Below are 69,316 nucleotides of genomic sequence, written 5' to 3'. Positions count from 1 at the left end.
TGTGCTCAATCAATAAAGTTAGAAAAGACTCTTAAGATGCTGACTTTTGTTGAATGTGATGAAGGGGATCCAGAGATGATCACTTTGATTGGTGACTTCCTTGAAGATTTTTTCAAACTCGTCAAAGACAAGCTGTTATTCCCATTGTATATTGGAAAATGCAAAGTTACTAGTTTACTTCCCCTTCGTGTTTGACAAAGCTACCACATTATCTGCAAGAACAAATATTCGATTTACTAAACCTGTTAGAAATATTTTAAGATTAAAATAAATAAGGAGTTGGCTTATAAGTGTAAAAACACTGTCTTTAAGGTGTTTATTTGTCTCATATAGAGACAACACCTCCATGATACAACTAAGTCCTCTAAACCTCTTAAAAAATGAGAAGATAAGATAAAGAAAAGAAAATACATTTATTATTGTCTATTTGTTTTCTATGTAGCAACAAATTTTAATAGACTTGAAATATCAAAATGAAACATTGTGTCTTTTAATATTATGACTGTTGATATGACTGCTAATGAAATAGTTATACTTTAAATTAAACTGAATAGTTGATATTCAATGATGAATTAATCTCATTGACATATTAAGTTCCAAGTGCCCAAGTGTCAAGTGTCATTTTTTGATATTATAAATATCTATATAATAGCATCAGGAAGCCCACTAGGAGAGTCATTTCACCATGACTTAATTTACTAGATAATATAAACCCACACTTATAAACATTAGGAGATAGTGTTTCTTTCCAATGTGGGATATAAATCTTTTATTTTTTAATCATTTACAAACTACACTAACAATCCCCCACTAGTTTGTAATAAATGTCTTTTCATTTGATAGAATTATGCTTATAGGAAGGTATTTTGCAATTTAAACCTTCAATTAGTGTAAGAACTTAAATCTTACTAAAGTTATTGGTGTCCACAGATTAAACCAAGACTTTTGTTGTAGAATAAAAATATTACATATATAATACTATCTAAACTCTTAAAAAGGTTTACAACTGTTTAGCATTATTATGGCCATGTGCTAAAATCTTATTTTTCATGAATATTTACAAGAGAAAACCCTAACTCTTGTAAAAAGCGGCACCACTTTTATATTTATATAGGTGGAATTATACATGTCTCTATTATATTAAACACGAACTTTAAATGCTATTAAAAGCCTACGCTCATCCTCCTTTACGTAATAGAACATACTAAATACTATTAGAATAGGGTCTCAAATTAATTATCAGTGTCCAACAGATACTAAACAGTAACTTATTATTACCCATTAAATTTAGAGATAAACTTTTTACTGATCTGAAGTTGGGTTCCTATTACCGGTATCTTTAATAACAGGTTTCAACCCCATTCTATTAGTTGTTTTCCGTACCATGTTTATAGATAACCCTTTTGTGAGTGGATCCGCTAAATTATTTACAGACTTCACATAGACAATAGTGATTACCCCATTTGTAATCAACTCTTGAATATATCCTTGTCAAATGCTTATGTGTCTTGACTTACCATTGTAAATGTTACTATAAGCTCGAGACATAGTTGCTTCAGTATCGTAGTATAAAGAAATAATTGATATAGGTTGTGGCTACAACTTAATATCAAATGACATATTTCTTAGCCATTTTGCTTCTTCACCTACAATAGCCATATCAATAAATTTTGATTCCATGGTAGAATGAGAGCTGCACGTTTGTTTTTTAAATGCCCAAGATATTGCACATCCTTCAAGTGAGAAAATCTATCCTGATATAAACTGATTATCATTTGAACTAGTCATCCAACTTGCATCACTATATCCTTCTATCATAGCTGGAAAAACAAAATAAAACAAGCCCAAATTGATTGTTTCTTTTAGGTAATCAAAGACTCTTGCAATAGCCTTCCAATGATCTATATTCGGCTTGCTTGTATATCTAGATAACTTACATATAACAAAAGCTATATTTGGTCTTGTACAATACATAACATACATAATACTTCCAATGACACTATCATATTTTAGTTGTGCTACTGCTTTATCACAATAATCATTTAACTTCATGCTAGAGTCAAATGAGGTGTTAACCTTCTTTATATTGAGATGCTTAAATTTATCAAGCATTTTCTCAATATAATATGACTGATTAAATGCATAGCCACTACTATGTTTCTTAACTTTGATACCTAAAATTATATCTACTTCACAAAGATCTTTTATTTTAAAGATAGAAGTGAGATACCTTTTGGTTTCAACTATTCTAATCATATTGGTGCTAAATATTAACAAGTCATCTATGTAGAGACAAATAATCACACCAATTTTTTTTATAAATTTGGAATACATACACTTATCAACACCATTGTGATGAAAACCATTCAACAAAATTGCTTTGTCAAAATTTTCATGCCATTATTTCGGAGATTGTTTTAATCCATATCTAGACTTTATCAATTTACAGACTTTTGTTTTTCAATTTTAGGAAGTATAAAACCTTCAGGTTGCTCCATATACCTTTCCTCTAAATCTCCTTTTAGGAAAGTCGTCTTTACATTCATTTGATGAACATACAATTTATAAACTGATGTTAATGCAAATAAAACTCTAATTGATGTAATTCTTGCCATCGAAAAATAAGAGTTAAAATAATCAACACCCTGCTTTTGAGTAAAACCCTTAGCAACTAATCTTGCCTTGAAGGGTTGTATAGAACAATCACATTAGTTTTTAAATCCAAAACCCTATAAGCTTTTGAAATACTATTTGAATTTATAATTTTTCTTGGTGGTAGACAAAAGAGTTAAGAATGCCCATACCTTTTCGATAATAAATTGAGATATATTTTTAAGTATTGTTTTAGATAAAATAAAAGAACTTTGTTCTAACACAAACAATTTTGCCTATGATATTATATCAAAAAACCTTTTTTCATAAAAAAGCTCCAAAATCCCTACAATACAATTCCTTGAAATCGAGCATTCTCTCGAATTCAAGATTAGAACCATTAAGGCCATGGGTTGCTACCCACTAAAGGTCAACTTTCCAAGCCTCATAACATTCCAAGAAATGAATAATGTAGTTCACCAATAACTAAATACCTTGCAGAACTTGGGAATCCCAGTAACCATACAAGAAGTTATTATGTGTTTCAATGGTGATTAAAAGAAGATAGACTTCAATATATCCAGCGAAGTTAAAGCCACTATAGAAGAACTTCGTTAAATTTACTAAATAGATATTAGATTTACTAAACCTGTTAGAAATATTTATTGGATAAATACATTGAGATATATTTTTAAGTATTTTTTTTAAATAAAATAAAAGTACTTCGTTCTAACACAAACAATTTTATCTTTGATGTTATATCAGAAACCTTCCTCTTTTTTCACAAATGAATCCTCCAAAATCCCCATAATGCAATTCCTTGAAAAGGAGCATCCTCTCAAATTCAAGCCTCAAGGCCATTGGTTGCTACCCACTGAAGGACAACCTTCCAAGCCTCGTAACATTCCAAGAAATGAATAATGTAGTTCACCAAGAACTAATACCTTGTAGAACTTGGGAATCTCAATGACCATATTAGATGTTATTTCGTGTTTCAATGGTGATCACAATAAGATAGACTTCAATATATGCAGCGAAGTTAAAGCAAATATGGAAGAACTTGAAGTGCCAACTAACAAAAACTTTAAAGAAACTTTGGGTTTCTTGAAAACTATACTAGCCAGGTATCATCATGACATGAAACATATAGGTTGTCTTGACTATTTTTATCGCGGCTCTAGATTATGGTTTTAAGTAGGAGCTAAACTTTCAGTTGTTTACTTTGGATAACAAATTGAATCTTTAGCTCATCTTGAAATTCAAACAAGAAAAAGGCTAATTTGTTGTGACTGGATATGTGCTCAATCACCCAGTTATATTTTACAAGATAGTCCTCAATACGAATGAATCAATAAAGTTAGAAAGGACTCTTCAGAAGCTGGCTTTTATTGAATGTGGTGAAGGGGATCCAGAGATGACAACTGTGGTCGGTAACTACCTTGAATATTTTTTCAAACTCGTCAGAGACAAGTTTTTATTCCAATTGCATATTAGAATATGCAAAGTTACTGGATTACTTACCCTTTCGTGTTTGACAAAGCTATCAGATTATCTGCAAGAACAGATATTCGATTTATTGAACCTGTTAGAAATATTTTTGGATAAATAAATTGAGATATATTTTTAAGTACTTTTTTAAATAATAAAATAAATGCACTTCGATCTAACAGAAACAATTTTACCTCTGATATTATATCAAGAAACCTCCCTCTTTTTTTCAGAAATAAAACCTCTAAAATCCATACAATGCAATTCTTTGAAAGAAAGCATCTTTTCAAATTCAAGATCAGAGCCCTCAAGGCCATGGGTTGCTACCTACTAAAGGTCTACCTTCAAAGCATCATAACATTTCAAGAAATGAATAATGTAGTTCACCAAGAACTAAATACTTTGCAGAACTTGGGAATCCTAATGACCATACAAGAAGTTATTCCGTGTTTCAATGGTGATCACAAAAAGATAGACTTCAATATATCTAGCGGAGTTAAAGCCAATATGGAAGAACTTGAAGCGCCCCTTAACAAAAACTTTAAAGAAACCTTGGGTTTCTTGAAAACTATACTAGCCAGGTATCATCATGACATGAAGCATATGAGATGTCTTGACTATTTTTATCGCCGCTCTAAATTATGGTTTTAAGCAAGAGTTAAATTTTCAGTTGTTTACATTGGATAACAAATTGAATCTTTGACTCGTCTTGAAATTCAAACAAGAAGAAGGCCAATTTGTTGTGGCTGGATATGTGCTCAATCACCTAGTTATATTTTACAAGATAGTCCTCAATACGAATGAATCAATAAAGTTAGAAAGGACTCTTAAGATGCTAGCTTTTGTTAAATGTGGTGAACGGGATCCAGAGAGGGCCATTGTGGTCGGTGACTACCTAGAAGATTTTTTCAAACTCGTGAGAGACAAATTGTTATTCCCATTGGAATATACAAAGTTGGTGGTTTACTTTCCCTTGATGTTTGATAGAGCTACCACATGAATTGTTAGAATATATATTTGATTTACTAAACATAGATGGAATTGACTCAATAAGCTAGGCGGATCCTAAATTATCGATATTGGTTCAGGAAACTAGATTGTATAAGAAGAAGGCTTGATGAGTTTTATGCGGCATGGAATGAAGAATGGAATTGGGATACATGAGGTATTGGGATGAGGACAGCTCGCCATGTATCATTTGAGTAAGCTTTTCTTTTCATGGCATGCTTAGGTTATTCATTTTTTCATGTTTCAATTCTAGATATTGAATTAATGAAATGATATATGGTTGTCATTGGCTATTTTCATGGTCCTCCTGTATTACGGTTTTAAGGAGGGGGAGTTATATTTTCAGTTGTTACATTGGCTGACAAGTTGTATCTTGGGCTCGTCTTGAAATTCAAAGAAGGAACCTTCTCAGTAGTTGTTTCACTGCTACAGGGTTCTGCTACACCCTCAAACCCAGCAGATACAGAAGACTCGTGGCAGCTTGTTGTTTGTTGATTTGGGAAGTTGAGGGGTAACTCCTGACGAGAAGTTTCAGATTCTTCTCGACCAATCACCTGTTCTTGGAGGGACAAAACTTGAGCTAGGGTTCCTTGTTCTTTAGGCATGTCTTTGAAATTTAGGATAAGACTTTCCGTGGGTTTTGGCAGACAAATTAATCTAGAGAACAACGAAAAAAAACGAAGAAAAGAACTCCAAAATCTGCAGGAAGCTTGAAGTTCTTATGGTGATATATAGAGATAACAGAAGGTGCATATATATATATATATATATATAGAGTCCTAATCAATGCTGAGTAGTGATAGTGATATAGAGAAGGGGCATATATATATATATATATATATATATATATATATATATATATATATATAGTCCTAATCAAGTGCTGAGTGGTGATTGTGAGGGGCACATACAATCCTAATCAACTGCTGACTTTGCCAACTCAGCACATATTTTACTGTAGAAATATAGAGAGAGTTTGACATGTTAAGCAACATTCTTTGAGTTGATGCTTGCGTATAGGTCGAACTAGATAGGTTGCGTGTAATTCGCCGCAAAGATAGATTGAATAAAAAGCACTCATTTTCGTTTTCAAATGTTAGGATAATGATCCGGATTAAAGCGATTCACCCATCAAATAAACACTCTAGATCAAGAAACCAGCTTGGTTAAATTACTTTCTTATTTTGAAATAATTTTTTATTTGATTATACGATAATAAAAATAAATATAAACAACAAAATCACCAAATATGAGCAATTCTTATTTGATAGAAACGGTGGCAGCTACTTGGTAACTATTTCGTAGTAATGTTTCTCCGTATATATGATATGATATTTACATAAAAAATGTATTGGTTTAAAGTGCCGAGGGCACAACATCTGCAGATGATGGTTCTAAAAAGAAGAGAGCATGGACCTGTATTATTTTAACTTGTCCAAGCTTACTCTTGACAGTGAGAGAGCAAAGATCTTTCTTGTTTCATTTCTTTGGGCAAAGTACTTTGGTTCTGGATAAATTTTATTTTCAAGAAGATACAAACTAGCACCAGAGGAACTTTTTTTCATTCAAAGTAAAATCGGTACTAGAAACGAAGATAAAGGTAAACAGTGTGCACATTAATCAGGCAGTTACCTCTGGGAAATTGTGATTCTCAACTTCATTAGCTCCAATAGAGGTGTAAAAGGCACGGCTTCTCTCATCTTTATTTTCAAAGGTTACTTCACTTGGTTGCAGACGAACCATGTACCAGAACAGGATCTCCTGCATAAGTAACCACACTTCCTGGGTGCCAGACTTTGCTTAGTTTATGGCTCTTGGATTCACAATTTCTGACAACATCCTCTCTGATCATTGTACTCTTGTTTGACTTGGTTCTCTGTTCTTCCTCCTGGTGACTGGTTCTCTTTTCAACAACACTCCATTACTGACATTCACAGTAGAAGCCCCCTCTAGCTGATGTCATTTGCTATAATAGCTACAGGCTTCTATTTCACAGAAGAAATGTTTCCAGCAACTATTGGATTCTCTCAAGTCACTGGCGATGGTTTCTTTTCTGGGTTAGAGCTCACATTCATAGTAACTTCGTTGCTCATATCGAAAACCAATTCTTCCTTTTAATGAGTCAATTTCTCAGTAACAGTCAACATTTCTAGGTTGACAGTGGGTCCTTCCTATTAATTAGTTGATAGTTCATCCTTTATTACCTTCTGCAATGCAGCATCTTCCTAAACTTCGATTGTTTTTTCAGTTTCCCAAGTTTGGAGAATTTGACCAGCACCTGGTTGCCAGAGAATTTTCCCGCCAACACATTTTAGTATGAACTTGAACTGTAAGGATTCCAAAGCAGGGACAAGTCCACAAACAGCAGCAAACCATTCTAAAGAAGCAAAATGCAAGTACAAATGTTCAGAAAGCCACACCTCGCAATTCATGACCACCATCGATCGTCACCGATGATCCCCCATTTCATTTCTCCTCTCCATCCCCTGTTAGGTTTGACAGGGTTCCTCTGTTAAAACTGAACTGAGTTATTAAAGGTTTAGTAGAGACAAAGTATGATTGCACTGGTAAACTCAAAAGTAATTCTCATTAGACTTGGACTACAACTGTGACTATTTAAATAGCCTTATATACAACATAAAATAAGATAACAACCCACGATTATGCAGGTACTAGAAGAATCGTGGTAAATGACTAGATCACAAACAGAAAAAAAACAACAACAACTTGTCTCTATAGAAGGGTTATTACTATTAGCACATCCAGGAATACTTGACAACCTCAACATCCTCCCTTCCCTTTAACTAGAATACCATTGATATTCAATTTATTCCACGTTATTCGCAAACACCCATTAAATCTCGTAGCTTGAGAAATACTTCAAGCTTCAACGACTTTGTCGTGATGTTTGCAATATGCTCTTGAGTAGAGCAATGCAGCAGCTCTACTAGTCCCTCTTTAACGAGATCTCGAAGAAAATAAAATTTTATATGTACGTGCTTGCTACGACCATGTATTTCTGGATTCTTTGAAAGTTTAATGGTTAAGACATTATCACAATAAATCACTCTCAGACCAGTTTGTCTCAAATTTAAACTTTTTAAAATTCTTCTTAACCATATCACTTGACATGCACTTGAAGCTGCAGAAATAAACTCTGTTTTAGTAGTGGAAAAAGTAACCACTGGTTGCTTTTTCGTGGACCATGAAACTACTCCTGAATTCATCATAAAGCCATAACCTGAGGTACGTTTTCTATCATCTTGATCACCAACATAGTCACTATTTGTGTAGCCAATAAGTTCCTCATATTTTCCTTTCTTGTAGAATACCCCGAAATCAACAATACCTTTCATGTACCTTAAAATTCTTTTAACTGCCAATAAATGAGACTCGGTAGGATGAAAAAAAAACATAAAAAATATAACACCGAAGAAGAAAACTCAAGTCAACTTGGGGTAACTTGAAAAACCAACAACCCGTGATATAGAATCGAGATAAAAAAAATATTAAAAGAATGACTTAGTAAAAAATACCAAAGCTAAAAAAAAGGGTAAAAAAGCCAACCTGAGATAACTTTACCAACCTGCTTTCAAAATAACAAAACAAAAAGAAAAGTGAAAAAAATGACAAATTCAAGTGCCAATAATTTATTACAAAATGATGAAATTGAAAAAGGAAATGGAGAAAAAAAATCTAAGTCAACTCGAGTCAACTTGACTAACCCGCCACCCGCGACATGAGATCAGGATAAAGAAAAATATAATTCCAAAAGAAGGATCTAACTAAAAATGCCCAAGCTAAATAAAAAAATAATATTGTGAATGAAAATGTAAGCTGACTCGAGTTAGCTTGACTAATCCATTCTCAAAATAACAAAGCAGAAAGAGAAGCTAAAAAATGATAAAGCTCAATGAAAAATAATTTTATACAAAATGATGAGATTTTTTAAAAAAATAAAGTCATAAAAAAATCAAGGAAAAAAACCGAGTCAACCCAAGTTAACTCGACTAACCCATCACTCACTACATGAGATGAGGATAAAAAACAGACTTCCAAAGGAAGAACCGAACAAAGAAAAACCAAAGTTAAAAAAATTATTGAGTAAGAAAATGCAAGTTAACCCGGGTTAACTTGATTAATATGCACCTGGGATAACCCAAAAGAAAGAAAAGTGAAAAAAACACAAAGCTTAAGGGTCAATAATTTAATGCCAAAGTATGAAATGAAAGAAAAATAAATTTCATAAAAAAATGAGAAAAAAAAAATCTAAGGCAATCATGGTTAACTTGACTAATTTATTACCTGGGATATGTGACCATGATAACTCAACAAAAAAAGATGCAACAAACAAAGAAGCCAAGAGCTTAGTAACCAAATGGTAAATGATGAATTGTTTTTTAAAAATCAAATTTTAATAAAAGACTGTTATGTTGGAAGGCAACCACAAAAAAAATAACAACTTAAATTATTCCAACGTAAAACAATTTAAAACTCAAACAATGTACAACAAATATGATATAGAAAAATAAAAGAAGACAATTAGGGGCTAAATTGTAAAACAAGAAAAACTAAGAAACGGGTAAAAAAAATAATAATTGAAAGAATGAGGATGAAAACTGAAAAGAAAACCAAATGAAATTAAATGTTAAAGGATAAGACTGAAAAAAAAAAGATAAATCAAGAAAAGAAAAAGAATATAGTAATTAAAAGAACGATGACCAAAAATAAATTAAAAAATAAATGTAATAAAACGAAAAGGATGAAATTACAAGGAAACACTAATAAAAAAAACTATAAAGCAAAAAAATAGAGCAATTAAAAGTAGAGGGACCAAACTAGATAATTAAATCAAATTGAATAAAATACCCAAGGATAAAAATTGAAACAAATCCAAACTTAAAAAGGGTTCAAAAGCTAAATAAACAGTAATTAAAAGGAGAATCAAAATCGATAAGATTATAAACCAGAGGATACAATTTTTTTTTGAAAATCTAAGAGCGATTTTCTAGGGAATGAGAGAGAAAAGAGAAAATAAAGAAAAAACTTTCACCATAGCTCAACCGAATATCTTCCTATGAGCACGCACCACACTAACAAAAAGAGGATGACGCGCCACTCCTGATGCCACAATGAAAGTAAGATTTTTGTTATTGTATGGGCTATCACGTGCCACTTGACTGGCGTGGAGGAGGCATCATGAGCCTAAAATTACTAATACATGCCTATCGAAGTCCAGGAATAACAAAAAAATAAATCTAAAAAGGCCAAAATACCCTTGCAAATTAGCCTTTGATTTTTTTTTAATTTCAAAGGTAATTCTACCATTTAACTACTTTAATAAAAAGAAAAGATGAATAAGTCCTCCATGCATGTATATTTTTTTACCCTCCCAATGGTATAATCGTTCTTTTACTATTCTTTTTTATATAAAATGACAGAAAAGCCCCTCATTTAAAGATTGTTTTTTTTTTCCTCTAAGGGCAAAATAGTATTTATATTGTAGCAAAAAGAAGTGCACGTACCATTTTGCCCCTAATCAAATATGCAATGTCAAATGTATTTCATGGAAAAGACATCTATATCCTCAATTACATGTTTAATCAGTTTTTTTGGTAAAGGCAAAAAAACTTTTACACTGCTCCAATTCAAAGTAATTTATGTCTTGGTGTACAGTAAAAGACTAATAGCTAATGCCTTTTAATTTTATTTTATTTGTAATTGGAAAGCACCACTTACAAAAAAAACCTAAAAAAGCACTCCTTTAAACCCCTTAGCCACACAACAGACCAAGGCTAAAATTATCACTTCATTATGACAATCAATAATAAAATTACCTAAAATACCCTCCCCAAACCCCTTAGCCATCAAACAACAAACTTAAGGCTAAAATAGTTACTTCACTATAATGATCCACACCAAAAACATTCTTAAGCTCCGTTTGGGGTTGACGTTGAACCAATTTTTCATCAAATCTTATTTTTTTTTTACCTTAAATTAATTTTTTATAATTTAAAATCATTTTGATATATAAATGTCATAAATAGATTTTTTTAAAAAAAGTATTTTAATATGTTTCCATACAAAAATTATTTTAAAAAACAATTTCTATCATACTACTAAACATGCCTTTAGTCCACAATACACTAAGCACTTTTAGTTTTTCTTTTTTAATCTACAATGCAATATTAAAAAAATTAATAAATGAATATATAAAAAAAAGGTTAGGAATTTTGTCATGAGAGATAACCAACACAACTAACCCAAAACAACTAAAAAAATCCCAGGTGCATTAAAAAAACAAATCCCTTCAAGAAGTTCATTTACACTAAAGCTAAAACTATTCAATGTAATAATATAATGTTAAAATTGCTCTTAGATCATTAAATCTTTAAACTAGGTATTGAAGATGATTTTTTTACTATGACATGATTGTCTTTTACAAATTATAAAGGTTTAGAGTTGTAATTTTATTTTTATTCCATGATAAAATTACTAATTTGACCCTGTAATAAAAATTATAATGCCTATCACTTAGGGGCATTTTTGTCTTTTTAATTTTTTCATAATAGTTAAATTACTTTTATTCCTTTAAAAATAAAATAAATATAACTCTCTCACAAAGAGCTTTTTTTTTTTACATTGGTTTTATCACTAATTTGAAGGTTGCTAAGGGGAATTATTATAATTGATCATATATTAAATATTATTAAAAAAAACATGCTATTTTTTTTTTGCTTTGGCAAGCTTTTTTTATTGATATTTTTTCATGATCTTATCCTTTAAAATTAAATTAGTTGTTAATTAAGCTTTTTGATTGAACCTAGATCCAAAATTTCACTAGTTACGAGTTTTAGAGATTAAACCAGGTTTAAGAAGTTTCATCCAAGTTTGCTTGATATTTTTTTCTGTTATTTTTTATGGTTTGTCTTTTGTAAGGTTAGTCCCGGATTCATTACCAGAATCACTGGTTTCAAAAGTTAACACAGGTTAACTTTTGTTTTATTTGTCTTTTTTTTAAAATTGGTTTATTTTAATTTTATCCATTAACTTTTTTTTTCTTGTTTTTTTATGAGTTTATCTCAATTTTCTATTTATGATCGTGGAGTTTTCGAGTTCTCTTAGTTTAACAAGGTTTTTTTATTGTTGTTTTTAAATTTATTTGTTTTATAATTTCATCCTTTAATATTGGGTTATTTGACAATCTAGATGGACTTGGGTATAGTTATTGTTGTTGTATTTTTTTATATATTATATAAATTACCAATTGAATCTTTAAAAATTAAAGTGAGTAATTTTTAAAGTTGAACTGAGTTTTGGTTGGGATAGAGAAAATATAAATACACTCGCCATGTCAGCAGGTTTGCTTCAAGACTATGTTCACTCTGTATACTTTTCTGTGCCCTTTTTGAGTATTGGCTGGGAAGTTGATTTAAATTGACAATATATAGCATATTAAATCTTTGCTAATCACTAAGCAATCATGAATTCAATTTAATTTTGTTTGATTATTTACACTTTTCGGCTTGCTGGGAAATCAACTGATGATATTTTTAGTTTTTAGAATATCCTATCATCAAATGAGGTCGATTGATTGATTAAGTGATGGTAATATTTGGTACTTTCTCAAGGGACAATATTGTTATTTGCTTCTCTTGCTGGTTTGTTAATTGGTGAGAGCATCACTCATTGGTCATTAATTAATCAGGCAGTCACAATAATAATAATAATAATTATTATTATTATTATTATTATTATTATTATTATGAGATTATGTATAAACGTCTATAAAAAAAAATTGTCTCCAAGGGGTATAGGTGTGGCTTGATGGCAAAGGGTTTAAAATTTATACAGCAGGTCTCGAGTTCGATTTAGGACGTGTACCTCTTGTAAAAGCCTGAGATAGTTGGGGTTTTACTTACTTACCTGGGTTCACAAAGTACGCTTCCAAAAATGTCCCCAAAGGGTGTAGCGTGATGGCAAAGGGCTTGAGATCTGCATAACAAATCTTGAGTTCGAGTAAGGGGGTGTGCACCTCTTGTAAAAGTCTGGGACAACGAGAGTTTTATTTACTCACCTAGATCCATAAAAATACGCTTTCCGGGGGTGGGGTTTTTTCGAATAAAAAAAATTACTAGAAATTAAATTATTTTTAGTGTTTTTGGATTGTTTTAATATACTACTGATAAAATTAATTTTAAAAAAATAAAAAATATTAATTTATATATTTTTAAACAAAAAAAACAATCACTATCACATTCATAAATAATATCACCAAAAGTTAATTAGGATAGTAGGTGAGAAGTGCAGGAGGTGTTTAGTGCAGTCCTAATTTGCATGCTTGCTTCCACTGGAAAAAACAAAAATATTTTAGATTCTTTCTGGTTCCTTTCGAGTCCAAGGGAAAATCAAAAAGGATTTTGTCCTGGGTCTGAAGGCACCTAATAACCACTATGTGACACTCACAGTGCATGAACATGCAATATTTCTTAATATGATCAAAACAATAATAATAATAATAAAAAACATGAAAAAAATTAAGACAAAAAAAAAATAAGAATAAGATTTCCGAGTCTCTTTACTTCCTTTCGAATTTAAATATTAATTATGATCATTTATTTGCACGTTAAATTTAATTATTAATTATATATTTGTTAACGCGGGACGGCTTAACAAACACACACTAAACACTCTAAGGGGAAAAAATTCTATGGTGTCCGACAGCAGCAAAAGAATAGAGTTGGAGAACACAGCACAATATTGTTCTATTTTTCTTGTTCCATGGATATGTTTGACGTCGCCTTCTTCTCCATGCTCCTCACTTTTATTATTCTCATGAACAGCTGAATTATGGCTATCGAGTCTTCGTATTTTTCTGGTGGTGGCATCATATCCTGCTGGAATCTCTGCCAAATTAAACGAGTGGCCCTGGACAAAAACCGCAGCTCCGAGCAAACACATTCCATTCGCCCAACATCTACGAGGGAAAGCAACCCCATAATCTTTAACTTCAACTCTCTTGGGAGGCGGTCGAAGCATGGTGGAAGAGCCATACCGGTCTTCTCACAAAGATCTATTAACAGTGGCAAAGCTAGTCCATCCTTCAGAACTTTCTCTAGCTGTCGAACTTCATTCTTATCATTGTCATTCATCAAAGAGTTCCTTTCACAATTTGCTCGCAACAAATTTATAGTCCGACGTCCAAACCCCTTTCCATTCAAACACACCCTATGTATATCCGAGCCACCCTTTGTCAAAGATCCACATACATTGACGATATCTTCTGAACACTGTACCTTCACATAAATCGATTCAGCAACGACGTTTTCAGGAAGCAAGAGCCCTGGAAGAGTATACCACATCGTGAATGCGTTTGAAGGCAAGTCTGTTGGAGGAGGAAACTGATCAACTTTCATCCCAGATTTCAAATCGAACCCAATAAAACCAAATTCCAATAAGATGGCATGAGTAGCAATAGCCACATTATGATTACAGAAACTACAGTCCTCATCCTTCTCGGTAGTTGTTTCACTGCTACAGGGTTCTGCTACACCCTCGAACCCAGCAGATACAGAAGACTCGTGGCGGCTTGTCGTTTGTTGATTTGGGAAGTTGAGGGGTAACTCCTGATGAGAAGTCTCGGATTCTTCTCGACCAATCACCTGTTCTTGGACGGACAAAACTTGAGTTAGGGTTCCTTGTTCTTTAGGCATCTCTTTGAAATTCAGGATAAGACTTTCCGTGGGTTTTGGCAGACAAATTAATCTAGAGAACAACGAAAAAAAACGAAGAAAGGAACTCCAAAATCTGCAGGAAGCTTGAAGTTCTTATGGTGATATATAATCCTAATCAATGCGGAGTAGTGATAGTGACATAGAGAAGGGGCACTAGAATCCTAATCAACTGCTGAATTTGCCAACTCAGCACGGTAGCGTATCCAGAAGAATTTACCGAAGAAATAGAGAATTTGACTGGCAACTTCCCATGCCAGTCCACTCAAGTATCTAATTAATTATCAGCTGATGATTATTAATTGCTTAGTCCCATATTAATTGATATATTTTTTTATGATTTTAATTTATGTATTTTATAAAAAAAACTAAAGTAGAATTAATATATAGTGTCATTTATTCTCTCTATTATTTTTAAAATCTATTGAAAATAAAATTGAACTATATAAACATAGTTAAAAATAAAAGTGAGATAATATTTTTAAAACAGATATTTTAATTAATTTTTATTTTATTTTAAGAAATTTATACAAGCACAGCGAAACTGGGGGAGTATATCATGGATGTACACTTCCAAAGCAATAGCCCACAGTTTAGAACAATGAGGGTAGTTTAGTAAAATGAGGGCGCTCGCACGCTAATTTTTTCACCAATTTCTCCAGTAAACGACAAGAAACACCGACTACATAGTTTCCCCGCTCGCCAATTCATGAAAAAAAAATATCATCACCACGCCACCTGTCCACCCAGCAAGCTTTAAAAAATTTCCACTGCCAACCAGATCTTCCTATTTGCACCCAGAAAAAAATCTTCCCTAATCCAGAAACTTTTCGATAATGATCCCATCCACCTCCAAGAAACGGCAACGCGTGCCATACAACCGCCATTCCACCGTCTCCACAACCGCTAACCTCCGCTCAACCGCCTCCAGATCCACTAGCCTCTCCTCCACCGCCGCCTTAATCGATTCATTTCCTGACAAAACCATCTCCGAAACCTCCAAAAAACTCCGCCGAACCTCCTCCCACACGCTCCTCTCCACCACCCCCTCCTCCACCACCACCCCCTCCTCCACCACCAACACCACCACCCCCACCCCCACCCCGTTCAACGACGTTAACACCGCTGACGTCATCCTCCGCCTCTTCCTGGACCCCACTTCCCCCATCATTAACTTATCGGATTCAGTTTATTCAATTGACAATAATAACCAATCCAATGTCCAGATCTACCTCCATTCTCCCATCCTCCGCCGGTCTGAGTATTTCTCCGCCCTTTTATCCGACAGATGGCAGCACTCCAAGGAAAATCCCGATTCTGCTGAAAATAAAATCGACCAGTACTTGATTCCGTTGAAATTAGGCGTAGCTCCTGGATCGATCGAAGTCCATCTATGCGTTTTAAAATTGCTGTATACAAACGATTTCAATAATGTGATTAACTCTGCTGCGGCGGCTCTAGATATTTTGCCGGTGGCGTTAAAGTTGTTGTTTGATGAGTGTGCGGATTATTGCGTTAAGTATCTTGAGGCTGTGCCGTGGAGTGAAGAGGAAGAGAAGCGCGTGATTAATTTAATTCCATATTTACGCGAGGAGGAATCTGAAGAGCTATTAGCTAGGGTTTCTCCGGCGAAATATGATTCGTGTGAGGAAATGCTTCATGGTTTGATATTGGCTGCGATTCATAGTAGTTCGAACATGGCATTTGTGAAAGCGTTTGTGGCTAAGTTATTGAGGGATTTTTCATCGAGGGAGTCGGCGAGGAGGGTTTTGGAGATGGCTTTTGAGACGAGTTTGAAGATTGTGAAGGAATCGCTTGAGGAGTATTCGAGTCCGAATTTTAGAGGGGATCATAATGAGACGGAAGCGATACAGAGGTTGAATTTGCACACAGCGATGACTAATGGGAAGCACTTGTTGTGGTTAGTGGAGAGGATGATTGAGCTGAGAGTGGCGGATAGTGCGGTGAAGGAGTGGAGTGAGCAAGATTCTTTTACGGCTGATTTGCAGAGGGCTTTTCGGGATGATGCGTGGAGGAATATTGTTCCGGGCTTTCCTGCTGTTTTGCTTCGTTGCACTTGTAAGCTTGCTAATGCTGTTGCTTCTGGGACCATTTTGGCCGCTAGACAGGTATTACTATTGGCTTTTATTTTCGATTATTTTGTGATCACTGCCACCAATTCTTTAAAATAAGCAATCCGTCAAGGATTGGATGCATGAAGTTTGAATTGTTTTTGGTTTCTCTAAAAGCTGAATTTTTAGTATTAACAAAAGAGTGTTAGAGCCTATCTGTGCTTAGAAGGCTCGACAAAGATTTCTTGTTGTGAAATCCTTAACGAGTAGCACAGATGGTTAATTAATTTGAGCGTTTGCTTGCAGGTGAGGATGAAGCTTGTAAAGGATTGGCTTCCTGTTCTGATTGTATGCAAAGACTGTGCACTTTCTTCTATGTTACCAAATCATAAATTACTGTACCTGGAGCTGGAAGAGACATTTCTAAGAATTATTTCCACACTTCCCATGTCAGATGCTCAAGTGTTGTTGCAGCAGTGTCTCAGCTTCTCAACTCGAAATGTTGAAGATTGCCCCCACTTAGTCACCGCATTCAACACTTGGTTCCGCCGTGCAACAAATCAACCACAAGGGTGACAGATGAACTGTTGCTCCTGCCATGCTGCGTATTTACAAAGGTATAGGCGTTTCTGTGAAATGTACATATTAGGCTGGTGTTTATAGAATTCCACCGCGGACCATCCTCGGTAAAATGCTCCAATTTGGTTTTGTATGTTTCCCTCTCCTCTTGAGCGCTGTAGTGACCAGTGGGCCAAATGACTTCTAACGAGTGCTGTAGGATTAAAATGTTGCTTTTTGCAAAATTCTCCTCGAAAACTTGTTAAATTCTCTGAAATTTACCAACGTGTGTTGGTAAATTCTCATTTGGCAATGTGATCCCAGCCCATTAAGACCAACTAAAGACTGATATGCACGCTTGTGTTTTTCAGGTTACTAATAGCAATTTGAATTTGTTGATGTAGTATATTCAATTGTCCTGTGATTTCTACTCCGGGCTAGTCTTGTGGGAAAAGTGTCACTGGCCTCTCCTGTCTATCAAAGTGAAAGAATCTGGAGCGATGGTGAGGAAGAAGACAGATAAGTGCAAACCGCACCTTCGTTCCCTGATTTGCAACATGCAATTTAGCTTGATAAAAGTTCATGATCGTAGATGATGCTAAGCAGTACAGGGAGCAATAATGTGAGCCACAAATGATTTGACTCCTGTAAAACAGAAAACAAGCAAAACCAGCAAGATGTGTATGTCAAGACACGAAGTTCAATCATTTACATGCCACAAAAGATAATTCCTGTTCATCACCAAAATTGCCTTCAAAAGTTTCGGGTGGTGCCGTGGTAGGTTCGAACCAGCAAGCCCACACGGCACACCTATCCCAATCCCAACACAAATGCTTAGGCCAATTCCAACCACTACTCTGACACCAGCGTTGAACCATGACATTTCACGATCTTCAACGTCCATAAATTCTGTTCCTGGGATAACTGTAGAGTTATCCCAGGAACTGCATTTTCTAGCTTGAGATTTGAGTATTCAGCTGCAGAGTTCAAAAGGCAAATTAAAAACAGAGTGCTTGGGGGCCATAACTCGAAAGAAATGAGGATAACGTATTGATCTTTAGATGGTATCAGGCTCAAATCAAAAAAAAAAAAAAAAAAAAAATCTACAATCGCTCGCAACACAACTTCCTAAAGAAGACTAAAACAGAGGAATTCCTATCCCAACAGCCGTTGTAACACAGAACAGGTTGTAACATGGCGACAATCTCTCAAGCATATGAATGCCCACAAATTGTAAGGTAAACAAAGCTACCAGTGGGCCTGGTTAAGCCCCGATTAGTTCTAGATTAAGAATCAAGTTGAATACTGTCATTAGAGGAAGCTATAACAGCTTTAAACAACCATTTTTCTCTGAACACTACTAATTTTTCTAAAAAAACAGCAGAACTTTATGCATAATTATCATCTTATGATCCTGTTTGAAGCTTACCAGGTCACCTGCATTCACCTGCTTGAGATATGAGGGAGGAATGTCACACGATGACACCCCATAGAAAACAATATAACTCTTCAAAGAGATTAACTTAAATTGATAGTTTAGTGATTATACTTTTTAATGTTAAGGTATTCACACAATTTTATGTTTACCATGAATAAAACACGCAATCAGAAAAGAAAAAAGAAGACTTTTTTCATTCAAATTTGTTTTTGTTGTCACCGGTAATGTAAGCAAATATCCAGAAAATAAAATGGGGTGGGGTTGTACTATCCTCTAACTTAAAAAACACATGCTAGAATCATATCCGTTTATGTCAGTAGAACAGCTAGAATAGAGTGAAAAGCGCTGAAGAACTTGCAAAGACAGAAACGAGTCAAAAAAACAAAAACAGAACATTCTGAAAGCAAAGCACATAGTTTTCCTAGAAATCCAAGATGAAATTAAGGTATACCTGTAAAGGAAGCCTGGAAGGGGCATTGTCTTGGATTTCAGTTGCCTCGTATTCTGGTAAGGAATCCAGCATCCCCTTTCTCATTTTCTCCTCGTGAAAACCAAGATGCAAAGTCTTGGTTAAGATAATTGGAGTGCCCGGGAAAGATCCTGCAATGTCGACCTCAATTGTTGGCATCTATGAATCTGGACCCATAAATTGTTTAGCCTTCAGGAAGCCGGTGCCTATTGTTATGTCTGATTCACAATTCATGCCCCACCTCTGGTCATGGTTCCCCGATCCCCCTACAAAACCGTTGCTACAACACAAATCTACAGCACCAGATAGCATGAGGACGTCCTTCTCAAAAACCTCAAACTTCACACTCCCAGTCATCCTTATATTATCAGTGCTGACAAATATGGCTTCTTCAGATTTCTTATCCAATCTATCCCTCCCAAGAGTGGTTGATGCACCGCTGGAGTTGATAGAAGTTCTAACACCATTTACTTCAAGAAGAGTATCAGGGTATAATGAAATATGGTTCACGGAAAGGCGCTCGGGTGTTGAGCCATCAATCTCACATTTGCTAACTCGAACATAGAATACTCTTAAATCAAGCCAGGGTAATGATCTGGGTTGATAAGGAGCGTGCCTAACAACTGTATGGCCATTTTCTGTAGGCCCATTTCAATTACATGTTTCACAAGAATTCTCCATGACCATAAGGAAATCAGAGCACCTGAAAAGTAGGTGGAGAGAAGCTAAACTAAACAATAAATGAAACCTTTGGAGACAGAAGAGATTTTAACGGACCAACCTGAACCACAAAGAATCCTTTCAACTTCCTGTAAGAAATTAAAGCAATTTAAGAAAAGGTAAAGCCCAAGTGGGGACAACTGAGGTAAGTTGCAGACGCAGAAAGATAAAGAGATGAGAAAATAAACCAAAGAAAAATCCAAAGGAATGATGATACAACAATGTTGGATGTTTGTGTAGTTTGTTTTTAATTTTTATAGAGCTCACCCGGGAAAAAAAAAAAAAACAAAGAACAATCCAGGTAATCAAATTCAACAACTAGTAAAAATAGGTTGTCCTTTGATTTGATTTATATATTATAAGTTTATAACTACTCAGTTGATCAAATTGAAAAAGCAAAGAGCAGCCAAGCAGCAAAGTGGCAAATCAAGGGTGGTTGTAGCTATTCTAAGGCTATGATTATAGTGCTGGGGAAGGGTGGGGATGCTCTGTATCTGATATTCTTCTTCTTCAGATCCTATCCGGGAGAGAGAGAGAGAGAGGGCTAGCAGGTTCACAAGGCCGATGCAATTGACAGGGATGTGCATGCTCTTTCTTTATTTTATTTCGCTTCAGATTTAAGATTTGCGAATCTTCGACTATTAAGATACTGTGAGACTAGTTCCTTTTATCTCTTGCTTTACTCGAGAATATACCTGCATTCTACATCGTCGGATCCGCTGAATCCACTACCTTTTCTTCCCCAACCTTCACTTGAATGTTATTTTGAGGTAATGACAATTTACGTCACAAAACCACCACCTATCCAAGTTGAGATTTCAAGGGTTCTCTTCTCTGAGGATCCTCTGTTGCCGCATCGGTTTTTTTTTTTTTGTTGCGAATCCTTTCCTGTATAAAAAAATCTTGTTCTTTCTTGGTTATATATGTTTCTATGATTAAAATTGAGATCTTTAAACCAATCCTAGGTGCCATTTTCCTTGTTTTTTTGTTTTTTAACAAGGATGGGACAATCATATGGCAAATATATAATGGTGATTTTGGTGTTTTCTTTTTTCCTTGTAACACTTTCTTATCTTCTACTTCATATCCATCTTCAACATGGCTGGACACAACTCCCTTTGCATGATGAAGTTGCGAGGAGCTGGGAAAACGTTAGCTGGAATGAATCGTGCCTCATTACCACTGCTCATAAACCTGGTCCTCAAAAACCTGACAAACTTGGTATCTTCCAGCCAACTTTCACTGACCAAAATCACCATTTAAGGGAAACTTCCAACACCCCAATCCTTTTAAGGGAAACTTCCAATTTCTGGTATTACTTATTCATAACTAGGGGCGCCTTTAACTAATTGGGATAACAAGATTTAGAAATAATTCCTTATTTAAAAAACTTCGATACTGCCTGTGGTTGGTAGTGGATTGGAAAAGGACTCCGAGTTTACTTAGCGGCTTGGCCTCCTGATTGAGAAATGCCATGCAATTCCTTCGTTGGCAGTAACGTGTAAAACGTAGAAAACAAGTTTTAGTTTCCTAGACTTCCCTTTTCAAAACAGACTTTCCTCCATCTAGTTCTATTATCAAGCTATGATTCTGACAAATTAATGCACGCAGACCAAAAGATGTATGAATATGAGGTGCATATTAAATAAACTCTCGAACATCGACTCTTGCGACACAGGTGCCCAACCATATAAACGATCTTCAAATAAATTACGAAAAAATGTCATATAAAAGTCATATTTAGTTTCTGAAAAGGTCCAACACGGCATGAAATGATAACCACTAGTATCTATGTTATTCGTGTCAAATAACAAATTTAATGTTTTACAATATTATTTATATTAAATTTTTAAATGAGAGTATTTAGACATGAAACATGTATAAATCTATTAATTTAATTTTAATTAGAAAAAAATGTGAGAATAGTAAGACCCAAACTTAGCAGCCCAATTTGGTTTGAAATGACCCAGCCTTGTCACCGAGGAACTGTGAAATCTAGGAAATGCCAGTGAGGAAAAAAGATAGAAGAAACTCGGTAGCTGGAGAAATGTAAAAAACAAAAAGGATTTTGTCCAGCAACATGAAGCTTAAAACATGTTGAGAAAACAAAAGTGTAGTACAGAAGAAAAGTTAATTTGGCACATACAGTGGGGAACATGACAACAAGAATTCAACATAAGTGACTACGAGGATCAACAGATCATCTATGCTGCCCCCCAATTTCAGTCCTTCATCTAATGACTTAAATATTCCACCTTCATCGAATGACTTAATTTATCGTTCTAGGTGTGGAGAACTTATGGATGACTAATCCTACAATCATTCCCACACGCAAAGTATAAGTTGTATGCTGTAGCGACCACAGCAGAACCGCAGCATAATATAAGTTATATGAAGCATTTGATATAGTTTTTTGCAAGGACAACCTTATTGAAAACAAGCAACAACAAAGTGATGTCTCGTTGGCAGAAGCTTGAGTTACATCTCGCGGTTGCTCAAATAAGGGATTCTTATTTCACATACATTTCATCTTCACTTTAAGAGACAGTTACTCTCTACAAATCCCTCGAATGGTAACTGAAACCAGATAATTTGCTAAAAAGAAGTCCTGTTCAGGACAGGTTAAAATCCCAATCAAATCAATGTTTTATGCTGCTTGAAGGACTTCAAACGATTAAATTAACAAATGGCATTACCAGACCCCTTCTTCATACAACATTAACTGGTACAGAACATTATAGCTCAATGAATCCATTAAACAAACAAGCAAAATATGACAAGTCTAAGTCATCCATTCTCTTTGCTATGTGGGAAGGGAAAGGCAACAGCAAAAGGTGAAAATAACAGCATTTTGCCCAAAACAAGTTTGCATATGCTTCCATATTACAAGGAGAAAGAATTCAAGACTCAAAAATGGATTCAGTTTCCTTCACATTTACCATCCCAGCAGGCTGTGTCACAACGGTGTAGCAAGCCCTATTGCAATGTAGCAGAGGAACCGAGTTGAGTCAGAGGTGACCAACAATGCAGAATAAGAGGTAGAAAAAAAACAGTACTAAAAAACTCAACCAAAGTAAAACCCATAAAAAAAAAATCCTATTTCGATAGTAATCAAATGCTGTAACACTTGAACACAAGCCGAAAACTCATTTATGCACAATCTGGTTTTATTCGGAGATATAATAAGAGAAGACCGAAATTCCAATAAATGCTTTGCAAGACCAAGTGCTGCACACACGCACGTACACAATAACCCAAATTAGTTTCGAAAAAATCCATTTCCCACTACACATCAGTAGTAAACAATCACACCAAGTTAGGTCGGTTCAACGCCATCTCGGTGACTTCTCATTGCCGTTGAAGAAGACACCTGATAACCACTATGCAACCCTCACAGTGCCCAAACATGCAGGGGCCCAACATAAATTTGGCATATGACATGATTGACTATACATGGTATTTCTCATAATGATAAAAACAATAATAAAATAAAAAAAAAACATGAAAAAAAAATTAAAAAGACAAAAACTTCAAGAAATAAATATAAAAATAACTCACCTTGAGAGAGCCAGCTCCAGCAAGAAGAATCAACAGCGATGCTAGATTTGAGTCTAGCATTTGCAATTGCACTGTGGAGTGGCATCAACGACTCCACACTCCCTAAAACTGAAACAATCCTACAATTCCATAGCAAAAACAAAAAGATAAATTAAGAAATTTATAAAAAAAAATTCCCAATTTGAATTGAAAAGAAGAATACATTATTTACCTTGAAGTGGCAAGGATCGTTCGTGTTGGTGTTGAAGTGAACGGAGAAGACATGGATTTCGCGTATAGTGTTTTCTGACCTGCCGTTTTGGATAGAGATGCCAGGGACCTTGTGGTTGCCGTCATTGCCGATCTGCAAAACGACGCCATTTCTGGGTTTTCACGATAGAGAGAAGCCGAGTGAGTTCAGTATCTGGGTTAAAATCGAGAAGAGGAGTGAGTGTTAACTTAAACCCTACTTCGTACAAAGCGAGAGTTTAGAGGAGGAGCGTTAGTTCTGTTGAGGTCAAAACGCAGCGTTTTGACAGTTTAAGAAACCGCACCGTTTCAGTGAAAAATGAACGGATGTGTTCAGGATTATGGTAATAATTGTAGTTTATATATATATATATATATATATTAAAATAATATTTTTTATTTTTAAAATTTTATTTTTTATATTAACATATTAAAATAAAAAAAAATAAAAATTATGTTCCCATGCTCTTTAATATCACTTGAAATGTATATTTAAAAGGTTGTTTAAACCGTATTTTTAAAAAATAAAAAATATATATTTAAAATTAATAGTTTTATAATTTTAAATTATTTTAATGTGTTAATATAAAAAAATAATATAAAAAATATAAAAAAAATTAAATATATTTTTTAAAAAATATATTTTAAATACAACCTTGCTACATTTCCGGACTCCAATGCATGTGAAAAAACTGAGGTGAACGTAATCCTCGAGTTTATCAGGTGGTTTTGTTGGTCTCAGTTTACTTCCTTTGACTCAACAAATCGCACCCGAAGAGGAGGAAGACCTCGGAATCAATGGCTGCGATATTAGCTCGCAAGTCTCTTCATGCTCCTCGCGCTCGTCAGCTTGTAAGAATCTTGTAGCCCCAATGACCTCTTTCTGTTTGGTTGTCAAGAAAATGAAGGAAATAGTGGAATCTGGATTGCACATTCGACTCTTAAACTTCTCAATACCTGTGACTCGAATCTAATCTTCATTTTCTCTTTTTTTTAACTTTTTTTCATAAATGAATAATATAAGGTGAAAAGCGATGATTTAGGTTATTTGGTTAATAAGTGAGGATTATAAATAAATAAAATAAATTTAATTCCTCTCCATCTATGAAGAGGTTTAAGCGAATTGATTTAGGTGCGAAGATGACTTCTTTTTTTCATATATGCTGTTATGTCAATGATGCGAAGATGACGCCTTGTTGTGGCGGTAGAAAACAATTTATTTTGGTCGATATTCATTGTGTTTTTACTCTAAGATGCTGGAATTTCTGGCTGAGATTATTTGTGTACTTGAACTTTTGTATGCACTGAAATGAGAGAAAGAATGGAAAGTTACTGAGGGTATGGATTAGCTACTCGTAAGATTGTTTCACTATTTTTCAAATTGCTGGCTGATGGGTGATGAAATATTGGTTGTATTTCAGAAGAGCTCTTTGGATTTGGTTAATACTGCTGATTTTGGTCTTGACAGTTCATGTTTTACATGATTGATTTATGAATTAGCTTATTGTAATATTACTTTGCTGTGCTTTTATGGGTCTGCAGGCTGTATCAGGACAAGCATTGCAAGGTTCAAACCAATATGCACTGAAATCTAGTGCCCACTTATATTCCACCAAAAAAGGTTTGCCTGTTCACTTCCCTCTATTTTATTTATATTTATATATACTATTTGTGCGTGTTCTTGGACGAGTGAAAAATGTTATCGAGATTTATCAGTGATGCTCACAAGCTAAGACTGTTAATCATTTGTCTTAAAATTTATTACATGACTTGCTAAGATTATTTGAGAGTGTTTTGGATTAATGTTTTAAGATTTTTTTTGGAGGATGACAAATAATTATTCCTTCTTCTTTGTTTATAGTCCAAAAATAACTGCCTGCATCTTTAATGGGACCTTGTCTTTATAGTGTGTTCATGCTTTATTTATGGCTCTTGCGATTTTTCTTATATGCTACTGTAGAAGATGAAGAAAGAGAGGAGCTTGCAAAGGAGATCTCAAAGGACTGGAGTTCTGGTAATGTATACAATCCTTGAAGTTTGTGTTTTGAATTCAGTTTAACTCCATTTTTTTGTCTGATACAACTAAAGGTCCTAATGCTCTGAGTAACTACAGTATTTGAGCGAAACATAAACACGCTGTTTCTTACTGAAATGGTTCGCGGTTTGTCATTGACTCTCAAGTACTTCTTTGAGAAAAAAGTTACCGTAAGTGTCTCACCATAGCCCGTCAGATATTAAATGATGAGTGATGATAGCAGGAATATCTTCTCGCATGCAGATCAATTATCCATTTGAGAAAGGTCCCTTGAGCCCTCGTTTTCGTGGTGAGCATGCACTCCGACGATATCCTACTGGAGAGGAACGTTGTATTGCATGCAAACTGTGTGAAGCTGTAAGGCTTCAAGATTTATTTTACTCTCTTAAACAAATATCCTTGTTGTGTGAAACAATAAAGGGGGGGATTTACCTTGTTAGTTTCGAATTCTCATATTATATCCAGCCCCTAGTTAAATCACTCTTCTGGTTGGAGATTATCAAACTATACCATGGTGTGCACACAAATTGTATTTTACTTGAGCTGATTAGCCTCAAAATTGGACAAAAATTTTTCGTATTGTTTTTTTATTTGTGATTACATGAGGTCTATGGAGCACTTGGAAATTGGTGTCATATTTTTGCAATTCCACTTAAATTTCTCAGAAATGCTACTACATTATCTAAGCTGTCAAAAGTTTTACATCCTTTTTGCATTTCCAGGTTTGTATTCTCTGGAATTTAATGCTTTATTTGTTTCTACTAGTGAAATTTCAAGTTGACTGCATCCTTTGATTAGCATACATCCAATTAGATTGTGTTTACTAGTGTGAAAACGTGCTGGTAGCATCTTGATTTGTGCAGCTGTTTTATGTTTACTGTTCTGGTTGGGGGTGTGCATTTTTGTTCTGGGTAATTTTTTTTGGATCCCTATTTCTGTTTTATCTGAGAAAGTAGCAGCATTGTCATTTCCATCTGTACCCTCTTAATCTCTATGATTTGTTAACATCTCTCATTGGATAGTCTTATAGTTGCATTTAGTACTTTTCTCATGATGCCTGGTTGGTTTCCAGATTTGTCCTGCACAGGCAATCACCATCGAGGCTGAGGAGCGAGAAGATGGAAGTCGTAGGACTACTAGGTGAGAGGTTTATCATTGTTCCTTTGCTCCTCGTTTTCTTCTCCTCCTGTGCCCCCATCTCGTCCATTCTTTCGACTCTGAATTCGACAGGTATGACATTGATATGACAAAATGTATCTATTGTGGATTTTGCCAAGAGGCATGCCCTGTTGATGCCATTGTTGAAGGACCAAACTTCGAATTTACAACAGAGACTCGCGAGGTAGCATCCCTTTCACCATGAGCCTACTTTGATAACGGAAGTATTTCTAAACATTCACTGTTGTTGCAGGAGCTCTTGTACGACAAAGAAAAGCTACTTGATAATGGAGATCGTTGGGAAACTGAGATTGCAGAGAACCTCAGATCTGAGAGCCTTTATCGTTAAAATGTTTTTTTTCCCCGCAAATGTTAGACGGTGACACGACAGATAAAAAGACGTGAAATGCAACTTCTACTTTTCTGCTGGTAGAACTTTCTGATTTTTTTACGAGAATGAGCAAAAAGCATGACGATCCTGTTGGAATTTCATTTCTAGTCGTTCCTTGGTGGAACCGTATTGTCCAGAATTGGACAATACCGTTGCGGAAGATGAAGAATGGTTGCGAGATTGCTTTATCATCGATGTTTTGGGTTGGAAGATTGGAGAAAAAATTAAAGAGGATGAAATTGTAGAAAAAAATTAATTTTTAAAATTAATTTAGTAATTAAAAGAATAGAAACTAAATTTGACAATTGAAAAGATTGGAGGAAGGTAAAATTAAAAAGAAATTATAATTTTATAGATTATTTTAAATAAAATAAATAGTAATAAAAAGAATATGGATTGAATTTGAAAGGAAAAAAAATTAAAAGATTGTTTTGAAAATTTAGAGGGTTGGATTAGGAAATAGAAGGGGTATAAAAAGAAAGAAAAGTTTGTTGGTGCTGACCAAAGGTAGTAAGCCATGCATGTTGTTTAGAAATAGAGGAGTCATTGAAACGATTTAAATGTTGCTCTGAAAATATCTTCCCACACATCGTCTAAATGGTGCAGTTACAATCTACACGTTGATACGTGTAATTAATTATTTTTAAAAAATAAATTTATATATATTAAATTGCTAAACTAAAAAACCATAATGAAAATACAAGAACTAACATTTAAGAGTAATGCAATATTTTAGCAAGAGTCCACTAATTATTATCATATTGACATGAGATCAATTGTTCTTTAAACATTTTTAAACACATTGCAATGACTAAGTAACATTTAAAAGCAAAGTTTTTTATTTAAAAAAAATTAGCATTTATAAACTTTTTTGCATTTTCATCATGGTTTTTTAGTTTAGCAATTTAATATATATAAATTTATTTTTTAAAAATAATTAATTACATGTATCAACATGTAGATTGTAACTGCACCATTTAGACGATGTGTGGAGAGGTGTTCAACATCCAAATGGTGATTTTCAGAGCAACATTTAAATCGTTTCGATGGCTCCTCTATTTCTAAACAACATGCGTGGCTTACTACCTTTGGTCAATACCAACAAACTTTTCTTTCTTTTTATACCCTTTCTATTTCCTAATCCAACCCTCTAAATTTTCAAAACAATCTTTTAATTTTTTTTCCTTTCAAATTCAATTCATATTCTTTTTATTACTATTTATTTTATTTAAAATAATCTATAAAATTATAATTTCTTTTTAATTTTACCTTCCTCCAATCTTTTCAATTGTCAAATTTAGTTTCTATTCTTTTAATTACTAAATTAATTTTAAAAATTAATTTTTTTCTATCTAAATGGTGCAGTTACAATCTACACGTTAATACGTGTAATTAATTATTTTTAAAAAAATAGATTTATATATATTAAATTGCTGAACTAAAAAACCATGATGAAAATACAAAAAATTTTATAAATGCTAATTTTTTTTAAATAAAAAAACTTTGCTTTTAAATGTTACTTAGTCATTGCAATGTGTTTAAAAATGTTTAAAGATCAATTTATCTCATGTCAATATGATAATAATTAGTGGACTCTTGCTAAAATATTGCATTACTCTTAAATGTTAGTTCATTGGTTTTTTTAGAATGATAAAATAATCATTTCACTGTTTTACACAATGCAACATGTCTTGATCTACAATGAAAAACCAAGTCCTTTTAGTTTTTTTCAAAAAATAATTGATGTGTTAAAAAAGTACATGATACTTAATTATTTTTTATTTGATGGTCAATGTTACCTCAAATCAATTATTTTTAGATTTTAGTCAAATTTTATTTTAATCATATAATCTCTGCTCCAAGCATTTTTCTTTAACTAAAAATAAAAAAAGTTATGAATCGATTTTATAAAACATGTTTTTAAATTATTATTATTGTATTATTATTATAAGTTGTTTGGGAAAAATAAGTAACTAAATAACTTTAAAAAATTAAAGTATGGGGAGAGGCGCTTTACTATCCACCATTTCTTTTTATTTTTATCTTTTTATTTATTTAATTTGATCCTTATACTTTAAAAAAAAAAAACCCTTTTACAACTTACTTTAAAATTATAATAGAAAGATAAAATCAAAAGAGAGATGACCACAATATAAAACGCAGAGAAAATATGTGGTCAATCTCAAAGCTTTTATAATTTTTATTTTTATTTAAAAGTTTATCTCATTTATTTTTCAATTCCTTAGTTTAAGAGAAGATAGAGAAGAAAATCATCAACAAACGATGAAAGAAATGGAAAATCATTGATTGGCTACATTCCAATTATGAAAATGATCGTTATCTCTCCTTATAAGTTAAAATAAATAGTAATCAAATAAGCATGGATCACATATAAAGAAAAAATAAATTAAATGGTTGTTTTAAAATTTTGAAGGGTTGGGTGTGGAAATCGATAAGGGGAGAGAAATAAAAGGGAAAAAAGGTCATCAATGCCAAATCAAAGGTACTTAAACCACACGAGCTGGCTAGGTATGAAGGGGCCACCAAGATAATTTGAACGTCACCTCGGAAGCCACCGCTTGGTAACTGAATGCCTCGTCACATGTCGCCCGAATGATAAGACCACAACTCATATGTTGACGTATGCAATGTATTGTTTTTGCAGTTTGATTTGTCCCCCTTTTAATCTAATAATGACTAATGGACCCCTATAAAAATATCGTATTACCCTTAATAGCTAGGTTATTACTTTTTTATAATAGCAAAATGATCATTGCACTGTTTCAATACACAATGCAACGTGTCTTGATCTACAATAAAAAAAATGAACCCTTTAGGAGTTTAAGTTTTTTTAATTAATGTGTTAGAGCAATCTAGAACACTTGAAATTTTTTATTGTATGGTTAAAGGTATACCTCAAATCAATTATTTTTAAATCTAAGTCAAATTTTACTTTAATAATATAATCTTAAGTTCTTAACTTCAAAGAAGAAGTTATAAGATGATTTCACAAAACATGTTTTTAAATTAAATATATTATAAGTTGTTTAAAAAAAACTGAAGGTTACAGGACTCAGGTTAATCTTATTTGGAATAGTGTAAAGATGAAATTGCTCTTTGGCCATTAAACATTTGAACCAAACATTAGGAGCAAAATGATCTTTCCACCTTGACACAAATTTTTTTTACAAATTATACGGGGTTAGATTGATTATTTTTATTTTTTTAGTGCACAATAAAATTATTAATTTCACCTTAAAATAAAATAGTTTAATCCCTTTTGCTTAGATATATTTTTATATTCTTAATTTCTAGAATAATATAATTACTTCAATACTCTTAAAGAAAAAATCAACAAAGCTCTCATCCAAGAGCTTTTTTTTTATCATTTTACATTGGTTTATTGCAAATTCCAAATATACCCAAGGGCATTGTTATAAAGAACATTTATTAAATATATATATATAAAAAAAACTTGTTGGTTAATATTTAGTGTGTGGACAACCTTTGCGTTGTTCAAGCAGTGCGTGATGGGCAATCCGACCATAAAAAACTACCTTTCAAAGTGATGTTTGGAAGTTCTCGACGCCCCGATGCAATGGAGCAACATTTGTCCCAATCATATATTAGGTTTGACACCGACAACCATTTCTGTATTTTCTCTTTTCTCTCTCCCCAACCTTTAATTCTCACCAGCCCCTTGAAAAAATCAGACCGCCCCTTGCAATTTATTTTCCCTTCACTTTTGGTCCCTATCCTTTTGATTACCATTCTTTTCTATTTTGAATAAGCCATGGAGTCAAAACATTTCAACAGTGATGGATGTGCTTTTATTATTAGTGTGGATTATATAGACAAGCAATAAAATTATACGTGAACATTTCAACACATAATATTAAATGGAAATGTTAACTATCAGACTCAATTCATAATCAAACATTCATATCTATTTTTCTCACTTGTAATTCTAACTTACAACAAGAACCATTCTCACCTGCAATTCCAACTTACAACATGAACCAATAAAAAACAATACATTCAACATCCTTAACGTTACAATAAATTTTTAAAAAATAAAGCTCAATCTCATAAATTCAATTTCCTTACTCAACAACAACTAATTAGTTTAAAGACTAATGGACAGCAACATTTTAGCTTAGTCCAAATCAACATATTGCAAGAAAATTTATCTTTCATAACTATAAAACACAGAGCACCAAAGTATGGGGAATCATTCAATCAATTTGACCTTTACATTCATATAATAATTACAACATCAATATTATGTTTATGAAGCATTTGATATGTAAATGACCAAATCATTGTATATTATGAAATGAAATTGTAATAACCTATCCAATAACATTAGACTTGAAATATAAAAATCAAATAATACCTAAAAACACATGAATCATTTTCAATATCAATTTTTTAGAAATGTTTTAGAGATAATTTTATTAAAACATTACCCAATAAGCAATTTAGATTGAAAGTAGATTAATCATATTGACCCTTAAATTATAGTGTAATGTTTGATCTCTTCTTGAACATTAATATCAGTCATTGAAGTTTTCTTTTCCTATCTCTAATTGTTGTCTACATTTTCCTCCTGCTTCTAACCATGAAAAACTTAGTAGCAAAACAATAAAGCTCACTCTCGAAAACCATTCCTTTGATGGAGTGAAACTCTTTCATGACCTCGTCTATGCCACATCCTTCTTTCTTTCTTTTTAATCCCAGGCACTAGATGTGCATTCACTCCAAGTAGAGACACCATCAACCAATTGATCTAAACGTTAAAAAAGTTATGATATCATTCCCGAACCTTTCTCTCTTTTTTTTAACACTTTTATTTATACATTGTTGAGGTTTTTTTTCTTTCCACTCTTACTACTATGATTGGTACTACTATTGGAAAAGTTAACACCAACAACCATATTGTTGACATCCCTGTAAAATTTGGTAAACCATCCTCCTTTGAATCATCACTACCTTTCTCTATATTTAAATTTTCATTAGTAGCATTACTTATCCCATCACCTACACTATCATCATCAGAATTCAAACCTTATGATGGAGCCCAAGTATATTAACTGGTAGCCACAATGTTTGTAAATATAATATCATATTTACAATATAATACCAGGTTTAATACCAAAATGTCTAAACTTTCGAGCTCTTCATATTTCCTACAACGAGGAAAAATAAAGATATTAATGAATCATAACAATTGTAAGAATAAACAATAAAAATTTCTAGCAATTGTAAATATGCTCAAACAAAAAACGAACCTTGATTTTAGATTTTCATCACTTGTCAATGGTTGAAATTGTTCCAAGTTTAAGACTCCAACCAACTCTTGTTTTAAAAATCAACTTCCTCCATATTCTTCAATCTTTTTTTTATTTTGTCTCACCTATTCTTCAATTGTGCTTTTGTTAATGCATGGTCAATATATTCTTTAAAGCAATTGATAACATATTTTCATCCAGCTCTATCGAAATGTGTGTTCGGTTGTATCCCTTTCTCAATTGCTTTGATATAAATGTCACAAAATATATATGCAACATCTCTCTAGTCCAACATGGCTTATCTTATGATTGAGAATCTTGCATGTTCTCAGTTAAAATGTTTTTTCTAAAATGCAATTAATAAGTTAATTTTCTAGATGCAATATAACAAAAGGTGATGATAACACACAATTTATGTGAATGCAGCATCAATCTTGGTTTTTGGAAGCAATAATTCATAATGGCTACTTGACAAGAAAAGGTGTTTGCTACAACTGATATTATATATTTAACAATAATACCAAATAAGTTGCTTTTATAGCACTCAATGCTAGTGAAAATTCACACATGGATTGAACTAAGTTTCTGAAAACAATAATTAAAAGAAAAAAGAGTCAAGATTAACTATGTTACAAAAGCACATTACCAATGAATGACCAACCATAATATATTAAACTTCTATTGGTATATAACCCAGATAATATGGTTGTTGAAGATGAGATATAATGCGGTGATGCTGATATTTATAAAAGACAAGTATAAACACCAGACCATTGCTATAAATAAAGTTATTAAAAGAAGATAACATAATAAGAAAAAAACCTGTGCAATTTTAGAAATGAGAGTTACAAAAGAAGAAAACCAAATATTAAAGGAAAAAATTCAGTCCAATACTTCATTGAGAAGTTAAAGTTATCCCACATAAACCAACACACCAACACACCCACACATTAACCATAATATTGGAAACAAAAGAACTCTACAACATTAGTGTCACAAATAAGCTATAAGAAATCCTCTAGGTTCAAAAATAGTTTTTGCGAAGCCTATCTGGATATAGGCCAGTTTGTTAGATTCAATTCGGAAATTGATTGTACATAGTTTGCTTCCCAACATAAGCAATGGTATGTAATAGTAAAAAAAATTGGATTTTAGCGTCATTGCAAATGACAATTAATGTGAAACCAAAGTAATATTTATGACCAATCCATACATTTAAACTTAAATAATTTATAGATTTAATAAATCATACGTGAAAGAAAAATTACTAGAGATTTCAAGATTGTCCACATAGATAAGAACAAATAAGAAAAAATCATGTCATTTAACACGCAAACAGACTCATAGAGTTATGCAATGCATCTTGTTTTGACATACAAACATCAAATATCAAAAACATTAAATATCAATAACATGCATAGTTAAAAAAAACATGGATAAATAACTTTATTCTAAACGATATCCCAATTGTTTTTGGCTATGAGATGAAATAAATAATTATGTTATTCCTGAAATTGAAATGTGTATGCATCATAATAACCTAAAATGTTAGTTTATAACATGAAAAAAATATATTCAAATATAGACATATATAGTGACCATGCAGTAAGAGCAATTTTTTTTCATTTTCAGCTAACTTCAAAACATATAAAGAAAAAAAGATTAAAAAGATCATTAGCCTTGTAGTCTAGGATGTACCGAATAAATATAATTAAAAATATAATTTTGTAGTTTTAAATGAATATAAAAGTTACTACAAAAATAAACAGGTCCAAATAAATATGTCCCTTTCTATTTTTGTGATAAATAAATAAATAAAACAATGAGAAAGGAGGAGAAAACACCAATAAGCGAGCCTCTGAAAAAATCCAGCACAAAGGCCCAAAACAAATATACTTACAAAGCCCACTCTCTATACCCTAGCTGCTCTATCCTTTCCTTCCTCCAGCGGAGAAAAATGAAACGGAGTGGTGTCTTGGTGGCTAAAGGTTAAAACAAAATCAAATAAAATTCCAAGCCCTTTCAAAAGCATCGCAACACAACGCAAAAATAGAAGGAAATCGCCATTATGGCAGAGGAAGCGATTTTAGGTTACTTAGAGAATCACGAAGAAATCTCCGATTCTGGCCAGTTCGCTACTGATAATGGACTCGATCACAACGACGTTGTTAATGTCATCAAAAGCCTCCACGGTTTCCGCTACATTGAGGCCCAGGTTCCAAAATTTAGGGTTTTCTAGGGTTTTGAATTTTAAGTTTTTTTTTTAATATTTATGCAGTAATTGTAGACTAGATAAGGTGAAAATTAGTGTGGTTTTGGATTTGTCAATAATAAAGATGATCAGTGTGGTTCTGACTGTTATATAGCTGATGGATTATTTGTTTAATTGGGCGTTTGATGATGTTTGTAGGATATTAAGAGAGAAACATTGGTGCTCACTGAAGAGGGTAGAAAATATGCTGAAAAAGGATCACCTGAAGTTCAACTCTTCTTGGCTGTACCAGAGGAGGGTAGCATTTCGAAAGAAGAATTGCAGGTTGTTATAATTGATTGCTCTTAATTTTTCTTTTTATTTTTTCAGTTTTTTATTTGATTTTTGGCTGTTGGATTTGTTGATGCAGAAACTGCTAGATCCTGCAGTCTTCAAAATAGGGTGTTCTCAGGCTGCAAAGAATAAATGGGTGCAAATGGGAAATCAAATATCTAGGAAGGTAACAGAATTTTGATTTTCTCTTTTCTGCTTTGTTTGTGTGAAATCGGTCTTAATTGTTAGTCATCTGGTCCCGTGATTAGTCGGTGATGATGTTTTTTTTTGTATAAATAAGAATTCTATTTTTATCTGCTCGATGATTATTAGAGTATGCTTGTATTGGGGAGAACAATTTCCTGGTTTGTTTGAAAGAAGGAAAAGAGTATGTTTGCATTGGGGAGAACAATTTCCTGGTTTTGTTGGAAAGAAGGAAAACAAGTAAAGGAAAATATTTTTCTGTTTAAAGTAAAAATTAAGCTTAGACGTATAAATACCTAAGAATACTCAAATAGTCCTCTTCATTCTTTTGGAAATCCATGTCTAGTGACTACACCCAATATAAAAAATCTCGTGAACTGGGTTTTATGGTCTCAAAAGAAGAAACTTGCTTTCCACCTTTTGGCTGTTCTGTCTTGCGAATTGATAAAATATGCTGCCTGTTGCAAAATTGTGAGTAACCACTTAAGATCTATGGTGAAGTGGGTCACAGTGCTGGGTTTTGCATTTAAGATCTGGGCTGCCAGGGGTTTTCATGGATGCCTTTTATAATTTCCCATCTATCCATGGTGGGAATTGTGTATAGTTGGTGATGTAAGTTTTCAAAAGTTGTAGAGGTGATTATTTGCAGTGGAGATGAGCCTTTGAGATTCCTTATAGCCTGAAAATGGTGGTTTATTGGTGGTGGAGGTGTCTTTGAGAATGTTAAATGCCTAGAAACTGGTTGTGATAATGGTTTTTTCACAAGGTGGTTGAGGTGGGTCATAAGGATTAGCTTGGTATTGAGGCAAAGGGAAAATTGAATTCTTTTTCCCTTTCATAAGTGTCACCCAGCATTAGAAAATGTTTTACAGGATCATATTTTCTGCAAAACCAACAAACCTAAATATTGTAACTCAGGAGATTTTTACTTTATCTTAAGTTGCATATTGTTCTTTAATAATAGTTATTCCTTTTGTTCTTCGTTATAGGTTCAACATGTTGAAGACAGAGTGAAGGATCTTCTTTTACGGATACAAGATGGGCAGGTGCGTTATAGTGTATAATGTATTTTATTATTACATATGCTTTTCAAAATACATCTAAGTAACCAGTAGGCAAGATTGACATTGTCTTCATGGGTATGGTCTGTGGCTAAGAAGGGGTACTCTTTTAAGGGGTTCAGGGGAGTGCACTATTTCACCCTTGTATCATACCTATTATTTTCATATTTAATTGCTAAGCTGCTCCTGTGGTTGTTTACTAAATAGAAGTAGGACCAAACTGAGAGTTAGCAGCATAAAGAATGGGCCCCATCAGCCCTCATTTATCCTTGTTCATACGCGGCAACCATTGACATCTTGTCTTACCGAGTAACTGGATACCACATGATAATCCACTGAATGTGAATTCGTTCAGGTACCAATCCTATAGTCTTTAGTATAGGGGAAATGAGCTCAGTAAGGTTCAATGGTCACATGCAATTTGTGAATCGACAATCTTGAAGTGAAGTGACCCTATTAATGAGTTCAAATTCACATAAGCTAGCACTTGAGTCCCGGTTTGGTAAATGCCCAAGGGTCGGGCTATAGGACTCGAATATTGGTATTGAACTTGCTACCGGCTTCAAGGTTTGAGTCGGTAACGAGTAGGGAGCTTCCCCAGAGCAAGTCTATTAGTAGACGGGAAGACCTGCTATTTGACGCTTAGCTGCTATCGACTTAATTGGCTGTATTCATTACTGCGATGTAGCTTTCATCCAGAAACAGCCGACATACTTGTTGACTGTTTACTTGAAAAAGTCCTTCATGCAGTGGTTACAGCTTAGGGGGCATATCCGAGACTATTGAAGTTGGTACGGGTCCATCTTTGCTAAAAGCTGGGGGACACAGGCATACCCCCTTCTGTATTCATAAGTTATGTGAGGTTTTATCTTGATTATGTCCCTTGATTTACTTATTATTATTTGTTTATGATCAGGAACCTGGCAAAGATGATAACAACTCTCTCAAAGCAAGGAAGCTTACTGCTCTGCAGTAATGATCTTACCTTTTGCTCTTGTGTTATTTATTTTTGGTTCTTATATTGTCTATAGTACAAGGTTGAAACTTTTTTATCAGTGGTGTTGGTGTTTTACAACTTATGAATTGTGCTCTAGAACCTGGAAGGGCTACTCAGTTAAAAGAGGTCCTGATTATGCTCCAACAAGAAGGAGAACTGCAACTGATTTGACTCGAGAACATCTGCTGGGGTATGCTCCTATATTCACATGGGTATGCTGATACAGTGTTGATCATAAATCTGAGTTGTTGGCTGCTATTTCCTTAGTTTGCCTCAACTATGAATTGGGGGGTATGTTGGTGAAGAATTTGGGGTCACTGATAGACCAATGTGGTTGCAGCATATGAGAAAAATACATACCATTTAGAGGATGCAGTAACAGTGCAGGATATGCATAGGAAACATCATTATAATTTAAGCATGCTTTAACCAACTTTCACAGCTCTGAGTGTGTTCATGAATTGTTTCTGGATGCCATCCAGTTCATTTCATCTCTTGCTGCAGCATGGAACTTCATATGATTTCTCTATATAATGTAAACATTGACATATGCTGGGGTTTGCAGGGGTTTGTTGTGCATAATAACATTAACACATTGGGGTTGTTTTTAGCCACTGTTCACCTGGTTTTGCATATTCATTGCATCCTGTTGACAAATTTATCTGATGCTTAGGGGTGATTGGAGGAATATAGAGTTCAAAGAGTACAACTTCAGTGCCAAAGGTCCACCACCTGAAAGTGGCCATCTTCACCCGCTCAACAAGGCAAGAATAACATTATTTTTATTTTAACGTTCTTCCTCTCCTTTTTATGTTTAGGGAATATTAGACTCTTAATTGCTATGAAATTTGTAGGTGTAACCAATTGTGGAATTTATGTTGCTATTTACACACCAAAATAGTCTGTTGCACTCATTTTCATTGAGGAGAAATTGGACCTTTAAGTTTCAAACACCTATATGAAATTGTTACCATATTGAAGGATATCATAATTTTGCCCAAAATGATTTTTTGAATATAATATTTTGGAGTGCAAATTGCAACACCCTATATTCAAGGAAAAGGAATTCTTTGTTTTGCTTAGTAATTTGATTGGTCAATTGATACTGACAACAGGTTGTCCTGTAAATAAATGTCGGATTGAGTGTCTAGACTGATTGAGACTGCCATTTTCATCATCTTGAAATATTGTCATTATATACAGCGTTAGTTGCTCACATGTTTATTTTAGTTAGGCTTGAAGTTTGGGTGGGTGGGCTTGTGTGTCAGCATTATTCATTAGCTTAATGCTGAAACTTTTGCATAACCGGTCAAAACCTTCTCATGTTTCAGATCTCAAATTTTATATCTGAGTATACTGTTAAGACTTGGGTTTGACATCAAGTTAATTTTTGCTTGTCAGATAAAAGATTTTATTGGAATATTGTTCACATTGCTTGTGCTGATCTAAACAATAGCCACCACTACAAGATCTGCTGATCAGATTTTAAAAAGGCATTGGCACTGAATTTCAGTTGAAGGAATAATGTATCTATCGTATGTATGCATTCATAGAAACAGAATTGGAAGAGTTTTGTGATAGTTCTGTTTTTGTTGGAAATTGGCTTGCTTGGTGGTGAATAGCAATTTTCAGTTTCATTGAGAACTGATTGACATTGACGCCATAGAGTTTATTTTTCCCTAAGCACGTGCTGTAAGTTTTGCTACAGTGCTGAAATGCTCATCCAAGTATTGCCTTCTGTTTTCCTTTCTATTTTAGGTGAAAGAACGAATCAAAAACATCTTCCGTCTAATGAAGTAAGACCTGTTCTTTGTGTTCTGGTTTTACTTTCAGTGGTCTTTCTTTGTTTGACATATGTGCATTGGTCTTCTATTGGCTGCAGCTTTGAGGAAATGCCAACAAATAAATATGTTGAGAGCAGGTAGCTGTTCTGCTCATTCTTTATAACCACATCATTCCATTTTGTTAATTGTCAATTCTTTAGCATTTGAAGCTTTACGTCATGAAACTAAAGCTAGCTATGCATTCACAAGTGGATACGTTGTCTTCCTCCACATGTTTGAAGATATTCTTTATGATTTGTTCATCTTCTGGTTTTTTTACTAAATGTTTTGATACAGGATTCTCCTATTATCTCTACTAAATATATTAATCCTGTAATGATGTTGTAACCATGGAAAATTGGTTCCATTTAGAAGAAGGTAATGTTAGCAGAAAGTGTATGCTTGATGGAAAGTAATCTAGATGGCGAGCATGCAACTTATTTGTTCTTCTTTTGGTCTGTTGAGCCCAAAAAAGTGGTATCTTAAAATTTTTTTCCTGCATTTTGCTTTCATGTGATGACATTAATTATTGTTTTGGTGGTCTCCTTCTTAACTTTCCGATGCATTCCCATTTCAACTTGCAGCTTCTGGAATTTTGATGCACTGTTTCAGCCACAACAACATCCTGCCCGTGATTCACATGATACCTTCTTTCTTAAAGGTCTGTTTGAAGTGATTTCCTATTCATGACTCTTTACATCTGGTTTTCTGATGGTTATTCGGCATATAAATCTGTAGCTCCTGAAACAACAAAGCAACTGCCTGAAGATTATGTTGAGTTGGTGAAGCGTGTTCATGAGTCTGGTGGCTATGGGTCAAGGGGGTATGATTTTTCTCTTTTAATCTATTTTTTTCACTATTACGTGAATGACTTATTCTCTCACAAATATGAAATACCTATTCTCCAGATATGGATATGAGTGGAAAAGAGAGGAAGCAAACAAAAATCTTTTGCGAACTCATACAACTGCAATTTCTTCTCGGATGCTTTATGCGCTAGCACAGGTGCTAATGCATTCTAAGTTTCTTACATATCCATCTTCTTAACTTTTGGAATGGTTTTCAATATACTCTTTTGTGCTCATGCATTTGTTATTATGTTGTGCTTTCTTTTGTTTGTGATCTAGGGTGCCCTCTCTTCATTGATTCATGCAAACACGATTCCCAGGGAAGCTTAACTGGTGTCATTCATTATTTGACACTGATTTTAAGGAAAACAAAGTGGTTTCAATCTTGGTGTCTTGCTTGTTTTTTCTTCTGTGCCACTTTTTTTCTCTTAAAATCTAATCTTGCAGATTAAAAAAATTAGTGGGCCTCAATCTACTTAGTATAAACATGCTCGTTGGTCTGAAGTACTGTGAACTAAAATATTCTGGTTTCTTATAATATTGGGATATTTTTTTATGTTAACTTAGCCATCCTTTTTCACTTAAATATAGTAGATATTTAAGTAATTATTTAGTTTTCTTTGATAGCATGCAAAACAGCAGTCGTTTACCCCCAAAAAGTACTTCTCCATAGATCGAGTTTTCAGAAATGAAGCAGTTGATCGAACTCATTTAGCAGAATTCCACCAGATAGAAGGTATGTTGAGCTAAGACATTATATGGAGTCTGCTTTTCTTGATGTTCTTTAGAGGTTTTTATGCTTCTCATATCATGCTGGTCTGTCAAGAAGTCCTAAAACAAAACTAAATCAGATTTTGGTGTTGATACAATTGATTCCATTCTTCGACATCTAAGTACATGGTTTGTGAATATGATGGGGTGCTGTTGGTCATGTTGTAAAAGTTGAACTACAGAATATTGAAGTGTGGACACTAAGGACTTGGCTTCTGCCTTTCAACTGCTTCATTAATTTCAGTTTATTGTGATTTTTGTCAATAAAAGAACAGTCAAATCCTGCTTTTGGTTTCAGGTCTGGTGTGTGATCGAGGGCTTACTCTAGGTCACTTGATTGGAGTGCTGCAGGACTTCTTTTCGCGTTTAGGTAATTAAATGTGTTCTGAAGTAATTTTCTTTAACACTTCTTTCCATCAAATATGCATAAAAAGAATTATAGTTTGGTCGTTGCCTGTAAAAATTTGTTTGTTACCAGTGCTAGCTGGTAAAGTCACCTAGCATGATACCAAGTGACTAGGGATAAAACCCTGCTCACACTTGAAAGGGATCGATGGTAGCAGTTTGAGGTTTGATGGCCATCCCGATAAATTGGATATATAGATAGATAGATAATGAGTGTCTAGTAGGTAGGATTGCATGGGTTCATGTTAATTTGAATGAAGGCGGCTGGTTATACTAGTCCCTGTATACAAGTGATGCTGGAGGAGAATGCTTACTACCATGGGAAGCTGAAATCTGACTTTGAAATGCACATTTTGTTCTCAGGCATGGACAAGCTGAAATTCAAGCCTGCTTACAATCCATATACCGAGCCTAGCATGGAGATTTTCAGGTATAAAATCATGAATTCCTCTTACAGGTGCACTGCTTGTAAAGTAATTGGAAATTTGATACGTCCTATACATGCCAGTTATCACGAAGGCCTCAAGAAATGGGTGGAGATTGGAAATTCTGGCATGTTCAGGCCTGAAATGTTGCGTCCTATGGGATTCTCGGAAGATGTCAATGTTATTGCCTGGGGCCTTTCGCTTGAAAGGTGAGAAATTTTATCCTAGCATTTGACAAATACAAGAATAATCTTCCAAATTATCCTCGTCTTTGAGAAACAATAGATATCACAATTCACGTCGATTGATTCATATTCTTCCAATGGTTTGAACAGACCAACCATGATATTATATGGGATCAATAATATCAGAGATCTTTTTGGACACAAGGTACTGCTGCCTTTATACTCACCCTTTCTTCTAGTTAAAACATCACACGCTATCTTCATAACAATTTGACACGAGCATTCATTCTTACGTTGCAGGTTGATCTTGGGCTCATCAAGAAAAACCCTCTATGCCTTATTGGAATTAGGTAGATTGTGAAATGGTTCTGCTCTTTCTTCTGTTCCAACTTCCATCTTTAGTTTTTGAGAAACAAGTTTGGTTGAGTTATGCCTGGGGAAGCCAGATTGATACTGCAGCAACTCAAATCATCAAATTGGGGACAGCTAAATTAGATATTCTCTAGGCCTTGAGTTTTCATTGATGACTGCTCAGTCTGCATTCTTTTGGCATCACCAATCTTATGCCAGTCTTCATTTGTTTTGTACTTTATTAGCAATAGCTACTGACAGTGTGCCTGTTCTATGCTGCGTAGCAGTTTTCAAAATTTTATTTTATTTAATTCTGTGTTGATTAAAATAGATATTTGTAATCAATGTAACTGTTTAAATTCTCAAGGAAAAAATATACATTGCTTGGCAAATTCTCTTTTTTTTATTCATGTTTTTTCTTTTTGACCAAAACATGTTTTTTTTTATTAGGAGCATATTTTTTGAATAAGAAATAAAGCTAATTGAAATAAATATTTATAAAAAAATAATGGTTTGAAATAAAAAAGTTGTATTTTTTCAATGAAAACTCCTTTCTATTCATGTATTTCCTTTGGTTATGATATTTTTATCAAAAACATTGTTTTTTAAATAAAAATTTATAATAAGTTGAAAAGTAAGTTATAATAAATAATAAAATCATAACTTGATAATTTTTATGATATTATATATATAAAAAAGTAATTTAAAAATTATGGCACAATTGGATAATTGTTAGTATATTATTTTAACAATTTTTTTTAGAGAATATTTTTCATTTTTTTTTAAATTGAAAACATGGAACTTTTCTTTTTTTTCTTTTCATAGATGCATCTTTTTTTTCCCTAAATCTCAAATTATAACATGTTTTTACTTAAAAATAACTCCAAATCTTAGAAATCACAATGAATTTATTTTCACCCTCTAATCATTCTAAAAAGAATTAAACTAAATTAAAAAAAAAAAGCTTCATGGGTTCAATGTATTTTTTTCTAACATGTTTATGAGAAAGAAAACCGCTTCATTGAATCCCATCTCTAAAAATGAATTAATTTATATTGACCTCTGGTGTGATTTTCTCTCATTTTTTCTAATATTCAAGGATCAAAATATATATAAAAAAATGTTTTAGGTCAAAATATATTCTTCTAAAAAATAAAAAATCAAATATGCAAAAATTAAAACTTCAAAGACCAAGGTAAAGTTTTCCACTTCTTTCTTATGGTGAAAATGAAAAAAAAAAATATTTTTTGGTTAATTTTAGTCCTTGTTCTTTTAATTTTTTTATTTATAATCTAACTTTTTATTTCACAATATCGATTTTAATTTAATGCAAGAATATTCTCAAACACTATAGGTGAAAACATGCAAAAAAAAAAATATCAACACAAAATTATGCTATGATGAAATTGTGTCTTCTTTTATAATAAATGAATATTGAAAACATTATTATTTTTAATTTATTTTATAATTGTAATAAATACCACTGCATTTTGCCTCTCCCTCTCTCCTAGCGTGCGAGAACACATTTGACTTTCTCCGATTCATGTTTCTTTAATACGCCTGTTTTCCCTTTGATAACGAGCCCGGCCCTTTCAAATAGTTGAATTTCCAAGATTTTCTGGGCAAGATCTTTCTTTAGAAGGATGTTTCAGCAACTTGTCGTTCATCGATTACAAGAGTGCCATGTGGCCCTCCAAAATGATTCTTTGTCTTGTGTTGTTGAGTTCCAGTTTTTATCCATCTCAATTCCTCATGCAGATTGGTGGCCACGGCTTCAGAAGGAAGTCCAACAAGATTCTTTTTGTGAAGGGTTATGAGAGAAAAGTCCCTCCCCATTAAACCACCAGCTGCTGCAGTGAGCGAGATGGTGCGCGGTTTAAAAGAGGCAAGGTTTATTTGAATCCCACTTCACTTTTATTTTCCAAGATATTGGTTGATTGCCATTTATCACCAAAGGGTGGGCGATTTAGGTTTTATAAAACCCTCTTACAAATAAAGCAGAGCTTCTTATGGCTTGGTATGCATCAGAAGGTTAAATATTTTCTGCAAAAGTATGATGTTTACCAGCGGTTCAAAACAGATTATATGAAGCCAGCGAGATTGCTTCAGCCTCTATCAACCCCTACACAGATGTGGACTGATGTCTAAATGGACTTTATTAAAGGCTTTGCCATCTTCTCAAGGATATACTGTCCTCATGGTAGTGGTTGACCAATTGACGAAATACACCCACTCTGTTGCATTAAAACATCCATTTACTGCTGCAGTTGTTGCCAAGACGTTCATCGCCAATGTGCTTCGTTTATGTGGAATTCCATCATCAATTGTTAGTGACCGAGGCAACGTATTTATCGGTTCTTTTTAGCGAACATTGTTCCGGTTGCAGGGAACCAAGTTATGTATGAGTTCGAGTCATCATCCTCAATCTGACGGCCAAACTGAAGGTGTTAATCGCACCTTAGAGCAATGTCTATGTTGTTTTGCTGGTGGTCAGCCACTAAAATGGCTCGAATGGATTCCCTGGGCTGAATTCAGTTACAATAAATATATTCACCCCTCCACCAAGATGACTCCTTTTGAAGTTGTTTATGGAATTCCACCATCAGACCTGCTGGCTTATGTACCAGGCACTTCCCGCGTCCAAGCTGTACATAAGTATCTACGTGATCGTGATGCAATTCTACGAGAGTTGCACCACAACCTTGTACTAGCTCAGAATCGCATGAAATGTCAAGCAGAGTCAGCAGACCACCACCGACGTGAGATCTCTTACGTGTATCTAAGACTACAATCCTACAGGAAAACTTCTGTGGCTTTTCAGCCCTCCATGAAGCTCGCCCCTTTTTTTTGGTCCCTATAAAATCATTGAGAAAATCGATTATGTGGCTTGTATATTGGCTTTGCCCCCTGGTTCACAAATTCACGATGTATTTCATGTCGCTTGTTGAAGAAGCAGGTGGGGGGGGAGTCCGTCCATTCTAACATCCCCCAATCACTGATACTTCAATATTCATCCTTCCATAACATGAGGATATCTTAGATCGATTCGCAAGGGAAATTATCGTTCTATCGTCCCAAGTCTGGAGTTCTGGTTAAGTGGATAGAGGCATCATCAGAAGATGCAACTTGGGAGAATAAGTGGCGTTTCAATAAAAGCTATCCAGAAATCCTTGTGAACAAGGATTCTTAAGCAGAAGGGATGATATGGCCATTTTAAAATGATTTATTTTTTAATATATTAAAGTAATATTATTTATTTTTCCCATTAATTCATCCAAACAATTTAAAAATAAAAAAATAAAAAATAAAAAAATTTAAAAACATAATTTTATCTCAAAAACAAACACTACCTAGTAAGTGTTAAGTTGGCAGTGCTACTCTTTTATTTTATTTTTTTCAGTATTCCTGATCTTTTTATTATTTCTTTTCAGTTGCAAGGCTATACATATAAATGATCAAAATAAATTCAATAAGATATGCAGAATTAAAATACCAAAAAGGCTTCCTCTCTTCCTCTGTTGATTCTTCTTCTTATCTCGAATAATAATATGTTAATTGAAAGCACTCTAACAAAAGGTCCCGTGGTCTAGTGGTGAGGACATTGGACTCTGAATCCAGTAACCCGAGTTCAAATCTCGGCGGGACCTCCTTTTTATTTTTTTTTTAATCAATTTTGATAAAGGCACTGTTTACTTTTAATTACATTACCGTGTCTGCTTCTTCCACCTGATTATAGGTGAGCCATCCGTGTCCAAAATGTGCATTCCACCGATAATACATTCGCCGCTGGAGCCATCTAACTGGATTGTTGAACCAATCTTGGGACTGAGAACAATGGTTCATGGTACATCTTCCCTGTCTTTTCTTTTTGAAAAGGGGAAGATTTTGAATGATGAAATTCTTGACAATTACACTTGCATTGCACCTAAAAAAGAAGCCGCCATGAACAAAGATCAATTAAAGATAAAAATGGGAGCTTGTTGTAGCTACAAACAAGCTGTCAAAACATAAAATGACCATAATAATCCCCACAAGCACCCCCTTGCCTCCTGACTCTTCTCAAATCTTGTCTATCCAATTAATCATGATGTAAAACATTGCTGCTCCACAACAAAACCTTCACAAAACTTTTGATAATCGTTTCCTGTGGAAGTGGATATGCACCTTCAACACCCCAAATATACCAAAAGGGCTTGAAACCTCAATCAACTCAAAAAAACCAGAGACAGCGCACTGGGGGCACCAACTAGCAGGCATTCAAATGGGAAGGCTGCTGTATTATTGACAAAGAATTAAGAAAAATAAACATATGTGCTAATTTTAAGTCTGTCTCTCTACATCTTGTTCATCAGATGGTTCAGGGAAAATCTCTCTAGAATGCCGTCTCATTGAAGATGAATGGTTGCCGCTACCATTTTGGCCACTACCCTGTGAATTTGAAGTTCCTGACTGTTTAAAACTACTTCCTCCTTCTGGCCTGGCACTAGAGGTTGCTGGAATGACTGCTACATCAGATGAGCTGTGACGCCAACTCCCAAATAGAGAAGCATTCCAAGATCTAGAAGATGTTGTTCTAAGCCTTGCGGAACCAGAATGTTCTTCCCTCACTACCTTCAAAGGATTTTCCAAAGCCTTAAGGATGTATCTCATAATGGGGCGCCTTGAAGGCTTTGGATTGAGGCAAGACCTCGCAACAATGGCCATCGCCCAAACTTCCTCCAACAGATCTTCGTCGATGATCAGAGATGGATCCACAATTTTGATTAGAAGTTCCTTGTCGTAGATGCTAATGTTTGGTAGAATCTGTTCTGAAAATTCCTTCAGCTGGGCATCACTAGATGCACTAATGCCCAGCTTTCCAGTAACCAACTCAAGTAGTACCTTCCCAAAGCAATAAACATCATAGGCACACGTGGCTGTCAATGAACCTGGCCATATTCAAGAAAAGATTAACTTCAGAAACATTAGTGAACTTTTAAATTATATAATATCATAGTTAGTCAGAATCAAATGAGGAAAACCCATTCCTCAATGCAAGGATCATGTATCAAAAAAATTGACTGTTTGGTGACATTACAACTCTCAAAAGGAACCAAGTTCAGATTTGGTAATGAGAAGACATGCATAACAATTTTCCTTAAATTATGCTTTCTTTAGCACCAAATAGTTCAGAATGCTAATATGAAGAGCAATTCTGCATGAGCACAACTGGGTAAACTACAACATGGCAGGTTATTTTATCCCCTTTTCCAAGGCAGGAAACCTGTTGACTCTGGTTAACAATTTTATTTTTTTTTTCAAGAAACGCAGGGTATCCTGGACCAGCTTCTGTGCATCAAACTAAGTCCCTGCGGCCCGGAACCAGCCTTAAACAGGATGTTTTTCACCCTGCGGCCTGTGGCCCCAAGAATTTTGTAGGCAAGAAGATTCAAACTTGAGACCTAAAGAGAGCAAACACCCCTGGTTAACAACAAACCACATCAATAACTGAAGTACTGTTTTATGATGATAAACAACCCATCTCATAGTTCAATATGGTTAAAAAGGTCTGGATTGGAAATTTTATTGTCTTAAGAATGGATTTGATATTTCATGCTATTTAATCCTCAACCTGAGTTTTTTAATAATCATATGCTGTATAACATCAGAAGTTCATAACAAGCTTTTTAAGTGGTGTGTGCATGACAAACTCTACAACGTATGGCTACTCCTAGCTAGATGAATTAATATGGAGAAGCCAAGTAACAAAATCAAATTGGTGATGTTTTACAGCTAAATCTTTACGTACCAGAAGTACCTTGTTCCAATGACCTGCAAATGATAAAGAAACACTGAAATCACTACCTTGATTATGCTAAAAAACACAAGCATACAATATACTCCTTACAATATATTGATGCAGCAAGTAGATATTACCAGGTATAGTCTAACCACAAATAGCAAAAGAAATAACAACTGAAAATTATACGCTGGTAGTGCATCACCGTGAATTTCAAAGGCATTACATCATGCATAATCTAGCTCATGCTTTTCATTCATAACATACCATGACAGTAGTTAAACCATAAAATTATGCCATGTCTAAGATCACAAGTATCTTTAACTACAATATGCTTGTGTTTTGACACTCTTCTTCTCAACTACACAATGTGAAGGCAAAGAAGCAACTCAGATGTCTGCTGCTGAAATTTGAAATCTCCTGGTCTATAAAATCAAGAGCTACCCCAAAGGACAGAAAAGTTGATCAGATGAAATTTCCAAGTTTTCAGAAGACTACATCATAACTATGGAACATCTTATAGTTCAACATACCCAAAATTAAAGAGGATGCTACAGAAAACCCTAGCAGCACAGTTTCTGAAACTTTTCCATAAAAAAGGAAAAGATCAACAAAATCACCCACTTGATGTTGGCGGCAAGAAAATTTATTACATAAATAGTCACCATTTTCTGCCCACATATCTAATAACAATGAGAACCAAAGGAGGATCATATCGGCAGATTACTAACAGAATTGCAGCGGTCAACAACTTCTTTGATGGAATGTCCCACTAAAAGCAACACCGTTGAAAAATAAATATGAGAAGTAATTTAACATGGCCAGTTATGGCCATAAGCTAGGTGGGAAAGACAAAAACACACAACCTTTCACCATCACAGATCACAAAATGAGACAACTTATCTCATTGCAAACAACATGTCATGCAGATAAGCAAAATGTTTACGTGTTATATGCAAGTGAAGATAGCAAATAGACTACTTATAATACAACACTTACTGAGGCAATCGCAGCAACCTGGAAATCCTGCTTTGATGGGTATCTCCTTCTTGTGTACAGACTTCACTCAGGCTCCCTAACCGCACTTCAAATTTATCATCAAGGAGTATACTGCTTGCTTGAACATCTCTTCAAGAAACCAAAAGAAAAATAGCTCATGACATTCATTTAATAGAATTTTAGATGTGCTACAATTTGTCCATGTTTTATTTTAGTTAAAAAGACTATATCAGGCACGTAACTAGGCATCTTCCTACATAATGCATGGAAACTTACTAACTGGAACGATAAGTTAGGTGATCTTACAGTCATTGTCAACAAAAAAGAAATCACAAAAAGAGAACACAGCATAACAACAAGCGAGTCTTTAGAGTACCTGTGCACAATGGGCGGTATGCATTCATGATGCAGATAAGATAGACTTTCAGCTGCTCCTATCGCAATTTTCAGTCTTGTTATCCAATCTAACGACTTCAAACCATCATCTTCTGAATCAGTTTTCCTGAACAAGGAACTTGACAAGTCTCCATTTGGAATATGTTTGTAAATCAGGAACTTCTCATTTTCTTTATCCAAGCAGTGTCCCAAAAGGGGAACCAGTCTGGAATGTGAAACCTTACTATAAAAATCCAATTCCAATAAGTACGCTTCCTTCCTATGAGATTGCAAATCGATCTTTTTTATGACCACAGGGATCCCACTTTCCAGGATTCCCTTGTAGAGATCCCCTGAATGGCCATGTTTGATTAGGTTTACATCTCTAAAGTCACCAGTTGCTAGGAGAAGCTGCTGATATGTGAATGTGTCCCCTAAACTTGAAAAGTCAATTGATACTCCAGGAGGTGGTGGACTGCTCCCAGAAGGAACTGGAGTTACTGGACCGACCCCGACCCCTCTTTGAGTCATAGTGCCCCTCTTACGGATGCAAAAGAGTAGCAGTACGAGCAATATCACCAAAAGTAGAATGAGCCCAACTCCTCCCAAAACACTTGCCCATATAATGACCTTTTTGTTGTTCTTCCCTGTGTTTTCCCCAGCAGGAGGTTGCGTGGAGTTCGGGAGTCCAAAATTATCAAAAGTCAGGCCCTTTTCAGTATAGAAAGATGTACAATCAAGCAAACTCCTCTGATTTGACGAGTTTTGGAGACAATTGCTAACAAGAGAAGCATTGCCACTCACATAATCTGGAACTGTGCCTTCGAAATAATTGCCAGACAGGTCAACAACAAGGAACCTTCTTAGCGTAGGTGTAAGACCTCCATAAAACAAATTCTCAGATATATTCAACTCTGCAGAACTGGCATTGGCATTCAAGCTACCATTTGGCAGAATACCAGTGAAATTGTTGCCGGAGATATCAAGCAAGCGCAATTGAGGTATTGACCACAGCAAATCAGGGACCGAACCACTAAAACCATTGCGCTTCAAAACTACAGTATGCAACTCACTTGGAACAGGAAATAAATTCACTGGCAAAAATCCACCAAGCAAATTGTTCCCAATCAGCATTCTCTGCAAATTCCTCAAGCCTCTCAATTCAGCAGGCAATGACCCAGACAGAGAATTAAAGCTCAGATCAAAGTCAGCCAAGTTACTAAGATCACCGAGCTGAGGAGGTATCGAAGACGACAAGTCGTTGCTCGAAAGATTCAAATACTGGAGCTTCGAAAGCATCCCAATGCCAAGTGGAATTGAACCGGATAAGAAATTCTTAGAAATATCAAGTCTTGTCAAATTCTGAAGCGAACCAAATGACATAGGAATAGATCCAGTAAAGTTGTTTGCAGAAAGATCAAGTAATGAAAGCCCCACCAACAGTCCCAAACTTGACGGAATCATACCCGTAAAGTTATTATCATGCAAATAAAGACCAGTTAAACTGGTCAAATTCCCCAAACTCCCTGGAATGGCATTACTTATCAAGCAAGAAGAAAGATCAAGAACTTGAAGGGAAACAAGCCTTTGACCAAACCAATCAGGAATTGAACCAGGAAGATAAAAACCAGAAGCATTAAAAGATTTAAGTCTTGTTAAATTAACAAGAGAATCAACGCTAAATTGTGGGTTTTGAGAACCAAGTCTAGTTCTTCTAAACCCTGAAATGTTAATTTCACTGACACTACCATTCTCACATTTGATGCCATTCCAAACTGAACAAGGGTCTGCCTTTCTTGGCCAGTCCTTGCTTCTTAACCCCAAAGAAGATCTTAGTTCAAGTAAAGCTGCTCTCTCTATGGGTGAATTAAGCCTCTCTTGTTGTTGCTGCTCAAATGTAGACTCAAAAAACAGCACCAAAAGCAAAAACTTCAGTGCTAATACAATCTTTTGATCCACCATGGCTTATGGGGATTGAATTTCCAATACAAATACTCTCTTCTTCATATCAAAGATTCAAACTTTACATGTAATAAGCATAAATTAGTACAAACAAAAATGTGGGTTTTTTATGTTTTTTCTTTTTCTTGGCTTTCTCTCACCATAAAGTTTGTTTCATTCTAGCTTTTTCTCTCACAAAAAAGAAACATAAAAGAGACTAAACTGGAGAGACAGACTCTTACCTCAATCACAAGGTTTTGATTCAATCTTCTTCAAAATTTCTTGGTAACCAATCTGAATCACACTATCTCTCTACCTACTCCCTCTTTCCTTTTCTAAATTCCAGTTTCTTTAGTTGACATTTGACAGGAGAAACAAAAGATTTTTTTCTTAAAAAAAACAGCAATCATGTAGATATAATATTTGTTAAAAAAATAATTAGAAAGTTAAAAATGGCTGGTCAAGAGGATACTGTGTGTGGACTACCACTCTCTCTCTCTTAAAACTCCTTTAAAAGGAAATTAAAAAAAAAAAAGATGGCTCAAAAAGGGCTTTCGGGTATTGAGTTTTTAAGCTTTGACAATTCATAAAGCAAAAGATTGATAGTGGCTTAAGCTTGCAAGAAGAGGCCTGAACCAGGGCTGAGCTCGTGGGTCAGGAATAACGGACCGGTGGTTCAGGGAAACTGGTCCGTTGGTGCTGAGGTTGTGTTGGTTTGGTACCTCCGGCACTCATGCACTTGCCAGCTAAGTTCAGAACTGCTGCTCCTGGCACTTCCTTCTATTATTTATAGTTTATACTACAAAGTACAAACACGCTAATACCCTAACGTGTACCCCTTTCTCTCTCTCTACAAGTATGTATGAAGTGGTTTTTATTTTATTTTTTCGTGTGTGGATGTCTTCTAATTTAAGGGAGGAAATAAAGGATGAATTTATGTCACCCAACTGTTCGAGGAAGGTTTACTTCGGAGGCTTGCTAAGGTTGGGGGCTCGAAAGTTGGGGGGACCTTTGACATTTAAACCAAATATGTTTTTCCAAGATAGAAACAAGAGTTTACGGGCTAAGTAATTGCTAATTTGATTAAAAAAAAGGGTTTTTCAAGCTTTTTTTTTTAAAAAATACAATAATTTATGAGATTTATTCAATGTACGCAATTTTCGTGATAAGACGATCATCGGACTTTAAATGTTTATTCACATAGCAAAAGGATTGCTTTTCAAAGCATTAGAGTTCAAATACAAGGGAAGTATTATTCATGAAGAAAAAAAATATAATCCGTCCAGTCATGCGAGTATTTTGAGTTCCATGAACCCCATAGCTTATCGTTGAAGAAGAAAAATCATGAATTCTCCATCTTGGATACAAAGTAGCTTGTCAGGAAAATGAAAATGAAAGGGGTGGTGAGCTGCTGGTTCTATTGTGGTAGTGGTTAAGATAAAAATAAATAAATAAATAAAATAAAAGAATGCTGACCACGATGGACATCATCACACATATTTGATCTCGACGTCTCGCTATAAAAGGGATTGTTGAAAATTGAATGCAAGATCCCACATAATTTGTGGTGCAATTTTAATTTTTAATTTTTAATTTTTGCCCTTTCGCTGGTTAATACGAAGGGATTTATTAGGTTTTAAGCACTAATATACCCTTTTATTTTTTGTTTTTATTTTAAAATATATTTGTTTAAGAGATGCACCGTGCACTTTTGCTTTTTAGCTTGTTAATGTAAAGGGATTTGTTAGGTTTCAAGCGATTTGAAGCAGTAATGTGCCCTTTTATTTTATTTTATTTTTTCATTTTAGAATATATTTATTTAAAAAATGCATCGCATGCTTTTGCCTAAGCAAAATTCTATTTCTTAATTCAAAATCATTAGTATTTTTTATCAGAAATAAAATTCTCAAAAAAAAGAATAAAATTAAAATAAACAAGCGACTTTTTCTTAAACCCAAACGATCTCTTCGTAGGCATCTGCTCCCGATTGAATCGGGGGATCGAATTGAATATAAAAACATGAGTTTAATTAGTCGATTTATTAATGAACAAGGAAAAAAATCCATTTATTACTGAAGGGATTCATTAGGTTTTACCTAGCAATGTGCCCTTTCATTTTTGTTTTTATTTTTATTTTATAGTATGTTTGTTTAACATATACCCGCGCACGACACAATTCACATACAAACACATTCTTATTTATCTACATTTTAGGTGTTTAACCCTTTTTTTTAATTTCTTTTCAATTCTGAATAGTTTAAGCAGTGGATGCATTGGCACGATAGTTGCGAAAGGGAGGCTAGCAGATGTAGCAGCAATTGTAGCCAAAAAGTAGGTGGCCTGAGTAAACCCACGGTTGAAAGATGTGCTGTGCTGTAGGATTTCCATATGCACTCGTGCTTACACTGCTGGCAATTATTGCTTGAGCTGGCTGGCTTTATAATTTTCGGTAAATTTATTTTTTTTAATCTTAATCCTTCAAAATAAATAAAGGTTCGTGGCTGTTATCTTCCCCAGTAATTGCCACTGTGTCATACATTCTCACAGCAAATGTTTGCTACTTCTCCTTCTTGGATTTTCTCGGTCCATTTTTCTTCGCGAGACTCTTGCACGAAGTTAGTAAAACATACTATTTTGGAGGCAATTTCTCTTGCTTAACCAAGTCAGTCTTCTCATGGCTTCTGTTGCAGCAAATAAAGCTTAGCGAATATTCTCGTACTTGCTTCCTTGGTGAAGAAGAGCTTTCTTTCTTTCCTTCCTTCCTTCTTCTTGTCTTATCATGAATGGGCAGTGGCGTTGTGTTGTAACGAAAAATAATGGCCTTCCTGCTGATTCTACATGGAAGAGTAGAATTTCCGGAGGAGAATTTTGATCTTCTCTATGTATGTTTAGGAGTTTAATTATAGTTATTTTTTGAAATGTTTTTTATATTAAAATATATAAGATTTTTTATTTTTTAAAATTATTTTTAAAATCAGCACATCAAAACGATCCAAAAAATAAATAAATAAAATTGAGGAAAACAGTGCCTAAACCCATTGTTGCTTTTTCTTACAATTTTGAAGGTTACTATAAAAATAGAAAAAAAAGGTTGAGAAATTATGGACTAGATCTATTTTAAAGGGTTTAAATTTGCCAAACACAGTATATTATGTTTTAAGAGGGTACATGAGAGATCTCAATTCATTTTATTCTGTTTTCTCGTGGATAGACTTTGTTAATAAATTTTTATATTAAAATTAAATTTTAAACAATTAAAAGAACCGATCATCTATAAAACTAAAAAGATAAAAGATGAAAATAAATTTTTTATATGAACTTCGAAGTCATGACATATTTTACCTGTCATTTTTAATTTGGTCCTCTTGATTTAAATCCAAAATAATATGCAACTGGGTGAAAATTTGTGTTTAAAATAGATAAATTATGTTAAAAAAAAGTTTGAAGATGATATTGAAAATTTTAACTACTACAATTCATGGTAATTTGTGATTGGATGAATAGTATTTGCATCTACATTGTTTTTCTCACTTGGCTTAGTTTCTATTAATATGTGAACAAAAGCAAGGAACGTAACACTATATGCCAATAGGCCAATAAGAAGTTTTTATTTTTTATATGTCCTATTAAAAGTTTCACTTTTGCCCTGAATTTCTTTTGAGAAATTAAAAAAAAAAAACTCTTTGTTTGACTCACATTTCCTTCCAGGTCAAATATTTGTTTTTCTTAAAAAATATAGGCTTTTCCAATACATTTTCTTACAAAAACAAATTACAATTATAATTGAAAAGTCTATATGTGCATTTAATTAAATAAATCAAAATCCACATATGCCAATACATAAATAAAAAAGTGTTAATGTTTTTATTCGACTCAGCTTATTGTGGGTCGAATAATTTTTTTCAAATGCAAAATAATGAATGTGTAAGTGTTATTAACATATTTTTTGACATCGAGTAAAAAAGATAATTGTGAATAAAAAAATTGATGCTTACATATAATAAAATAAAATGAAGATCATATACATTGATAAAAACATATAAGATCTCAAATTAATTTTTAACATATATAGTAGAAAAATGAGACAATGTTACAATTGCTACACTGAAACACAATTTACTTTTAGTTTTGTATAATAATTTTTTAAAAAAAAGTGTAAAGGAAAAATTACAAAAGAATAAAGAAAAGAACAAAAAAAAGGTATAAATAGGTTTAGTGTAGAGTGATAAATATTTCAAGTGTAAAGAATAAAAAATAATATATTTTTCCCAAAAAAAAGTGTAAAGAAAAAAAACTAAAAAAATATTACAAATAGATGAAGATAAGGAAAAAAAAAGGGTTATAAATAGGCTAAGTGTAGAGTGATAAATGTGTCAAGTATAAAAAAAAAAAAAACAAAATCTAAGATTTTTTTCTAAAAAACAAAAATTATAGATTTGTTACTGCTATAGTAAAAACAAAATAGAAGAAAAAATCAATTATGTCATTTCTACAATGAAAGAGGGTATCCTTTTAGTATATGTACTTTCTACAAATAATATCTTTTTTCCAAGAAAAAATATAAAGGAAAAAAGGTAAAACTAAAAAAATATTAAACAAGAATTAAGATAAGAAAAAAATGATAATAAATAGGTCAAGTATAAAATAATAAATATAGCAAGTATAAAGAAAAATAAAATCTACGAAATTTGTTTTCTAAAAAACAAAAATAAAAAATTATAGATTTGTCACCAGTATAGTATCCACTGCAACAAAGAAAAATGGGATAAAAAATCAATTATGCCATTTCCTTGTTGAATCTAAAAACAAACAAAGAATTCCAGATTTTCCACTACTACAATAAAAAAATGAAAAAAATTCAAGTATGTCATTTTTACAGTGAAAAAGGTTTTATTTTTAGGCTTCGTTTGTTTGCTGGAAAGTAGTTTCTTTTTACAAAGTAAATTCCGGAAAAGTAAATTATTTTTCGATATTTGGTAGTGTAATAGAAAATAAGTTGGAAAATACTTTTCAGTATTTAGTTATGTCATAGAAAATGAGTTAGAAAATAACTTATTAATGTTTTATTTTTTCAAGTTTATTAAAATAATGAGGAACAAATCTTACAAATTAAAAAGTTGAATGACAATGAAATTGAAAAAAAAATATAATTTCATAAATTATCTCAAATAAAATAAATAATAATCAAAATAATAGAAATCAAATCTAAAAAATAAAAAAATGAAAAATGAAGAAATTAAAATAATAATAATAAATATTTCATAAATTATTTCAAATAAAATACGTAATAATCAAAAGAATATGGACCAAATTTGATAGATACAAAATTTTAATTAAAAAATACTAAGTGAAAAGCAAATAACAATTTTAAAAATGATGACCAAAGTTAATATAAAAAATAAATTCTATGGGATGAAATTGAAAAAAAAATATTCAGAACAAATATATATATATATATATATATATATATATATATATATATAATCAAAAGTTTGAGGACCAAATTTGATATAATCAGCAAATAATTTTACATTTCTAAATTTTTCACAACTTCCAGAAAGTGTTTTCCGCCCAAAATAAAAGGAAAACACTTTCCTAGAAACCAAGTCAAATTTTCCTTGATTAGAAAGTGTTTTCCGTTAATCAACTTTGCTAATGACAAACAAACACAAGAAAGTTTGGAAAGTGGTTTCCCATAATCACTTTCCAGGAAACAAACGTAGTCTTACTATATGTACAAGATTTTTTTTCCGATGCTACGCCATGGATCAAGTTATATTTATTTTAACATAAATAAAATGCACAAGCGAGGATAACCCGAGTTAACTAAATTTAACTTAAAAAATACATTGTATATGAGATCAAGATACCTCGTAAAATGAAAAATAAAAAAATCACAAAAACTCAAAGCCTAATAACTTTATCTCAAATGATAAAATTGAAAAAAAAATTATTTTCAAAAAAGAAACGCCTATAAAAAAACTCGAATCAACATTGGCTCACTCTACTAATTCGTCATCCATGACATGAAATCGGGATTAAAAAAAATTTAAATGACCTAGAAAAAAAAATTGAATTTAAATAAATAAAATAAACATTGAGAAAAAACCTAAGTCACCTCGAGTTAATTTCATTTACTCGCGACCCGAGATGTGGAGGAAAAAAAATCAAGAAAATGATTAAAAAAAAAGAGCAATTAAAAAAATAAAGACCAAAATTAGATAATAATAAATAAAATATCGAGGGACTAAATTGAAAAAAAAAATTAAAAAAATAATAAAATGAGCAATTAAAAAAATAAGGACCAAAATATGATTAAAAAATGAAATAAAATGTTGAGAGAAACAATTACAAGAAAAATCAAGAAAATAATAATTAAATAACAATAAAAAAATAAGGACCATTAAAGAAATAAATGATAAGGGATGAAATTGAAAAAAAAATTATTAATAAAAAAAGGGTAAAATACACAAAAAAAAAGTAATAAAAAAATAACAACCAAATTGGATAAAAAAAAAACTAAATGAAATAAAATGCCTAGGAACTAAATTGAAAAAAGAAACTTTAAAAAACATTAAAAGCAAAAAAAATATTATTAAAAAAAACAATGGCCAAAATTGATAGAAATAGAATCTAAAGGACACAATTAATTTTTGAAACGGATGGCATCAATTTCTAGGGTGGGAGAGAGAAAAGAGATAATAAAATAAAAATTAATCATTAAAACTGAACCACACCTCCGCCACGAACATGTATCATACTAGCACAAAGAGAACGATACATCACTCCAAACACTGTCATGAACGATTGATTTTGGTAATTAGACAGCCCTACAAGCACTGTCTGAATGGCACGGGGGCTGCCAGTCATTAATGCATACAATTTTTCTAATAATATTTAATTTTGTAAAAGTACCAAAGCAACCCTAAGTTAACCCAAAAATAAATAAAAAAACATAAGTGAAAGATGAAAATTCCCTTGAAACCATGTTTATATTCTTTTTATTTCAAGTGCAATTCCATAACTTAAATGTTCATGAAAATTAGAAAGATGAAAAAAACCTTCTTGTGCAAGTTTAATGGGTTTTTTTGCCTTTAAGAGCATCAATGTAATTCAACCATGCAAATAATATTAAAAAGACAAAAAAATTCCTAGGATCAAAAGCTTGCATTTTTTTTGCTTTTGAGGGCAACAAAGACATTTTATTATGCTAAAAAAATATGTATGAAGTAATTTATCCTCAATTAATGTTGTGATGGCCAATATATCCTATTGAAAAGATGATTTTACCCTAATTGCAAGCTTTGTATTATTTTATTGTTCTAATATACAATAAAATGTGTGTTTTACTGATGAATTTTAGTTTTTTTTTATAATAATAATTACCAGTAAAAAATTCCTTTCTTGCCTAAATCAACACAAAGAATTTGTCATTAAAGTTTTTCCAAAACATTCCATTATTTTCTACTTGCAGATATTTCTCTTTGCTTTATTAATACACTAGACATAAAAATACTCAAATTTTATGAAGGGATTATTAATTCATGTTCCACTTTGATTATATGATCACTTTATACATACACAATTTCCTTGTGAACTATAGAAAGCACGATTTTCCAACTTTATCCTCACTTTCTGCCAATATTACAAAATTAAATGAGGTTTTCCTGCGCATATTTCACACAATGAATTCCAAAAATGTCTTGAAAAATCCATAACATTTTTAACCTTATTAGAATTGTTGAATTTTCTCATGTATATACTCTTCTGGTTTCCGACGTGTGGAATTTTATACGTTGCTTGTCGTTTAATACTTTCCTTGCCATCTTAAGTCTTCTCACGTAACAATTTTATTTTATTTTTTATTTTATTTTGCATTTAACACTTTAAATTGTCAAACGTGGCAAATGGATTTGTGAGGAAAACTTTGCAACGGGGGAGGGAGTTGAACAAGAGGGAGACAAAAAAAGAGTAGGCCACCCAAGTTGTCTAGAACGCGTCTTGTCACGCTCAAAAAACGAAAAATTCAACGTACGATATATGAAGACTATCGTTTTATATTAATACATTAAAATTATAAAAAAAAATATTAAAGAAAGAGTAGGCCACAAGTATACCACTTAACTATCGTTTTTTTAATTATGTTTGGATTTATTTTAAATATATATTTTGTAAAATAATGTTAAATTCATAATTTTTTATAATTTTAATGTACTAATATAAAAGATTTATATTAATATATTTTTAAACAAATAATATTTTTAAAAATTATTATACATCAAAATACTAAACACATATCCAGTAGTTTCATGCATATTTTTTTATTTTAAGATATTTTTACATTCATTTATATGATATAGATAAAATTAAATATTTTTTTTGAGCAATTTTAAGATAATACACCATTTAAATGATAGTTTTAAAATTTGAAAAGGGCAAAAACCTTTTTAAGTCAACTTATTTGAATTAAAACTACATGATTAATTAGTAATTTAGTATTGTAGATTCTAGTATTATTTCATGATGTCGATTGTCGCATTTTAATCCAATTGGCCATTCGGCAGACGGAAGAGGGAAGAGGGAACCTTTTCTTTTTTTCGTTTTCGTTTTCTTTTCTTTTTAGGCCAAGAGGGACAGTAGTGCACGTAGAGTCAAAGAGCAACGCGGTTTTTCCTCAAATTTTAATTATTATCTTTTTTGTTAAAAATTTTATATATATATATATATATATATATATATATAGATTCTTTTAATTTTAATGTACTAATCTCAAAAATAATTTTTAAAAAATAAAAAATATTATTTTAATATATTTTTAAGTAAAAAGTACTTTGAATTGTCACTATTATTAAAATTTCAAATAAATGTTTAAGGGTCAACTCTTCTCCTCTCTCTCTCTTGGTTGTTGAAAATCAGGGCTTTCAATCCTAAAACTTAAATTAATCAAGGAAGAGTACACTAAATACAATATCGAATATAAATTTATGGGAAGGTCATTAATAATCCAATGATTCCTGTCAAAATAATTTTTGAATAATAAAAAATTAGCTAACCAGTCTAATGTCGAATTGGTTTACCGAAATGTATGTTGTACTTTAACTTTACACTCTCTTGCGAGCAATTCTCCAGCCCTTACTATTAGCATATAGTTTGCATTCACTTTCATAGGTTTCATTGAATAGAAAATATATCATTGGAAGAATTGCACCAAAAATATGAATCATGTTCCATTATATTAGTTGAAGAAGGAAGGTAGCTAGCCATAACCATTTCCACCCGCTTTGGAATTAAATGACCAAACTCTTCCCACCTCCTTTGATTATTAATAGATACCATCTCGGTAACAATCGCATTTAATATCTTCTCCGGTATCTCTTGCAAAACATGCATGGTTTATTAAAAGCCCTAATCCTTCCAGCAGTTATCCTTTCAAAATCGAATAACTTGAGGCTAAATTTTGCATTTTACATTTCACAACATGATTAATAAAGGGACAATTGCAAGTCTTCATCTAATGATTAGTCCTACGAAGCAACAGAGAGGTGTAAAAAATACTTCCCAAGATTTCCAAACCCACTCATTCCAAAAGTATTTTTCGTGTTTGTTGGGATTGTGGATATCTTGTCATACAATACAGTAGTCATGCCCTTTTTAGAACAGCAACAGCATGAAAATAAAAGCCTGTAAGAGTAATGTTGAAGAAATTCCAAATGGAAGAATTAATGTTGCCACCTGTTTCCTCTGTTCAGCGATTTAGATCTCCTCCCTTGAACATGCTCAGAAGGTTGAGATGATAGAGCAGTAGTGTAAAAGGGGAGCCAATTTCAGAGGGGAAGAGGAAGTGACAAGACACAGAAACCCATAAGATCTACTGGATTTGGAACCCATCTTTGCAGATTAAAGTTCAAAAGGTCCGTACCAAGAATAACGTAGCCTCCTGCATTAAGTAATGGCGATAACCAAGAACTTAGGCAAGCGAGAAGGAATGGTTTAACTTTAGAACATGGAAAAATTATAAGTTCAATACTATGTTTACATAAATTATGTTTTTCTAGTTTTCGTGGACTCCAAGGTGCAAACCCTCTTCTTGAGAAAATTTGTTTTTTATGAATTAATTTTAAAATTAACATGGCCTGACACAACTAGCTGTAAATCTTGAAGAAGTAGTACATGTAACTCAAAGTATCTCAGTAACTGTAAATAAGCATCGCAGCTTCTGAGTAGGAAACTCTTTCAAATCAACAAGCCAGTCAGTCAACCACGACTTGGTCCTAAGGTTCACCACTTGCATAGTGTCCCTCATTGTCGGCTGTCATGTCCTTGTCTAAAATAATCTCCCTTTCTCCGGTGATTTTCTTTATAAAAAAATTCCCATGGTTTTTTTTCTATTTTAAAAATATTTTAATTTTTTTTTATGTTTTCAAATGTTGATGTACTCTATATATATATATATATATATATATATATATATATATTATTTGGATATATTTACAATAAAAAAAAGCTTTTAAAATCAACCATTAACATAATACCAAAAAGATTTTTAAGATGTGTTTCGGATAGAGAAATAGTTGAGTTTTTTGTGGGATAAAGAAAACAACAAAAATTATATATTTTTTACTTTTAATGGAGCGGGATTTATACTCTAAATAGATTGCACCTAAAAAAAAATTAATCACATTTCATCGCACCTCTATCCCCATGCATTAAAGTGATTGTCTGAAAAGATTAAAAAAAATTTAGTAATTTTTTTTAAAAAATTTGAGGGAGTGTGATTTCAACCGTGTTATGTACTGATCTCAAAAATAATTTTTAAAAAATAAAAAAATATCATTTTGATGCATTTGTAAACGAAAAATACTTTAAACCGTAATCACTACCAAAATCTCAAATAAACCATAAATAATGCTATGTTTTTTGTGGTTTGTTTTAAAACGGAAGAGAAGTTAACAAACCATGTGAGTGTTTGATTTTGCATTAAAATATGTTTTTTAAAATTATTTTTAAAAAAATATTAAATTAAATTGTTTTTAAAAAATTAATAGTTTTGATTTGCTGATATTAAGAATTAAAAAAAATATATTTTTAAAATATTTTCAATAAAAAAGATATTTTTAAAAATACCATGTACAACAACGATACACGCATAACACGGATACTTTCAATTTCCTCCCTTGGAAGGAACCACGGTAACGAAACTTTTGTCTTCCTGTGTCAGCCAAGTAAAGCAAACATTTAATTATCACACAAGGAACTTTAGTAGATCCCCAGAACCTTCCATAAAGATCACACTTGCAGGTCAAGCTACCATTAATCGCTGAAATCTTTTCAACTGTTCTCCTTGATGGAGGCCTCCTGACCGTTCAATTATTTGCCCCTTGAGCACTCACAGGCAAGTAGTTTCAGGCAGCCCAGCCCCGGCATTTGTTTAATGTTCTTAGGCCGTGGCCTTGAGATCAGTGGTCTTTTTTTAATAACGAAAGTAAAAAAAAAAAAAGAGGGTATTTTGTTGATTAGGATATGATTCCAGGCAGCGAATGATACTTTGGCGATCTTTTATTTTAATATATATTTCATGATTTGTGACTCGATCAAGCCGAGACCCACGTAAAACTAGATGCATCTTTTATTTTATTTTATTTTATTTTAGCTTTGATCCACAATAACACGTCATCATTGAATATTTCAATAACACCTTTTTGCATCTGATAAAAGGTGGTGATCTTTCGGCATTTCTCTCTAGTTCTTGAAGGATCTGAGCAGGAGATTAAATTAATCACAGATACTAGTTTTTAGTGATTTGCACCCAATCAACATGTGTGCCCGCCTGCGTGTGACATCAGCGGGGGAAGGGGCTGCCCGAGTCCCGACAGATAATTAATTTTTATTATTATCCGGTAAAAATTAGGCCCATGCTTCCCTAACTTATATTTTTAGCAATTTTTTTCTTCCAAAATTGTCATTGTCCTTGGCTCCTTGTTATCGTCGAGAGAATTATGGATGCTCTCGTTTATTCTTTTATAACAAATATGCTAAAAGTGAAGGTGATCTCCCTGTAATTGACACACTTAATTATTCACTACAACAGTAGAGTGATGTTTATGTTCTTGGCTTAAAAAAAAAATTGATAATGGTGCGTGGGAGCCTTCATGTATTTTAGGCGGCGCATGTGGAGATTTTCGATGGTAAAAGGTAGGTTTTCACCATATTATTTTATTCCTCGTCATCTTCTCTTCGGCACACATAGTCAAAATATAATTGATTTATCGTGAATAACCCTTTCTTTTTTTTTTTCCCCCATTTGTTTCTCTCACTTACCTCTTAAAAAGTACTAGAGTCCTTAATTTTATTGGTATTTAGAATTTAGTCCTTTTAGTTTTGATTTTAGTATTTTTGTTGTTTTCCTTTTTGTTAAAGATTTATTTATTTAATTTTATTGGTATTTAGAATTTAGTCCTTTTATTTTTTATTTTATTATTTTTGTTGTTTTCCTTTTTGTTAAAAATTTATTTATTTTTAATCTAATGATTGGTTTCTAATTTGTATATACAATATGTTTCGATTCGGTTCTTATGCTTTTAATTTCTTATTTTTTACTTTATTCTTTTGTCAAAGTTTTTATTGCTTTCAATTATATCCTTCAAATCAAGTTTATGAATTTTTTTCAATTACAATAATAATGATTTCAATTTGGTTCCTCTTCTTTTAATTTTTTTTTCCTTGATACTTCTGTTAAGGTTTTTATAGTTTTTAATTTTATTATATGAATCAAGTTCAAAGTTTTTATTTTTTCTAATATTAATAATAATAGTAGTAATTTATGATGATGGTGATAATGGTTGTAATTTTGATAATAATAATAATAGTAATGATAATGATAATTATGATAGCAATAGTAATAATAATAATAATAATAAAACAATATTAGTAATAATAGTGATGATGATGATAATAATAATAGTAGTAGTTGTTGTAGTAGTATTTTATTATGATAATTGGTAGTAATGATAGTAATAATTGTAATGATAACGGTAGCAATAATAAAAAAAATTATGGATAAGGTATTAGTTGATATAAACTATTTATGAGTTATTCTCTAAATTTACCTTTTTTTCTTTCCAAAATAAAATATTTTTGTTATTTAAATTTTAGTCCTTATTTTTTAAAAAACATTTCTTAGTCCTTTTAAGAATTTTTTACTTGTTTTCAATTTAGTCTTTCAAGTACAATTTCTCATATATTATTTCTTTCGATTTTGTCCTTGTTCTTTGGATTTTTAATTTATTTCCTTTTCTATTTTTTTAAAGTTTTATTGGCTTTTAATTTCATTTTACAATCAAAGTTCATGGTGTATTATTGTTTTAATTTGGTCTTCATTTTTTTTTGTTAAAGTTATTTTTCTCTTCAATTTAACCCTCAATTGCCCTCTAATTTATTTTTTGTTTTAATTTTCATCATCATTATTTTAATTATAATTTTTTTTGTTTTGGATATTTTTATATAATTGATTTTTTTTCCAAATTTAATCATTCAGCATTTGATTTGTTGAAAATTGAGTTTCGTTGTTTTTTCATTCATAATGTTTCCAGTCTAATGACTCAGGTAACAAGTTTCAAAAGTTAACACGGGTTGACATTTTTTTTCTCATTTTATTTTTTAATTTTATTATTAAATATTATTTAAAAAAAGAAAAAGAAAATTAGGTCTATAACACAAATCGTTTGTTTTTTTTTGTTCTTGAAGCATACTTGTGGCACCTAGATTATCATTGTCTTTCTTCTTCTTCTTCTTTTTAATTTTGCTTTTGTTTTTTTAATGTCTTTTATTTTTTAAATAATTTTATTAATTTATGCTTCAATTAATTTTCATTCTCTATCATTTTTTATTTTGCTTATTTAACTTTTTTTATTAAAAGAGGTTTTTTCTTAGCTATTTTATATCTGTTTAGTTTTTCAATATATTATTGTGATTCATTTATAAATATTTCATTATGTTTTATTAAGATTGAATTTATTTTTTAAAATAAAAAATACTTATTTTTAGATCATATTTCTAATGTGTGCAGTTTTGCATAATATTTTTCTCCTTTTGTTTTATTTAATTGATTTTTTGTTTGTGTCTGTTTTTATTATCATTTGATTGAATAAAAAATTTATTTCGATAAATAAATTTGATAAACACAGCTGAGTAGATATTTCATGTTGTGAGTCAAATATCTTGATCTATATCTGTCTCTTAATTTTTTTAGTTATTATTAATGAATTTTTTTTCATGTATTTACACATATAGTTCTTGATTTATTTAATAAGATGTCTTTTTTATTTACATTTATAATTTTTTATGTAAAAAAACATGTCAATAAAATCTATATATCTGATTTTTTGTTGAAAAAAATTATAGCTCGCGGAGTATTGCTGGCTAGGTAACTAGTTAGGTATTAGTCTAAAAGGCATGAGTTTTTCACTGTGCAAGGCTCCACTGGTCATCCTATCACATATTACTGTGGATAGGCTATACAATTTTTTTTTGTTTTTTGAATTTGGTCTTCAATTATTTGTTGACGATTTAGTTTTGATTAAAGACTAATTGATTTTGATTTTTTTTATAAAAATGTGAGATTAAAAATGAGGGAACGAAAGAAAAGGAAGCCAAACATGGGTGGCATGTCGTAAGTTTCATAAAGGATGCACTTTGGTCCCTAAACTTTAAAAATCATGCAAATTATACAACTTGAGTACCTTAATATTTTTTCAATTCAATTTTAGTACAAAAAATTTATTTTTGTTATTTTTTAGTTTCTGATTAACAAAGAAGAGAGATAGGTCATTGAATTCCAGTAGTAAAGAGAGAAAAATATTGTTGACACCGATTTCGGTCATCAAAATGAACGATATTTATATCAAATGGTTTCATTTGATGAGAGGGTGAAATATTACGTGTTTTTTTACCTTTAAAATTTGTGAAAAAATAGATTTGAGTTTGGGTTGATTTTTGGATTTGGGTTGATTTTAGTTTTTTGAGACCATAAATAAATTTATCATGATTCATACTATGTTTTATAGGTGTTTTGGGGTAAAAAATGAGTTGAAAACAACTTTTTAGATAAAAGAAACTCGAGCCCCAATTTTACAGGTACCATAGTGACTGAAATCTAGGCAAATTAGATGCATCGTCTGATTTGTTTTTCAAAATAATTTGGGGCAGACAATTGAAAAATAAAATAAAATAAAGAGCCCAAGCAAGCTCGCATGTGGTTCCTAACAAAACAGGTCAGATGGGGTGGTTTGGCTTGTTAGGCCTAGCAATGTCTGACTTTTGCTCTTTTTATTTTTATTTTTTTTTAATTAATGATTTTTTATGGTTTTTTCTCTGTTTTCTTTTAATTTATATTTAAATTGGTACCCCTTCTCTCTTTTATTTTGTTTAAAGAGTCTCTTTAAATGATGATTATTTTTTTAGTTATGCATTTAAATTTGAAGAGTTTTTTAATTCATCTATAATTTTTTTTTTATCTTTAGTATGGATGAATTTTATTTTTGAAAATAAAATAAATTTTTTTTTTCATATAATATTTCTAATATGAGCAACCTTACATGATGTTTATTTCCTCTTTTATTTTATACGATCTTATGTCTTTATTTCTATTATTGTTTGCTTAAATAAAAAAATTTAGCAAACACAACCAGATAAATGTCTCGTCTTTCGAGATTACATATCTTAATTCACACTTGTCTTTTAATTTTTTAAGTTTTATTTTTAAATATCATTGATAATTTTTTATTTCTTTATTCATACATATAATTTTTTATTTATTTAATTAAATGTATACATAAAATTTTTTATTTGAAATGAAAAATTTTTAACTAAAAAAGTACATTGAAAAAACCTCTATATAATTACACTACTTTATATTGAAAAAACCTCTATATAAAATTTTTAAAAATAATTATTTTAAAATTTTAAATATATATTTTTTAAGCAAAAAATTTTTGGGTTTAAAACTTATATAAATTTACACTACTTTATATTTTTATTTTAATCAAATAAATAAAGATGATGAGATTTAAATTTATGATCACTTGATTATTAAAATTTTAAAACTATATTAAAGAATCAAGTTAATTTAATAATTTAAATTTTTAATATATATTTTATATTATTTTCTAACTGGTTGAGAAAAGATTTCTCCTTGCTTAAAATAAAAAACTATAATTACTGATTGTTTTTTTCCCTACGAAGTCGCTGAGAAAGCATGATCATGGACAACAATACGCGTTCCTTAAACTTTTGTAACCATGCGTCTGATAATATAAAGTTAAAATGATTAAAAACATATTTTAAAAATTGTGAAGTGAAAATAACTTGTCTGGGCTGTGGGTGGGAAGGGAATCTGTGAGGAAGTAAAGCAAGGACAAAATTTATGCAGTCACTGTCACACTCATGTCCTTCGTTTTGTGGTGAAAAAAGGAATTGAAAGACGAAGACTAGTTCCCCTTCCCCTCCCCTAAAATTTAAAAAACAAAGATTGTTGTTCTTGACAAGCTAAGCTATTTCCTCTCCCCTCTGTTCTGGACCTTCTTTCAGCCCGCATATCCATCCCTGTAGGGTCTATGGTAGTTCGTTAGCCAGGCTAAGCCGTGGGTTTAGCAGGGTCAGCGTATTTAAAACTGCACCTAATCCTTTTCAGAAATATTTATGTGGAAATTGGGTGCCGGGCTATGCCCCGAGGGTGGGGAGCATGGATTCTCAATTTTCTTTTATTTATGTAAAATAAAAACCATGTTATTCTGAATAAAAATTAAGAAAAACAGATATTGAAATTGACCCAATAGAATCTTATCTGGATTTAACCTAATCAATATCAAAAATAATTTATAAATAATATAGTTTAAGCTAAATTCTATACCAGTAAGTTATCAAGTTCGATTCAACTTTCAACAAATTAGCTATTTATTTGTGTGTGTGTGTGTGTGTGTGTGTATTATATAGTTTTAGAGTGGAAGAAAACAACATTTTCACAATGACGTCCTACAAAATTGCTTGCAAGGCAAACTTATGATCATGTCATCCAACTAAACCCGAACTAAAAAATTTAAAAAAAAAAAGGAGAAGAAGAAAGATGGTGGGGTTGAACGTCTCTAGCATTTGCTAATTTCGTTGACAGTGAAAGAAGGAAATGGCGACACGCCACCACTTTGGTGTGTACATGGAACAACGCAAAACAAATACTTGAATCTGTGTTGTCATCACAACTGGTCAAGGCACTTCATCGTTTTTTTTTTTAGTTTTGTGCAAAATGTTCGCTCTCAGCCGATGCAGGTTCCAGCAGCAATCATAAAATTAACAAGTTGGACTTTGAATCTCAACGTCGACAGGCACGCCGCTCCTAAATCTACCTAAAATGACTGCGAGAGTGTAGACAATTCAAACCATTATAAAACTTGGAATTTCCACTGTTGAATCTTAAACCAGCACTCGATAAATTGTTTTCTCCGTTCCAATGCTGACTTGATCCAGGTTATGAGGCTCCCTCACGATCCATGATGAAATTAACCTCTCTTTTTTTATTGATTTATCGTTAGGGATTGAACCATATGTTTAAAATTGGATTAGAAAGGATTTAGTATTAATGAATAAGGTTCGAGTCTCCAAATATCTCTACCATGTAATTATTTTTTCATTTCATGAACATTTTAAAAAAAATTAAAAAAATTAATGTTTTTATATCGTTCTAGTTATTAATGTATTAATATTAAAAATAAATTTAAAAAAATAAAAAAATTATTTTAATATATTTTTAATAAAAAATACACTTTAAGGTTAAATACATGTTCCACATCACTAAAAAGGCCTATGATTACAGAATAGCCCATAAGCCCAAATGAAGTCAA

General features: G+C 32.6%; 6 protein-coding genes, 1 long non-coding RNA gene, 1 other non-coding gene and 1 pseudogene across 12 annotated transcripts; 4 read left to right on the top strand and 5 right to left on the bottom strand.

The window, feature by feature from the left end:
• Positions 1 to 13,853: 13,853 nt before the first annotated feature.
• Positions 13,854 to 14,801, bottom strand: LOC133699431 (putative F-box protein At1g23770). The gene has a single exon (XM_062122670.1). The coding sequence runs from the start codon at positions 14,799 to 14,801 to the stop codon at positions 13,854 to 13,856; it is 948 nt and encodes a 315-aa protein (XP_061978654.1).
• Positions 14,802 to 15,297: 496 nt separating this feature from the next.
• Positions 15,298 to 16,000, bottom strand: LOC133699523 (uncharacterized). The gene is made up of 2 exons (XR_009843290.1): positions 15,907 to 16,000; positions 15,298 to 15,867 (listed from the first exon to the last, which is right to left on the bottom strand). It is a non-coding gene; the product is annotated as an uncharacterized LOC133699523 (long non-coding RNA).
• On the top strand, positions 15,656 to 18,196 carry LOC133699522 (BTB/POZ domain-containing protein At1g63850-like). Of its 5 annotated transcripts, XR_009843289.1 has the most exons (4): positions 15,656 to 16,948; positions 17,198 to 17,239; positions 17,346 to 17,508; positions 17,854 to 18,196. XR_009843289.1 is itself a non-coding variant. In XM_062122800.1 (3 exons), exons 1-2 carry the CDS (start codon positions 15,656 to 15,658, stop codon positions 17,465 to 17,467), a joined length of 1,563 nt encoding a protein of 520 aa, XP_061978784.1. In that variant the 3' UTR covers positions 17,468 to 17,508; positions 17,854 to 18,196. The 5 variants fall into 5 exon arrangements, 4 of the variants coding, with proteins under 4 accessions (XP_061978784.1, XP_061978786.1, XP_061978787.1 ...); XM_062122800.1 differs by having other exon boundaries at positions 17,198 to 17,508; XM_062122802.1 differs by lacking the exon at positions 17,854 to 18,196 and having other exon boundaries at positions 15,656 to 15,867; positions 15,916 to 16,948; positions 17,198 to 17,848.
• On the bottom strand, positions 17,887 to 20,670 carry LOC133699430 (uncharacterized protein At1g01500-like; annotated as a pseudogene).
• Positions 20,671 to 22,750: 2,080 nt separating this feature from the next.
• LOC133699006 (protein NONRESPONDING TO OXYLIPINS 2, mitochondrial-like) lies at positions 22,751 to 24,095 on the bottom strand. The gene is made up of 3 exons (XM_062122129.1): positions 23,846 to 24,095; positions 23,635 to 23,753; positions 22,751 to 23,052 (listed from the first exon to the last, which is right to left on the bottom strand). Exons 1-3 carry the CDS (start codon positions 23,992 to 23,994, stop codon positions 23,033 to 23,035), a joined length of 288 nt encoding a protein of 95 aa, XP_061978113.1. The 5' UTR covers positions 23,995 to 24,095; the 3' UTR covers positions 22,751 to 23,032.
• A 565-nt stretch (positions 24,096 to 24,660) lies between these two features.
• LOC133698663 (NADH dehydrogenase [ubiquinone] iron-sulfur protein 8-B, mitochondrial) lies at positions 24,661 to 27,409 on the top strand. Its single transcript, XM_062121669.1, has 8 exons — positions 24,661 to 24,714; positions 25,405 to 25,483; positions 25,823 to 25,876; positions 25,976 to 26,067; positions 26,141 to 26,254; positions 26,970 to 27,037; positions 27,128 to 27,239; positions 27,309 to 27,409. Exons 1-8 carry the CDS (start codon positions 24,661 to 24,663, stop codon positions 27,402 to 27,404), a joined length of 669 nt encoding a protein of 222 aa, XP_061977653.1. The 3' UTR covers positions 27,405 to 27,409.
• Positions 27,410 to 34,630: 7,221 nt separating this feature from the next.
• On the top strand, positions 34,631 to 42,723 carry LOC133699485 (phenylalanine--tRNA ligase alpha subunit, cytoplasmic-like). Its single transcript, XM_062122732.1, has 18 exons — positions 34,631 to 34,952; positions 35,148 to 35,273; positions 35,359 to 35,448; positions 36,455 to 36,511; positions 37,443 to 37,498; positions 37,621 to 37,713; positions 38,197 to 38,287; positions 39,282 to 39,319; positions 39,406 to 39,444; positions 39,931 to 40,007; positions 40,085 to 40,169; positions 40,255 to 40,351; positions 40,822 to 40,930; positions 41,264 to 41,335; positions 41,734 to 41,800; positions 41,879 to 42,004; positions 42,131 to 42,185; positions 42,281 to 42,723. The coding sequence occupies exons 1-18, from the start codon at positions 34,806 to 34,808 to the stop codon at positions 42,332 to 42,334; spliced, it is 1,479 nt and encodes a 492-aa protein (XP_061978716.1). The 5' UTR covers positions 34,631 to 34,805; the 3' UTR covers positions 42,335 to 42,723.
• A 3,183-nt stretch (positions 42,724 to 45,906) lies between these two features.
• Positions 45,907 to 45,978, top strand: TRNAQ-CUG (transfer RNA glutamine (anticodon CUG)). Its single transcript has one exon. It is a non-coding gene; the product is annotated as a tRNA-Gln (tRNA).
• A 272-nt stretch (positions 45,979 to 46,250) lies between these two features.
• Positions 46,251 to 52,299, bottom strand: LOC133699550 (probable LRR receptor-like serine/threonine-protein kinase At2g16250). The gene is made up of 4 exons (XM_062122842.1): positions 49,486 to 52,299; positions 49,110 to 49,238; positions 48,120 to 48,142; positions 46,251 to 47,259 (listed from the first exon to the last, which is right to left on the bottom strand). The coding sequence occupies exons 1-4, from the start codon at positions 51,444 to 51,446 to the stop codon at positions 46,652 to 46,654; spliced, it is 2,721 nt and encodes a 906-aa protein (XP_061978826.1). The 5' UTR covers positions 51,447 to 52,299; the 3' UTR covers positions 46,251 to 46,651.
• Between the last annotated feature and the right edge of the window lie 17,017 nt (positions 52,300 to 69,316).

The sequence above is a fragment of the Populus nigra genome, chromosome 7 (genome assembly GCF_951802175.1).
Source record: "Populus nigra chromosome 7, ddPopNigr1.1, whole genome shotgun sequence".
NCBI classification, from domain to species: domain Eukaryota; kingdom Viridiplantae; phylum Streptophyta; class Magnoliopsida; order Malpighiales; family Salicaceae; genus Populus; species Populus nigra.
This window is presented reverse-complemented; position numbering and strand designations above follow the sequence as displayed.

Excerpts from the sequence above, each read along its gene's own strand:
- LOC133699550 (XM_062122842.1), bottom strand. The coding sequence starts at position 51,446 with ATGGTGGATCAAAAGATTGTATTAGCACTGAAGTTTTTGCTTTTGGTG. Across the intron at positions 49,239-49,485 it reads ATACCGCCCATTGTGCACAG|AGATGTTCAAGCAAGCAGTA; the intron begins GTACTCTAAAGA and ends GGTTTCTTGAAG. Across the intron at positions 48,143-49,109 it reads AGGTTGCTGCGATTGCCTCA|GTCATTGGAACAAGGTACTT; the intron begins GTAAGTGTTGTA and ends TATCATTTGCAG.
- LOC133699006 (XM_062122129.1), bottom strand. The coding sequence starts at position 23,994 with ATGGCGTCGTTTTGCAGATCGGCAATGACGGCAACCACAAGGTCCCTG. Across the intron at positions 23,754-23,845 it reads ACGATCCTTGCCACTTCAAG|GATTGTTTCAGTTTTAGGGA; the intron begins GTAAATAATGTA and ends ATGGAATTGTAG. Across the intron at positions 23,053-23,634 it reads CTGGAGCTGGCTCTCTCAAG|GGCTTGCTACACCGTTGTGA; the intron begins GTGAGTTATTTT and ends ACATTGCAATAG.
- LOC133698663 (XM_062121669.1), top strand. The coding sequence starts at position 24,661 with ATGGCTGCGATATTAGCTCGCAAGTCTCTTCATGCTCCTCGCGCTCGT. Across the intron at positions 25,484-25,822 it reads CTTATATTCCACCAAAAAAG|AAGATGAAGAAAGAGAGGAG; the intron begins GTTTGCCTGTTC and ends ATGCTACTGTAG. Across the intron at positions 26,068-26,140 it reads TCTTTGAGAAAAAAGTTACC|ATCAATTATCCATTTGAGAA; the intron begins GTAAGTGTCTCA and ends TCTCGCATGCAG.
- LOC133699431 (XM_062122670.1), bottom strand. The coding sequence starts at position 14,801 with ATGCCTAAAGAACAAGGAACCCTAACTCAAGTTTTGTCCGTCCAAGAA.
- LOC133699522 (XM_062122800.1), top strand. The coding sequence starts at position 15,656 with ATGATCCCATCCACCTCCAAGAAACGGCAACGCGTGCCATACAACCGC. Across the intron at positions 16,949-17,197 it reads CCATTTTGGCCGCTAGACAG|GTGAGGATGAAGCTTGTAAA; the intron begins GTATTACTATTG and ends GTTTGCTTGCAG.
- LOC133699485 (XM_062122732.1), top strand. The coding sequence starts at position 34,806 with ATGGCAGAGGAAGCGATTTTAGGTTACTTAGAGAATCACGAAGAAATC. Across the intron at positions 40,008-40,084 it reads TGATACCTTCTTTCTTAAAG|CTCCTGAAACAACAAAGCAA; the intron begins GTCTGTTTGAAG and ends ATAAATCTGTAG. Across the intron at positions 41,336-41,733 it reads GGACTTCTTTTCGCGTTTAG|GCATGGACAAGCTGAAATTC; the intron begins GTAATTAAATGT and ends TTTTGTTCTCAG.